This window comes from Heptranchias perlo, chromosome 12 (genome assembly GCF_035084215.1).
Source record: "Heptranchias perlo isolate sHepPer1 chromosome 12, sHepPer1.hap1, whole genome shotgun sequence".
Lineage (NCBI taxonomy): Eukaryota > Metazoa > Chordata > Chondrichthyes > Hexanchiformes > Hexanchidae > Heptranchias > Heptranchias perlo.
The window spans coordinates 66,112,436-66,184,524 of NC_090336.1; the positions used below are offsets into that span (position 1 = coordinate 66,112,436).

The 72,089-nt window shown below is 50.3% G+C and overlaps 1 non-coding gene and 3 pseudogenes across 1 annotated transcript; 2 read left to right on the forward strand and 2 right to left on the reverse strand.

Annotated features, from left to right (window-relative positions):
• The first annotated feature begins 11,222 nt into the window (after positions 1 to 11,222).
• On the forward strand, positions 11,223 to 11,397 carry LOC137328305 (U2 spliceosomal RNA; annotated as a pseudogene).
• Positions 11,398 to 14,346: 2,949 nt separating this feature from the next.
• On the reverse strand, positions 14,347 to 14,458 carry LOC137328935 (U2 spliceosomal RNA; annotated as a pseudogene).
• Positions 14,459 to 15,271: 813 nt separating this feature from the next.
• LOC137328254 (U2 spliceosomal RNA) lies at positions 15,272 to 15,462 on the reverse strand. Its single transcript, XR_010964736.1, has one exon. It is a non-coding gene; the product is annotated as a U2 spliceosomal RNA (small nuclear RNA).
• Positions 15,463 to 17,718: 2,256 nt separating this feature from the next.
• Positions 17,719 to 17,891, forward strand: LOC137330581 (U2 spliceosomal RNA; annotated as a pseudogene).
• The last annotated feature ends 54,198 nt before the right edge of the window (positions 17,892 to 72,089 follow it).

The window sequence follows — 72,089 nt, forward strand, 5'->3', positions numbered from 1 at the left end:
CTTGGGGAAATAAATAGTGATGTCTTGAGGAGTGTACATATTACAGAGAGGGAGGTGCTGGAAGTCTTAACGCGCATCAAGGTAGATAAATCTCCGGGACCTGATGAAATGTATCCCAGGACGTTATGGGAGGTTCGGGAGGAAATTGCGGGTCCCCTAGCAGAGATATTTGAATCATCCACCGCTACAGGTGAGGTGCCTGAAGATTGGAGGGTAGCAAATGTTGTGCCTTTGTTTAAGAAGGGCGGCAGGGAAAAGCCTGGGAACTACAGACCAGTGAGCCTGACATCTGTAGTGGGTAAGTTGTTAGAGGGTATTCTGAGGGACAGGATCTACAGGCATTTGGAGAGGCAGGGACTAATTAGGAACAGTCAGCATGGTTTTGTGAGAGGAAAATCATGTCTCACGAATTTGATTGAGTTTTTTGAAGGGGTAACCAAGAAGATAGATGAGGGCTGTGCAGTAGACGTGGTCTACATGGACTTCAGCAAAGCATTTGACAAGGTACCGCATGGTAGGTTGTTACATAAGGTTAAATCTCATGGGATCCAAGGTGAGGTAGCCAATTGGATACAAAATTGGCTTGACGACAGAAGACAGAGGGTGGTTGTAGAGGGTTGTTTTTCAAACTGGATGCCTGTGTCCAGCGGTGTGCCTCAGGGATCGGTGCTGGGTCCGCTGTTATTTGTTATTTATATTAATGATTTGGATGAGAATTTAGGAGGCATGGTTAGTAAGTTTGCAGATGACACCAAGATTGGTGGCATTGTGGACAGTGAAGAAGGTTATCTAGGATTGCAACGGGATCTTGATAAATTGGGCCAGTGGGCCGATGAATGGCAGATGGAGTTTAATTTAGATAAATGTGAGGTGATGCATTTTGGTAGATCGAATCGGGCCAGGACCTACTCCGTTAATGGTAGGGCGTTGGGGAGAGTTATAGAACAAAGAGATCTAGGAGTACAGGTTCATAGCTCCTTGAAAGTGGAGTCACAGGTGGATAGGGTGGTGAAGAAGGCATTCAGCATGCTTGGTTTCATTGGTCAGAACATTGAATGCAGGAGTTGGGATGTCTTGTTGAAGTTGTACAGGGCATTGGTGAGGCCACACTTGGAATACTGTGTACAGTTCTGGTCACCCTATTATAGAAAGGATATTATTAAACTAGAAAGAGTGCAGAAAAGATTTACTAGGATGCTACCGGGACTTGATGGTTTGACTTACAGGGAGAGGTTAGACAGACTGGGACTTTTTTCCCTGGAGAGTAGGAGGTTAAGGGGTGATCTTATAGAAGTCTATAAAATAATGAGGGGCATAGATAAGGTCGATAGTCAAAATCTTTTCCCAAAGGTAGGGGAGTCTATAACGAGGGGGCACAGATTTAAGGTGAGAGGGGAGAGATACAAAAGGATCCAGAGGGGCAATTTTTTCACTCAAAGGGTGGTGAGTGTCTGGAACGAGCTGCCAGAGGCAGTAGTAGAGGCGGGTACAATTTTGTCTTTTAAAAAGCATTTGGACAGTTACATGGGTAAGATGGGTATCGAGGGATATGGGCCAAGTGCAGGCAATTGGGACTAGCTTAGTGGTATAAACTGGGCGACATGGACATGTTGGGCCGAAGGGCCTGTTTCCATGTTGTAACTTCTATGATTCTATGATTCTATGATTATACGCAGTAACTGCAGGGGAATTCTTTACGTTTATTCCATCTATGTAAATTTGGCCACCTGTGCAAGGCTTCCATCTGATGGTACTACTGATGCTGGTTTCTGTCATATTTATATACTGAGTGCAATTACTCCATCCCATTACATCACCCCCTACTGAATTCTTACTCAAACATATTGCTCCATTAGTTCTTGGTGTATTTGTAAGGATTAGAAAAGGAGGTTTATGGGTCTGATCGTAATTAGGTTGGTACCACCCCCGAATCTGGTTTCACATTTTGTTGTGATTGTGTACTCCTTCCATTGCTTTCTCACAAACATTGTCTTACTGGTTCTCGCACTCATCCAGCCACTATCTCGCATTCTGTTCCCATTAATTTCAATTTGATTTATTACCCACTCCGCTATTTCTTGGGAAGTTCGGGGGACTGGTCTGAGTGGAATGCCTCCCTTGGATTGAATTGGGATATGTGAGCACACCCAGCAACTAGAGATACCTTGACGCTTTGCATACATATATGACATGTATAAAAAAGTATTGACATGCAGTTCCCTTGAAACACGATTGAGTTTGCTTGCAGCAGGGGTTGTAGCAGGTTTTATGCCAGTTCCCACCCACACGATCAGGCATGCCGAGCCAATTATTCTCATATGATTTAAAAGTTTAGGACATGCCATGCTGCAACAGTCTCTTATAACAGTTTAATTAATCAGTCAGTTTTTTTTTCTCTGGTACGCCACAGCCGGGGTCCTTGTATGGGGATTTATGGGTTCATTAATCAACCACTACGCCTGACCTTTGAACTCGAGATTGGGACCCACCCCTTTATATCCCTTAATCCAAATTTTTATCCCTACAATATCCTCTTAGATGCTGTACCTCATCTTAACCAGGTTCCCTTCGTGTTGGCCACCAGTCCGGGTGGAAGAGAGGCAGAGCATCTGATAATCCTATCAAACTATGATTGTCTCCCCTTTTACATGCACCTTACCCCAGCGGGTGCTACTCCCGGTACCATTAAGATGTGTTCTCAATTGAAACCACAGAGAAAATGGGGACATTCTCACCCAGGCTCTGTTTTACTATCTTTGCCAAACCCTTCATCCTCTGCTTACATTTATTACATGCCATGAAAACCAAGAATCATATTGCAACAAACTGCACGACGACTAATACATGTGAAATTAATCTAATCTGAGGATGGATCTGTATATTCAGTCCCCAATTCCAGAGGTCATCTCACCAAGTGGTGACTTTAATTTGGTCAATGTCATGCTTAATATTTTTATTGTCCGGTTGTAGGTTATAATAAACCTTCTGGGAGAGGTGTATCTCCATTCGCAATGCTTTCAAGTATTTAGGCAACAGGGGTGTCAGATACCCAAATGTGTCCTGATATTCTTTTAAGTCCTTTTTGACATCCTCAGAAACTTGTAAGGTGGTGAGGTTATGCCGATGTATCTCTACCAGTTTCTCGGGTCCAATCCGAACCAGGACTTCAGGAATGGAGTAGAATTCTGGACTTTAAATATCACAAGGGGTTAGATTGGCATATTTAAATGTTTTCAAATTAGTTGCAACACAGTATTCGCCCTCTCCGGCATATGCCACTTGAGTGGGTTTTAGATCCGCCTCTAGGGCCTCCATGGTACAGTTAATATCCTGATTGGTACCGGTATTGTTAAACCCACACTGTGCTTCTGGGCTGTGTCCAACACTATGTGGACATACAGTGACAGCATGTCTAGTAACACATCCATTTAATTTTGTTCCAGCCAAATTCCCTTTAATTTTTTTTTTCAGCATATGGTAACATATTGTAATGGGAAATGTGCATTCCATCCTTCACTACCCCAATATTCTGAACTTGTTACACCTCTCGTCCCTGGGTTTCGGGTGCCATCACCAGTATTACTAGTACCAACCCTAGGAGCCCTCCTCCGTCAGGTTTACACTCCACTTGAGTGGGGTACACCCGCACCATTGCCCTGAATTGGCAAGGGGTGATGTTCTTGTTTGGTAACAGCCGCTTGGAGGTACCACCTCCATCATGCCCACAGGTCAGGCTCACCCTCAGTTTGTTGATTCGTTATTCATAAGGGTACTTCCCCTGCCTGTATCTGGGCTAGGTTCTCTCGTGTCTGTTCCACAATCCAGTTACCATATGTACTGCAGATGTCATTAGCAGCCGCCTGCTAAGATACGTTATATTCCTCTTTTATTAATTTATTAATGGTTTGGGCATGTGTTTCTAGCACTGTAGCTATCCTTTGCAAATGTATGGTCAGCATTTGATCCTCAGACAATTCCTTATCTGTATTTTCATTCATTTTTTAAAAATATATCTTTAATGCGAGACCCTAAATCTCTGACCTTTTGATCTAATTTTGCCAAATCAATGGTGTTAACAAACTGAGGCACCCGTATTAAAGGCAGTTGCTATATCACTTATCACAGATCTTTTGTGTCTCCACATTTGTCTATCTCTTTTACGATGTCCACCTCCATTCCATGTCGTGCTTTGTTTTAACACTTGAGTCAGGAGGTGTTGATATAATTGTTGAGTTTTCTTAGCATTCTCAATGCGAGTTATATAATTTGTCAGGGAAGGTCTTCCCCTCTTTGGTCAGATCTTATATTGGAGCTACTATTCGTGAATAGTTTCAAATAAAATTGAATAGCCCCAGAACTTGTCGAACTTCCTTATCATACTGTGGCGGGGTAAAACTGATAGGCGTTTAGTACCCTGTGTCAGTACATAGCTCAAGTAATGGACTTCCAATTGTCTAACCTATGCTTTCTCTTCATACGATTTGTTTTACATTCCTTTCTTATCAATTTTTTTTTTCACTGCAGCATTGTCTGTGTGGAAACTTATATCTCAGTCAATTGTAGCCTTTGGCATTTCCGAGTAATTGGGTCAATTTTAATAGCATAACCTATACCAATTGTCACCTCATGTTCACCTGTGTTCTGGCCAAGCCTCAGACAGTTCTCAACCGACTGGGTCATTTCTATCTGTTTGAACTGCTCTTGGCATGACAGTCTGGCTTCTTGGGATGGAAGGGGTTAACATTAACTGGCTCTCGTGGTAGCAGTAATGTGATACTTCTCCCTCTGAGATTAAGTTTCCACATTCCACCCCACCCCGCCAGAAATTCAGCAAATTGATTTTGGCTTCAAATTTTCTCCTCACACAGGTTTGACTGATTTTTTTCACTTCTCACATTTGTGGATTGCTTTACACTATATATTTTGCACACTATTTTTGAGATTTATTTTAATCATCGTGTTTTCTCCAATGTTTCTAATTAACCAACTTGTTTGCTTACAGCTTCTTTACTTTCTTTTCAGACTCTGCTTTAACTTTGCAAACAGCCTTTTTCCCTAATCTTATCCTTCAGACGCCAATTAAAATCCAATATGATCATTATCGCCGTCTCTTTTATTTTGTTTTTTTTATTCCCTCAGGGGAGGAGGATTCAAGGATCCTCACCATGCACCCTGAAGAAAGAGGGTGTCTCCCTTCAAAATTCACAAAAATCATTGTTTTTATCAAGAGACAATAAAACTGTTTAAAACTGTAAAAACAGTACCTGCTCTTTCCACTTTCAGAATGCTGTGACTCCAAAGGTATCAGACCAACATCTTAAAAAAAAACGAGTGCAGTCCAAACTCTTAACTTCAGCAATACGGAAATAAGGATTAGTTATTTCTTGCTTGTAAAAACCTTAAGGGGTAGAGGAAAGAATCAATCACAATAGCACAAAATGCTTCAAAGATCAAATTAATTTATAACCAGAGATCATCCTACAACTGTAACTTGTAATTCCTTAAAGCTGCACTTTATCTTTTCTTTTACAATTAAACCTCATTTTGTCAATTATTTTACATCAATGCAAAGGTTGTTGCTTGGTGAATTGAAAACAGATATCAGTGTCCTTGGAAGGGGTTAACTTTTTTTTCAGAAACAAAACGACGGAGCCAGATATCAGATTCACGCAGAGTTCTCAGCATACGTCAACGTAATTTTCACATAAATTCTTTTTTTAAAAAAAACTCATACCAGGAAATAACATCTCCCATCGTCCATTTTAGTTTATAGTTAGTCTTCGTAAGTTTTATAATTTGCTCATCATACACAACTATAGCTTTCCAATTCTTTTTTTTTCACATACTTTTAGTGGGTTTGATTATAACCAACTCTCCGAGCTGTTCCAGCTTTCCGACTTTTCCTATCACGGTGATACCAGATCGCTTTTGTTTTATATCTGTCCCATTATTTTTTTTTGAACCTTTTTTCTAATCACAGCCAATCACAAGATAAAAATTCAAAATGCCAATTTTTTTTTTTGAAGATCCCATGTCTGGAATTTAACATGCTCACATTTTATAAGAACCAGAATTTAATAGGTCACTTAACCTCAATAACTCCAATTTTAATTCAGCAATATCAGAATTAAACACAAGACAAAACAGATACATCACACAAAAGAAGAAAACACGTAAGACGCAGTCAGAAGGGGGCTTGGCCCACAACACCGACAGAAAACACTCACAATAAGGACAGGCTTTTTAAAGAGACAGTACACTGAAAACAAAAGAACCTTTCTTTTTCGGGTCTCTGTCTTTTAAACATTTTTCTAATCACTTAATTCTATCCATATTAAATGTGCCATCTTCGGGAAAAGGACATTTTTTAGTCCTGGTCCATTTGGACCAAACTATCAACTCGTCAGTTGTTTCTTTCCCAAAGTTTCTGTACATATGAGCAGCAGGTGTTCCCTTCGGAGGGATTCGATTTACAATCGCTACAATATACTACACAACGATATAACGGTCTCCTATCCGCACTTGATAATTCAGCTGATCGGACAAGACGTCATGTGTTCTCTGCACCTACTTAGAGCCCTGGCCTTAATAACCAGCTCAGACCAGGTGCGTGAGAGAAACGTCTGCACTCAGTTGAATCAGCTGACTTACACAATGATTTTTTCCAAAAGTGCTTCTCCCCTTGAGCAGGGGGAGCACTGTTTCCTATAAGTGCTTGTCCTTTTGAGAAGGGGGAACACTGCTTCTGAAAAGTGCTTCTCCTTTTGAGAAGGGGGAACACTATTAGTGTTTCTATCTAAACACTTAATTTAGGTAAACCAGAATTTCACACTTTTCCGAATCAGCGACATCCACACCAGTCTGCGTTTGTCGCCACTACAGACTTGTAATTTCACACTTTTCCGAATTACGCAACATCTAGTCTGCGCTTGTCCAAATTACAACTTCACACTTAAAAAATTTTGAAACAAGTCTGTAACCTGGTTACCTTTTCTCTTTTCCTGGCGCCTCTTTTTTTTACTAGCAGCTGACCGTCTGTCGGTCCTTACAGCAACCTCAACGTCACTCTAGTAATCACTGGTATCACAGATCTACTCCGTTATTGCTCTCTCAGCCCGTTACTACAAAACCGTAGCTGACAATATCGAGTAATCTGTCGCGCGTCTCTCACTTTTGTTTCCCCTTTTTTTTCTCCTTGTCTATACAAAACACATTTCCTATGATCGCCTTCCAATTCCTAAAGGCAAGCAGAAGAATTTGTCACGTCACTTAATGCATACACTTATCAATCGCTGCATGTCTGGGTTCGGACAGACAACTTGTGTCCGTACTTACCGGGGATCACAAGCGATCTCGGTGGGACCTCCAAGAATTGTCGAAAACTTAATTACCTATTCTATACAATGCATTAACTCCAAACACTTATTTTCAGACAAGGAAGAGTTTATTAAAAGAAACTTGTATACAAGGGAAGCTGTGTTCTGAACAATGGTCAGAACAACCTCTTCACTGAACAAAGGAAACAGTTCACATTTATACAGTTTAATCACTAACGCCTACCTGTGTAGAATGTGGGCGTACATGTACATTCTTTATTGGTTCAAGTGGTTAGTCAATCAAAATAGGGAACCCACCCTCTGGTTCCTCATGACTGCCTCATGATTTTTGAACACAGGCCTGGGAAAGTGCCTTTCCCCTAAGAAACTGTCTTTATTGTCAGTTCTGTACTCAGTCTCAAGGCTATATGGTCATTCATTTCTGTTAGTCAGACAGTTATCAGCATGAGAGAACTTGAAGTAATTCGACAATTGTGCTTCTGTGTGTCTTTGGTGAGAAACTAAAACATGAGCTTTCTATTATATTCAGCTGGTCAGTTAACATGGTCAACTTATCCATCATGCATTTCTTCTTTTTATGGTTTAAGGTTATTAGAAAATTAATATGGTCAAGTCCACATTTATGGTTTAGGTGTATTGGAAAGTTAATATGGTGAGGCATCTCTTTATGGTTTTCCACACTCGCACAGCTGAACATAACTTAAATGGCATGAAAGACCCCCTCCCCTCCCCTGCCACCAGCGGTATTTAAAGGGATCATGCAGGAGTTACAGATTAGTTGCTGGATTATTTGTTTGGGCTTCTGGTGCATTTGAACGTGCCTCCTGTGTTGCTCTTGCACTGTCTCTGGGAACAGTGCGCCTCCCTGTGGGGAGATATTAAAAATGCTGAACAGATTTTTGAAGCCTGGATTATTACTCAGAATGCTGAGATATTGCAACTGTGGTTTTTTTGTTTTCTCCTGGGATGGATGAGTGCCACTCCCTTTCTTCCTTTTCCCTCTTGCAGTTCTACCTTGGAGGGAAAGACGTCAGTCTCAGGTCACTTTTCAGGAAGCTGCAAGCCTGTGTATTGGGACGTGCCACCTTCCACAGACTTGGTCTCCTGACTTGAAACATTTAACTCCAGTAGTTGTGGGAAAAATTACTGCAGTTTTAAACTGGCAGTTCCAGAATTAATTGTTTCCAAGTCAGACATTTCCCGAAACAGAGAGCGCGAGAGACACAATGTTAACGGTTGGCAACGTTTAAACTGCCACAAGTGAGAGGCGAAATAACTTCACGTTGCTGACTTTAAAAAACAAGCAGACAGTGCGTGTGTTTGGAGAGAGTGCACTGTGAATGGCCACATTGGAAGCTGTGATATTAAACTGTGCTCCGAACTGAGTGTTAAGGTGAGTAAAAGGCACTGGTTTGGGTGGAGCATTGTACTCAGGATGGGAGATTTTCTTGAACGGTGCCAATTAATCTGCACCAGAAAATCATCCCCTGACCGGGATTCGAACCCGGGTCTCAACGAGTTTTAAACATGTTGGGCACATGCACCCCGCCCTGCCCGCCACGCCTGCTGTAGTCTATTGCCCATGCCACCCTGCCTGTCTCCGACGACTTATTGCCGGGAACTAGCCTTAGCAAACCGCAGACTTTACTTGGCAGCTGCAGGACTGATTCTGCGCTCCATTGAGATCCTGCGCGCCCGTTGGTTAAGCACCCGAAATCAAAAATTGGCGACCCATCTCACTACTTAACGTTGACTACAAAATTCTGTCCAAGGTCATCGCCAATCTGGTCAAGTCAGCCCTGGAGGTGGTGATCCACCCCGATCAGACCTGCACCGTACCCGGCAGGAAGATCTCTGATAGCCTGGCGCTACTCAGGGATACGATTGCCTACGTACAGGACAGGGGGGTGAACACCTGCCTGATCAGCCTGGACCAGGAGAAGGCCTTTGACAGAATATCCCACACGTACATGATGGACGTGCTCTCCAAAATGGGGTTTGGGGAGGGAATCCGCAATTGGATCCAACTGCTCTACACAAACATCAGTAGCGCAGTTTCAATCAACGGGTGGGAATCAGAAAGCTTTCCGATCAAATCTGGAGTCAGGCAGGGCTGTCCTCTCTCCTCCGTCTTGTTCGTGTGTTGCATCGAACCCTTTGCCGAGTCCATCAGGAGGGATGCGGGCATAAGAGGGGTGACGATCCCAGGCAGCGGAGGCACTCAGGTCAAGGCCTCCCTGTACATGGATGACGTCGCCGTCTTTTGCTCGGATCAGCTGTCGGTCCGCAGATTGATGAGCATCTGCGACCGTTTCGAACTGGCCTCGGGGGCCAGGGTAAATCGTAGCAAGAGCGAGGCCATGTTCTTTGGGAACTGGACCGACCGATCCTTTGTCCCCTTCACCGTCAGGTCGGATTACCTGAAGGTGCTGGGGGTCTGGTTCGGTGGGGGCCGGGGTGTGCACCAAAAACTGGGAGGAGCGTATCTCCAAGGTTAAGCAGAAACTGGGACTGTGGGATCAACGATCCCTCTCGATCGTGGGCAAGAACCTGGTCATCAGGTGCGAGGTGCTCTCGGTGTTGCTGTACGTGGCGCATGTCTGGCCCATACCTCGCTCCTGCGCCGCGACAGTCACCCGAGCCATCTTCCACTTTGTCTGGAGATCAAAAATGGACCGTGTCCGCAGGGTCACGATGTACAAATCTCCAGAGAAAGGGGGGAAAGGCGTGCCCAACGTGGCCCTCATCCTGATGGCCACCTTTGTGTGCGGCTGCATCAAGCTGTGCATAGACCCTCAGTACGCAAACACAAAGTGTCACTACGTGCTGAGGTTCTACCTGTCCCCGGTGTTGAGAAGGATGGACCTGGCCACGCTGCCAAGGAACGCTCCGTCCAGTTGGACCGTTCCGCCCCACCTGTCCTGCGTGGAAAGGTTTGTGCAGGAAAACACCTTTGACCACAAGGCGATCAGCAAGTGGTCCGCACGTAACGTCCTCGAGACCCTGCGGGAAAAGGAGATGGTGGATCCTGTCGGTTGGTTCCCCGAGCAGACTGTCAATGTCATTTGGCAGAACGCCTCATCGCCAGAGCTTTCAAACAAGCACCAAGACCTAGCTTGGCTGGTGGTGAGAAGGGCCCTTCCCGTCAGATCCTTCATGCACTCCCGGACTCTCAGCGCCACCGCGTGCTGTCCCAGAGGAGGCTGCGGTGGAGACGAGACCATCACCCATCTCCTTATGGAATGTGCCTTTGCAAAGAAGGTCTGGAGAGAGATGCAGTGGTATCTGTCCAGGTTCGTCCCGAGCAGTTCCGTAACACAGGTTTCTGTGCTCGACGGGCTGTTCCCGGGGACGCACACTGAGACGGACATCGGCTGCTGCTGGAAGACCATCAACTCGGTGAAAGACGCCCTTTGGTCTGCCCGAAACTTGCTGGTCTTTCAGCACAAGGAGCTGTCCTCGACCGAGTGTTGCAGACTGGCACATTCCAAGGTCCAGGACTACGTGCTGAGGGACGCACTGAGGATGGGTGCGGCCGCCGCAAAGGCCCTGTGGGGAAAGGCAACCGTTTAGAGCCTTCCCGCCATTGTAAACCGAGGGGCTGCAATCAGGGAAAAACCCCCTCGGGCAGAATGTAAAATTCAAATTGCTGTAATGTCCCTGTAATGAATCTGAAATGGACCAGAAATGAATCTGTAAGCAATAATCCGTGTTGAGTATGATGCAATGAGACACCCTGGAGTGTCATGAACTGTAATTATGTCCAATGTGTTCATTGAGCTGTACTTCACGTAACCTGCAAATTGTATAATCTGTATTGTGTACGTTTGGAAAGTGATATGACAACTGTATTGTATGTACTGCTGCAAATTTTATGAATAAAGTATATTTTTTGAAAAAAAAAGTTTCTGTTCTTATCAGTTTAATATCTGATACGTCCCCTATCTGGGGACCAAATATTAAATTGATTTTTGGAACAGGGAGATGGAACGAGAGCTTGCTCCGTCCACTCCACGCATCGACCCAGTATTGCAGTGTCTCTGGGAACGGTGCACCTCCCTGTGGGGAGATATTCAAAAAGAAAAACAGCTCGTTCCCAGCGTCTCTGTACATGTGTGTGTGTATGTATTATTAGTGAGAATAAAGCATATATATTGCACTGACTTTCTCAGCTCAGTGGTATCTTTTTCTTCTCCTGGGCTGAGTGCCGCTCGCACGCACGCAGCCAGCGATATAATTGAAACTGCAAAATAACTGGACGTCCAGCTTGAGAGACAGCTTTCAATTGCAATAGGCGTTTCCGAAACATTAACTCCTCGTTTCTTTCGGGGGAGGAGCAGCTTGAGAGACAGCTTTCAATTGCAATCGGCACTCCTGAAACATTAACGCCTTGTTGCTTGCGACAGTTCGCCAAGCCAAGCCAAGCCAAGCCAAGCCAAGCCAAGCCATTGCCCATCCCTAATTGCCCTTGAGAAGGTGGTGGTGAGCCACCTTCTTGAACCGCTGCAGTCCGTGTGTGACGGTTCTCCCACAGTGCTGTTAGGAAGGGAGTTCCAGGATTTTGACCCAGCGACAATGAAGGAACGGCGATATATTTCCAAGTCGGAATGGTGTGTGACTTGGAGGGGAATGTGCAGGTGGTGTTGTTCCCATGCGCCTGCTGCCCTTCTCCTTCTTGGTGGTAGAGGTCGCGGGTTTGGGAGGTGCTGTCGAAGAAGCCTTGGCGAGTTGCTGCAGTGCATCCTGTGGATGGTGCACACTGCAGCCACAGTGCGCCGGTGGTGAAGGGAGTGAATGTTTAGGGTGGTGGATGGGGTGCCAATCAAGCGGGCTGCTTTATCTTGGATGGTGTCGAGCTTCTTGAGTGTTGTTGGAGTTGCATTCATCCAGGCAAGTGGAGAGTATTCCATCACACTCCTGACTTGTGCCTTGCAGATGGTGGAAAGGCTTTGGGGAGTCAGGAGGTGAGTCACTCGCCGCAGAATACCCAGCCTCTGACCTGCTCTCGTAGCCACAGTATTTATATGGCTGGTCCAGTTAAGTTTCTGGTCAATGGTGACCCCCAGGATGTTGATGGTGGGGGATTCGGCGATGGTAATGCCGTTGAATGTCAAGGGGAGGTGGTGAGACTCTCTCTTGTTAGAGATGGTCATTGCCTGGCACTTATCTGGCGCGAATGTTACTTGCCACTTATCAGCCCAAGCCTGGATGTTGTCCAGGTCTTGCTGCATGCAGGCTCGGACTGCTTCATTATCTGAGGGGTTGCGAATGGAACTGAACACTGTGCAGTCATCAGCGAACATCCCCATTTCTGACCTTATGATGGAGGGAAGGTCATTGATGAAGCAGCTGAAGATGGTTGGGCCTAGGACACTGCCCTGAGGAACTCCTGCAGCAATGCCCTTGGGCTGAGATGATTGGCCTCCAACAAAGACTACCATCTTCCTTTGTGCTAGGTATGACTCCAGCCACTGGAGAGTTTTCCCCCTGATTCCCATTGACTTCAATTTTACGAGGGCTCCTTGGTGCCACACTCGGTCAAATGCTGCCTTGATGTCAAGGGCAGTCACTCTCACCTCACAGGATACGGGGTATGCCATTTAGAACTGAGAGGAGGCACTCACACCCTCTCTTCTCTCTCCAGCTCCTTCTTTGCTCGTGATCAATAATTAAGCATTTTTTCAATGTCAATTTATATTTTATTTCATAAAATTTACGGATACACACAGTTCAATGTAAAAAGAGAAATGAAATTTCAAGCAATACAGTTCAAACCAATACAACAATAACAACTTGCATTTATATAAGGCCTTTAATGGAGTGAAACTTCCCAAGGTGCTTCACAGGAGCGATTATCAAACAAAATTTGACACCAAGGCACAGAAGGAAGTATATGGACAGGTGACCAAAAGCTTGGTCAAAGTGGTAGGTTTTAAGGAGTGTTTTAAAGGAGGCGAGAGAGGTAGAGAGGCAGAGAGGTTTAGGGAGGGAATTCCAGAGCTTAGGGCCGAGGCAACTGAAGGCACGGTCACCAATGATGACATTTGGCCGAACGTCTTGTCGCCAGAACTGACCAACAGGGCCCGGGATGTTGCCTGAATGGCAGTGAGAATGGGAGGGGAGAGATTAAGGGAGGAAATGAGGGCAGTGAACTCAGAGGAGAGAGAGCATGATGAGTTGAGGTGGACGTTGAAATCATCAAGGATGAGAAGTCGCTCGGTGCAGAGGCTGAGGGAGGAAATAAGTGAAGATATCTCAGTGAGAAACTTTGTGTGGGACTTGGGTGGGCGGTAGAGAATGAGGATTTTAAAGGAGAGGCAATTAAATGCAGATCGTACACACTACGATCCCGTTATTACAATTGAAGTCACAATCCAAATCTTCTAATGCATTCTGTACAATACAAGGTGGGGTGGCCTTCCACGGTGCCTTTCCCCGTAGAGCTTTTGCGTAGGTCGCACCTCGCCTCAGTGCGTCCCGCAGCACGTACTCCTGGATCTTGGAATGTGCCACTTGGCAACACTCAATCCTGGACAGCTCCTTCAGCTGGAAGACCAGCAGGTCTCGGGTGGACCAAAGGGCCTTCTTCACCGACATGATGGTCTTCCAGCAGCAGTTGATATCTGCCTCTGTGTGCGTCCCGGGGAACAGCCCGTAGAGCACAGCGTCCTGTGTTATCGGACTGTTTGGGATGAACCGGGACATAGAGAACAGAGAAACATAGAAAATAGGAGCAAGAGTAGGCCATTCAAAATGATCATGGCTGATCGTCTAACTCAGTACCCTGTTCCCGCTTTTTCCCCATCTCCCTTGATCCCTATAGCATGAAGAAATATATCTATCTCCTTCTTGAATACATCCAATGACTTGGCCTCCACTGCCTTCTGTGGCAGAGAATTCCACAGGTTCACCACCCTCTGAGTGAAGAAATTTCTCCTCCTCTCGGTTCTAAATGGCATACCCCGTATCCTGAGACTGTGACCCCTGGTTCTGGACTCCCCAGCCATCGGGAACATCCTCCCTGCACCTAATATTTGGTCCCCAGAGAGGGGACGTATCAGATATTAAACTGATAAGAACAGAAACTACACTTGATCTGAGCCAAAAGGCCGAGAAGCGATAACCGGTAAACTCCCGCTCCTGCTCCATTCTTCCTCGGCCTCTCTCTACTTCTTCAAAATGGTGTTGGGTGACTGAGCTTAGGTGTGAAGAGTGGCCGGCAGACTTTGAGCAAGAGAACATTTTTTGCCAGGACATCTAACCAAGATGAAAAGCCATCTCCGTAACACCCCCCTTCCCTTTGGCTGAGGTAACACGATCACAGCTTTTGCATTTTCGGGTGCTTAATGAACGGGCGCGCAGGATCTCAATGGAGCGCAGAATCGGTCCTGCAGCTGCCAAGTAAAGTCTGGGGTTTGCTAAGGCTGGTTCCCGGCAATAAGTCGTAGGAGACAGGCAGGGTGGCATGGGCAATAGACTACAGCAGGCGTGGCAGGCAGGGCGGGGTGCATGTGCCCAACACCACCAACCCCCATCCACCCACCCATCCTTTTCCAATGGAGGCGCCCGTGCCTGAAGTCGCACGGAAATCCAACAGGGGGCAACCTCCAGCTTAGCTGTCGAGCGGGAAACGTGGTCAGGCCTCACCCTGAAATATAGGCCAAGTCCCCATGGACAGATACGGGAAGAAAAGCACAATGGTGGCTGCTTACCTTGCTGAGCAGGAGTGAAAGTGGCGTCAGCGGCGTTGGCAACATGGCACACCGGCCGGGCGAGGAACAACGCGTAGCGAGCAACAACCTACGAAGGAAAGGAGAGCATGGTCAAGCAGCTGTAAAAAGTTTTCCTTCTTTTATAACAATATTGACTACAGTAATAACATATGGTCCAAAAAAGAAACAAAATCTGCTTTTTGTTTTTCGAATCTCCCCGAAGGGAGCTGCACCGATCCTGGAAGCACTGCTATACCAGGTCGATGCGCGGAGTGGACGGAGCAAGCTCTCGTTCCATCTCTCTGTTCCAAAAATCAATTTAATATTCGGTCCCCAGATAGGGGACGTATCAGATATTAAACTGATAAGAACAGAAACTACACTGGATCTGAGCAAAAAGGCCGAGAAGCGATAACTTCCTGAATGGATGTTTCCCATTTCACTGTCTGCGCAAAGTCTCTCAAAGTGGAAATGGCAACTCAAGCCCTCTGCTGGTGACACTGCTGCTACTGTAGGGAGCCATGTGTTCAGCCTCATGTATATGTTTCCAGGGGATTGATGGTAACTCCCCTGGTGGTCTAGTGGTTAGGATGCAATATTTAAAACTCATTTGTCGTCCTGGGTTTGAACCCAGTCAGGGGATGATTTTCTGGTGCAGATTAATTGGCACCGTCAAGAAAATCTCTCATCCTGAGCGCAATGCTCCACCCAAACCAGTGACTTTTACTCACCTTAACACTCATTTTGGAGCACAGTTTAATCTCACAGCTTCCAATGTGGCCATTCACAGTGCACTCCCTCCAAACACACACACTGTCTGCTCGCTTTTTTAAAGTCAGCAACGTGAAGTTATTTCGCCTCTCAATTGTGGCAGTTTAAACGTTGCCAACCGTTAACGTTGTGTCTCTCGCTCTCTCTGTTTCGGGAAATGTCTGATTTGGAAACAATTAATTCTGGAACTGCCAGTTTAAAACTGCAGTAATTTTTCACACAACAACTGGAGTTAAATGTTTGAGGTCAGGAGACCAAGTCTGTGGAAGGTGGCACGTCCCAATACACAGGCTTGCAGCTTCCTGAAAAGTGACCTGAGACTGACGTCTTTCCCTCCAAGGTAAAACTGCAAGAGGGAAAAGGAAGAAAGGGAGTGGCACTCATCCAGACCAGGAGAAAACAAAAAACACCCCAGTTGCAATATATCAGCATTCTGAGTAATAATACAGGCTCCAAAAATCTGTTCAGCATTTTTAATATCTGGACGCACCGTTCCCAGAGACAGTGCAAGAGCAACACAGCAGGCACGTTCAAATGCACCAGCAGCCCAAACAAATAATCCAGCAACTAATCTGTAACTCCTGCATGATCCCTTTAAATACCGCTGGTGGCGGGGGATGTGGGGGGTCTTTCATGCCCTTTAAGTTATGTTCAGCTGTGCGAGGTTGAGACAGTGCTTTGGATGGAGTGTGGAGTTCCAAAATAGAAGCAGTCCCTTTAAATCAGTGTCGCACAAATGAGTTACTGCCCCCGGGGTGCAATCGGAAAGCCGAGGCCAGTCGCTCCAAAATACAGCACAGCTCAGCCAGCATCTCCTGAGCAACCGCTGCCAGTGAATGATTATAATCACAAAAAGAATAGAGGTGGGAATGTCTGCAGCTTCCTCTGCAGTTTGTCAAGCAGTTATCTTAAAGTGTTTACACCATTGTTGTTTGGGCAATTGCTCGAGATGAGATTTCTTTTGAATCTTTTCCCTTCCTTCTTAAAGATTATTTTCTTCAAAATTTTAGAATTTTTCAACCCCAAACCACAGTTGTTCACAAGCTAAACTTGGGAACAAAACTCCATCCGTGCACAGCACAGTGACTGCCAGCCTGTGCTGATTTCCTCTCTCCTTTCTTTTTATCGTCATTTCAAACTACAATCAGTCCGTGTGCGGCTGCCAAGGTAAATGGCGAGGGAGGGCAGAAGGAAACCACCATGCAGGGGTGTGACGTGACGCTCGAGGAAGGGAACAGGCTTATCCTAGCTGCTCGAAAAGTGAAAACTATCCATACTGTCAAAAAGTCTGTCACAAAACTTTTGACTTGAAATACAAAATAGTGAGCTTACCTGAGCGTGTGTCACAGCCTTTGCCCTCTGACCCCTTTATCTCTCCCAGCTGGTCTCCTTTTTTTTGCCCTTTCAGTGTTACGTCCTGGTTTCTTGTGCTTACTGTAGCTTCCAGACTCCTCCTGGCAATACGCTTGGCCGGCCTCTACTTGTGAGTGCTCTGTGACAGATCAGCGCTCTGTATTCTTTCTGCCATCAGTCGTGGTTTCTAAAGGAGAACCATTTAACTCGTTCAATCATCTCTTGCCTGCGTAAAATCCAGGTAGAACCTAAAATGCTGCTGTTTCATCCGCTCCCAGCACTGTGTGTCTTGTCTTTTCCTCAGTTTGGGTGTGAGTGGGTATTGTTGTCTCCAGCCCTCCTGCTGACACAGACAGGTTTCAGGTACAGAGATGGGCCAACACCATGACCCCTCCTCCGACTCCAGCCCATTAAACAAAAGCAGACATCAGGCCCATTAACCGAGCAGAAATAAATGGTCAGAGAACTAAATCTGGCTTCACAATGGGCCACAAAAAAATCTTAAGGGGGGCAGACAGATCAGAGCAGGAGGGAGTTTACAAATTATAATTTCTTGGCTTTTGGTTAAGATCAAGTGTAACATTCTTAACAAATTACCATGTGATGTCCCCTATCTGGGGGCCAAATATTAAATTTTGCAACACAGAGATGGAATAAGGACTTGCTCCACCATTGCAGGGGCTGCAGGAAAGTTTCACTCTCCCCCCGCCCTCCTTCAGGGGAAACCTCGAAGTAACAGATCGACTATTGAATTCTTAGACCGAGATGCCTTTGAGTAGCTCACAATTATGGAGTCACTCACACCCTCTCTTCTCTCTCCAGCTCCTTCTTTGCTCGTGATCAATAATTAAGCATTTTTTCAATGTCAATTTATATTTTATTTCATAAAATTTACGGATACATACAGTTCAATGTAAAAAGAGAAATGAAATTTCAAGCAACACAGTTCAAACCAATACAACAATAACAACTTGCATTTATATTGGGCCTTTAATGGAGTGAAACTTCCCAAGGTGCTTCACAGGAGCGATTATCAAACAAAATTTGACACCAAGGCACAGAAGGAAGTATATGGACAGGTGACCAAAAGCTTGGTCAAAGTGGTAGGTTTTAAGGAGTGTTTTAAAGGAGGCGAGAGAGGTAGAGAGGCAGAGAGGTTTAGGGAGGGAATTCCAGAGCTTAGGGCCGAGGCAACTGAAGGCACGGTCACCAATGATGACATTTGGCCGAACGTCTTGACGCCAGAACTGACCAAAAGGCCCCGGGATGTAGTCTGGATGGTTGCAAGCAGGGGAGGGGAGTTTATATGGAGGGAGAGATTAAGGGAGGAAAGGAGGGCAGTGAGATCAGAGGAGAGACGGCATGATCAGTTGAGATGGATGTTGAAATGATCGAGGATGAGAAGTTGCTCGGTGCAGAGGCTGAGGGAGGAAAGCAGTGAAGATATCTCGGTGGGAAACTTGGTGTGGGACTTGGGTGGGCGGTAGAGAATGAGGATTTTAAAGGAGAGGCAATTAAATGCAGATCGTACACACTACGATCCTGTTATTACAATTGAAGTCACAGTACATATCTCCTAATACATTCTGTACATTACAAGGTGGGATGACTTTACATGGCGGCCTTTCCCCATAGAGCCTTTGCATAGGTCACACCTCACTTCAGTGCGTCCCACAGCATGTACTCCTGGACCTTGGGGTGTGCCACTCGGCAACACCCGGTCGTGGACAGCTCCTTCAGCTGGAAGACCAGAGGGTTTCGGGCGGACCAAAGGGCCTCCTTCACCGACTCGATGGTCTTCCAGCAGCAGTTGATATCTGTCTGGTTGTCTGGTTGTGGTTGTGTATCCCGGGGAACAGCCCGTAGAGCACAGCGTCCTGTGTTATCGAACTCTTTGGGATGAATCGGGACATCTACCAAAGCATCTCTCTCCACACCTTCTGCGTGAAGTGGCAGTCCATCAGGAGGTGGATGATGGTCTCGTCCCCGCCGCAGCCCCGAGGGCAGCTCGTGGTGATGCTGAGGTTCTGTGTGTATTGGAAGGACCGCACTGTGAGGGACATTCTCACCACCATCCAGGGTATATCCTGGTGCCTGTTGGTCAGTTCCCATGACGAGACTTCCTGCCAAATAGCATCGACCGTCTGGTCGGGGAACTGCCTGACCGGATCCACCCTCTCCTTTCCCTGCAGGTCCCCCAGAAGGTTCTGTGATCATAATTAAACTCATGGATAAGGAAGTGAAAGCCTTTCACTCTCCCTTCCCTACAATTGTGACCCCTCATTCACTTTAACAGCAACTGGTATTAACTTTTATTAAATTCATGCACTTTTTTAACATGCACCATTTAAATAATATTATTTTTGTGTTATATATTCACTTGCTCAATTTATTATAATTTACTTCATATTTTATTCTAACTGGGCCATTCGTCACTTCCCTCCAGCGTCACTGGTTCACTAATTAAAATATTTCGATAAGGGTCCTCCGCTTGTTGTCGGACACCTTTCGGAGATTGGGCTGCCCCAACACCTGACTCGCCGCACAATAAACTCACTCAGCAATTTGTGGCACGAACAGGCAGGAAGGACCCTTCAGCAGTGCTATTTAAAGCATTAATACACTGCATACAGGTTCGTTTCTGGTTTGTCATTTCAGGCTGCTGGTTAACTTCTGGCCATTTTTGGCCTGTTTTCTTACTCTGAAACCGAACTCCGACTGCTGTTTTGCTGGTGCTGGACTGTTTTTCGCTTCCTTCACAATAGTTAAACTGCAGTCATGGGTGGTCTGGTAGGGCTGTCCTTGGGGCTGGAGGGCGATGGGGAGCAGCAAGGAAGACAGGAGAGAGCAGGAGCAGCTCACTGGATACGGAGGTGAAGGGCACTGTAGAGGAGGCCATACCCACGGTGGGTCTTCAAGGAGCACTTCTCCGACCTCAACTTCTGTGAGGAGCAATATCTGAGGCGCCTTCGCTTCACAAAGGAGGCTGTCACCGAGCTCTGTCACCTGCTGCAACCACAACTCGAGCCTCGCACCAGGGCATGGCCAACACTGCCTGTGGCTGTCAAGGTCACCGCGGCCTTTAACTGTAAAACCACGGGCTCCTTCCAGGCTGCAGCTGGTGACATCAGCGGCGTCTCACAATTTGCAGTTCATCGGTGTATCAGGGAGATCACCGAGGCTCTACACCAGGAGGAACACCCACATAACTTTCCCATGACAGAGCAAAGCAGGATGAAAGAGCACTGAGCTTCGCCCACATTGCAGGCTTCCCCATGGTCCAAGGTGCCATAGACTACACCTCCATTGCCTCATGTGCTCCCCTTAACCAGCCTGGCATCTTTATCAATCGAAAGTGATTCCACCCCCTCAACGTCCAGCTGGTTTGTGACCACAGGCAACGAGCGCATCATTCAGGCCTGTGCCCGGTTTCCTGGCAGCAGTCATGACTCATTCATCTTGCACCAGTCCTCTGTGCCACCTTTATTCCAGCCAGGCTGTCAGGTTACAGGCTACTGGGCGCAAGTGTTGTCCCCTTCAGACTTGGCTCATGACTCCTACGAAGAACCAGGGAACAGCTGCAAAGCTGGCATACAACAATGGCCATGCCACCACCAGAAAGGTCATCGAGTAGATAATTGGCGAGGTCAAGTAATGCTTCCGCTGCCTGGAATGTTCTGGAGAAGTTTTTCAGTGCAGCCCTGACTGGGTGTCCATATTTGTGGGCATCTGCTGTACGTTCCATAACTTGGCCATCATGAGGCACAAACCCTAACGACCACCTGGGCAGCAAGAGGTGCAGGGGGAGGAGGAAGAGGAGCACGAGGAGGAGGAAGAGCAGGAGCGGCATCGACCACCAGTGCCCCTCGATAGCAGAGCTCTCAGAGAGCAGCTAATTGAAGAGTGCTTCACTTGAACCAGCCCGAATACTCTCAGCTCAATTCAATCTGTATCCAATAGTTAACAGGAATAATTAAGATCGTGTCATTGTCCAACATCCACTGACGATTTCCAGCAGAGCTCACTGGATCGTGATCAGGAGCAGGAACCAAGGCTGATATTCCCACTCTCTATCCCTGGGTGACTGGACAGTGATCAGGAGCAGGAACCAAGGCTGATATTCCCACTCTCTATCCCTGGGTCACTGGATAGTGATCAGGAGCAGGAACCAAGGCTGATATTCCCACTCTCTATCCCTGGGTCACTGGACAGTGATCAGGAGCAGGAACCAAGGCTGATATTCCCACTCTCTATCCCTGGGTCACTGGATAGTGATCAGGAGCAGGAACCAAGGCTGATATTCCCACTCTCTATCCCTGGGTCACTGGATAGTGATCAGGAGCAGGAACCAAGGCTGATATTCCCACTCTCTATCCCTGGGTCACTGGATAGTGATCAGGAGCAGGAACCAAGGCTGATATTCCCGCTCTCTATCCCTGGGTCACTGGATAGTGATCAGGAGCAGGAACCAAGGCTGATATTCCCGCTCTCTATCCCTGGGTCACTGGATAGTGATCAGGAGCAGGAACCAAGGCTGATATTCCACTCTCTATCCCTGGGTCACTGGATAGTGATCAGGAGCAGGAACCAAGGCTGATATTCCCACTCTCTATCCCTGGGTCACTGGATAGTGATCAGGAGCAGGAACCAAGGCTGACATTCCCGCTCTCTATCCCTGGGTCACTGGATAGTGATCAGGAGCAGGAACCAAGGCTGATATTCCCGCTCTCTATCCCTGGGTCACTGGATAGTGATCAGGAGCAGGAACCAAGGCTGATATTCCCGCTCTCTATCCCTGGGTCACTGGATCGTCATCAGGAGCAGGAACCAAGGCTGATATTCCCGCTCTCTATCCCTGGGTCACTGGATAGTGATCAGGAGCAGGAACCAAGGCTGATATTCCCGCTCTCTATCCCTGGGTGACTGGATAGTGATCAGGAGCAGGAACCCTGCCTGATATTCCAGCTCTCTATCCCTGGGTCACTGGATAGTGATCAGGAGCAGGCACCCTGCCTGATATTCCCACTGTCTATCCCTGGGTCACTGGATGGTGATCAGGAGCAGGAACCAAGGCTGATATTCCCGCTCTCTATCCCTGGGTCACTGGATAGTGATCAGGAGCAGGAACCAAGGCTGATATTCCCGCTCTCTATCCCTGGGTCACTGGATGGTGATCAGGAGCAGGAACCAAGGCTGATATTCCCACTCTCTATCCCAAGGTCACTGGATAGTGATCAGGAGCAGGAACCCTGCCTGATATTCCCACTCTCTCTCCCTGGGTCACCGGATGGTGATCAGGAGCAGGAACCAAGGCTGATATTCCCACTCTCTATCCCTGGGTCACTGATTATTGATCAGGAGCAGGAACCAAGGCTGATATTCCCGCTCTCTATCCCTGGGTCACTGGATAGTGATCAGGAGCAGGAACCAAGGCTGATATTCCCACTCTCAATCCCTGGGTCACTGGATAGTGATCAGGAGCAGGAACCAAGGCTGATATTCCCGCTCTCTTTCCCTGGGTCACTGGATAGTGATCAGGAGCAGGAGCCAAGGCTGATATTCCCACTCTCTATCCCTGGGTCATTGGATAGTGATCAGGAGCAGGAACCAAGGCTGATATTCCCGCTCTCTATCCCTGGGTGACTGGATAGTGATCAGGAGCAGGAGCCAAGGCTGATATTCCCACTCTCTATTCTTGGGTCACTGGATAGTGATCAGGAGCAGCAACCAAGGCTGATATTCCCGCTCTCTATCCCTGGGTCACTGGATAGTGATCAGGAGCAGGAACCCTGCCTGATATTCCCACTGTCTTTCCCTGGGTCACTGGATGGTGATCAGGAACAGGAACCAAGGCTGATATTCCCGCTCTCTATCCCTGGGTCACTGGATAGTGATCAGGAGCAGGAACCAAGGCTGATATTCCCAATCTCGATCCCTGGGTCACTGTATAGTGATCAGGAGCAGGAACCAAGGCTGATATTCCCACTCTCTATCCCTGGGTCACTGGATAGTGATCAGGAGCAGGAACCAATGCTGATATTCCCACTCTCTATCCCTGGGTCACTGATTATTGATCAGAAGCAGGAACCCTGCCGGATATTCCCGCTCTCTATCCCTGGGTGAATGGATAGTGATCAGGAGCAGGAACCCTGCCTGATATTCCAGCTCTCTATCCCTGGGTCACTGGATAGTGATCAGGAGCAGGCACCAAGGCTGATATTCCCGCTCTCTATCCCTGGGTCACTGGATAGTGATCAGGAGCAGGAACCAAGGCTGATATTCCCGCTCTCTATCCCTGGGTCACTGGATGGTGATCAGGAGCCGGAACCAAGGCTGATATTCCCACTCTCTATCCCAAGGTCACTGGATAGTGATCAGGAGCAGGAACCCTGCCTGATATTCCCACTCTCTCTCCCTGGGTCACCAGATGTTGATCAGGAGCAGGAACCAAGGCTGATATTCCCACTCTCTATCCCTGGGTCACTGATTATTGATCAGGAGCAGGAACCCTGCCGGATATTCCCGCTCTCTATCCCTGGGTCACTGGATAGTGATCAGGAGCAGGAACCAAGGCTGATATTCCCGCTCTCTATCCCTGGGTCACTGGATAGTGATCAGGAGCAGGAACCAAGGCTGATATTCCCAATCTCGATCCCTGGGTCACTGGATAGAGATCAGGAGCAGGAACCAAGGCTGATATTCCCACTCTCTATCCCGAGGTCACTGGATAGTGATCAGGAGCAGGAACCAAGGCTGATATTCGCACTCTCTATCCCTGGGTCACTGGATAGTGATCAGGAGCAGGATCCAAGGCTGATATTCCCACTCTCTATCCCTGGGTCACTGATTATTGATCAGAAGCAGGAACCCTGCCGGATATTCCCGCTCTCTATCCCTGGGTGAATGGATCGTGATCAGGAGCAGGAACCAAGGCTGATATTCCCGCCCACTATCCCTGGGTCACTGGATAGTGATCAGGAGCAGGAACCCTGCCTGATATTCCCACTCTCTATCCCTGGGTCACTGGATCGTGATCAGGAGCAGGAACCAAGGCTGATATTCCCACTCTCTATCCCTGGGTCATTGATTATTGATCAAGAGCAGGAACCAAGGCTGATATTCCCGCTCTCTATTCCTGGGTCACTGGATAGTGATCAGGAGCAGGAACCAAGGCTGATATTCCCGCTCTCTATCCCTGGGTCACTGGACAGTGATCAGGAGCAGGAACCAAGGCTAATATTCCCACTCTATATCCCTGGGTCACTGGATAGTGATCAGGAGCAGGAACCAAGGCTGATATTCCCGATCTCTATACCTGGGACAGTGGACAGTGATCAGGAGCAGGAGCCAAGGCTGATATTCCCGCTCTCTATCCCTGGGTCACTGATTATTGATCAGGAGCAGGAACCAAGGTTGATATTCTCGCTCTCTATCCCTGGGTCACTGGATAGTGATCAGGAGCAGGAACCAAGGCTGATATTCGCACTCTCGATTCCTGTGTCAATGGTTCGTGATCAGGAGCAGGAACCAAAGGCTGATATTCCCACTCTCGATCCCTGGGTCACTGGATAGTGATCAGGAGCAGGAACCCTGCTGAAATTCCCGCTCTCTATCCCTGGGTCACTGGATAGTGATCAGGAGCAGGAACCAAGGCTGATATTCCCACTCTCTATCCCTGGGTCACTGGATTGTGATCAGGAGCAGGAACCCTGCCTGATATTCCCACTCTCTATCCCTGGGCCACCGGATGGTGATCAGGAGCAGGAACCAAGGCTGATATTCCCACTCTCTATCCCTGGGTCACTGATTATTGTTCAGGAGCAGGAACACTGCCGGATATTCCCGCTCTCTATCCCTGGGTCACTGGATGGTGATCAGGAGCAGGAACCAAGGCTGATATTCCCACTCTCTATCCCAAGGTCACTGGATAGTGATCAGGAGCAGGAACCCTGCCTGATATTCCCACTCTCTCTCCCTGGGTCACCGGATGGTGATCAGGAGCAGGAACCAAGGCTGATATTCCCACTCTCTATCCCTGGGTCACTGATTATTGATCAGGAGCAGGAACCAAGGCTGATATTCCCGCTCTCTATCCCTGGGTCACTGGATAGTGATCAGGAGCAGGAACCAAGGCTGATATTCCCACTCTCAATCCCTGGGTCACTGGATAGTGATCAGGAGCAGGAACCAAGGCTGATATTCCCGCTCTCTTTCCCTGGGTCACTGGATAGTGATCAGGAGCAGGAGCCAAGGCTGATATTCCCACTCTCTATCCCTGGGTCATTGGATAGTGATCAGGAGCAGGAACCAAGGCTGATATTCCCGCTCTCTATCCCTGGGTGACTGGATAGTGATCAGGAGCAGGAGCCAAGGCTGATATTCCCACTCTCTATTCTTGGGTCACTGGATAGTGATCAGGAGCAGCAACCAAGGCTGATATTCCCGCTCTCTATCCCTGGGTCACTGGATAGTGATCAGGAGCAGGAACCCTGCCTGATATTCCCACTGTCTTTCCCTGGGTCACTGGATGGTGATCAGGAACAGGAACCAAGGCTGATATTCCCGCTCTCTATCCCTGGGTCACTGGATAGTGATCAGGAGCAGGAACCAAGGCTGATATTCCCAATCTCGATCCCTGGGTCACTGTATAGTGATCAGGAGCAGGAACCAAGGCTGATATTCCCACTCTCTATCCCTGGGTCACTGGATAGTGATCAGGAGCAGGAACCAATGCTGATATTCCCACTCTCTATCCCTGGGTCACTGATTATTGATCAGAAGCAGGAACCCTGCCGGATATTCCCGCTCTCTATCCCTGGGTGAATGGATAGTGATCAGGAGCAGGAACCCTGCCTGATATTCCAGCTCTCTATCCCTGGGTCACTGGATAGTGATCAGGAGCAGGCACCAAGGCTGATATTCCCGCTCTCTATCCCTGGGTCACTGTATAGTGATCAGGAGCAGGAACCAAGGCTGATATTCCCGCTCTCTATCCCTGGGTCACTGGATGGTGATCAGGAGCCGGAACCAAGGCTGATATTCCCACTCTCTATCCCAAGGTCACTGGATAGTGATCAGGAGCAGGAACCCTGCCTGATATTCCCACTCTCTCTCCCTGGGTCACCAGATGTTGATCAGGAGCAGGAACCAAGGCTGATATTCCCACTCTCTATCCCTGGGTCACTGATTATTGATCAGGAGCAGGAACCCTGCCGGATATTCCCGCTCTCTATCCCTGGGTCACTGGATAGTGATCAGGAGCAGGAACCAAGGCTGATATTCCCGCTCTCTATCCCTGGGTCACTGGATAGTGATCAGGAGCAGGAACCAAGGCTGATATTCCCAATCTCGATCCCTGGGTCACTGGATAGAGATCAGGAGCAGGAACCAAGGCTGATATTCCCACTCTCTATCCCGAGGTCACTGGATAGTGATCAGGAGCAGGAACCAAGGCTGATATTCGCACTCTCTATCCCTGGGTCACTGGATAGTGATCAGGAGCAGGATCCAAGGCTGATATTCCCACTCTCTATCCCTGGGTCACTGATTATTGATCAGAAGCAGGAACCCTGCCGGATATTCCCGCTCTCTATCCCTGGGTGAATGGATAGTGATCAGGAGCAGGAACCAAGGCTGATATTCCCGCCCACTATCCCTGGGTCACTGGATAGTGATCAGGAGCAGGAACCCTGCCTGATATTCCCACTCTCTATCCCTGGGTCACTGGATCGTGATCAGGAGCAGGAACCAAGGCTGATATTCCCACTCTCTATCCCTGGGTCATTGATTATTGATCAAGAGCAGGAACCAAGGCTGATATTCCCGCTCTCTATTCCTGGGTCACTGGATAGTGATCAGGAGCAGGAACCAAGGCTGATATTCCCGCTCTCTATCCCTGGGTCACTGGACAGTGATCAGGAGCAGGAACCAAGGCTAATATTCCCACTCTATATCCCTGGGTCACTGGATAGTGATCAGGAGCAGGAACCAAGGCTGATATTCCCGATCTCTATACCTGGGACAGTGGACAGTGATCAGGAGCAGGAGCCAAGGCTGATATTCCCGCTCTCTATCCCTGGGTCACTGATTATTGATCAGGAGCAGGAACCAAGGTTGATATTCTCGCTCTCTATCCCTGGGTCACTGGATAGTGATCAGGAGCAGGAACCAAGGCTGATATTCCCACTCTCGATTCCTGTGTCAATGGTTCGTGATCAGGAGCAGGAACCAAAGGCTGATATTCCCACTCTCGATCCCTGGGTCACTGGATAGTGATCAGGAGCAGGAACCCTGCTGAAATTCCCGCTCTCTATCCCTGGGTCACTGGATAGTGATCAGGAGCAGGAACCAAGGCTGATATTCCCACTCTCTATCCCTGGGTCACTGGATTGTGATCAGGAGCAGGAACCCTGCCTGATATTCCCACTCTCTATCCCTGGGCCACCGGATGGTGATCAGGAGCAGGAACCAAGGCTGATATTCCCACTCTCTATCCCTGGGTCACTGATTATTGTTCAGGAGCAGGAACACTGCCGGATATTCCCGCTCTCTATCCCTGGGTCACTGGATGTTGATCAGGAGCAGGAACCAAGGCTGCTGTTCCCGCTCTCGATCCCTGGATGACTGGATAGTGAGCAGGAGCAGGAACCAAGGCTGATATTCCGGCTCTCTATCCCTGGGTCATTGGATAGTGATCAGGAGCAGGAACCAAGGCTGATATTCCCACTCTCTATCCCTGGGTCACTGGATAGTGATCAGGAGCAGCAACCAAGGCTGATATTCCCGCTCTCTATCCCTGGGTCACTGGATAGTGATCAGGAGCAGGAACCCTGCCTGATATTCCCACTGTCTATCCCTGGGTCACTGGATGGTGATCAGGAGCAGGAACCAAGGCTGATATTCCCGCTCTCTTTCCCTGGGTCACTGGATAGTGATCAGGAGCAGGAACCAAGGCTGATATTCCCGCTCTCTTTCCCTGGGTCACTGGATAGTGATCAGGAGCAGGAGCCAAGGCTGATATTGCCACTCTCTATCCCTGGGTCAGTGGATAGTGATCAGGAGCAGGAACCAAGGCTGATATTCCCACCACTCTCTATCCCTGGGTGACTGGATAGTGATCAGGAGCAGCAACCAAGGCTGATATTCCCGCTCTCTATCCCTGGGTCACTGGATAGTGATCAGGAGCAGGAACCCTGCCTGATATTCCCACTGTCTATCCCTGGGTCACTGGATGGTGATCAGGAGCAGGAACCAAGGCTGATATTCCCGCTCTCTATCCCTGGGTCACTGGATAGTGATCAGGAGCAGGAACCCTGCCTGATATTCCGACTCTCTATCCCTGCGTCACTGATTATTGATCTGGAGCAGGAGCCAAGGCTGATATTCCCGCTCTCTATCCCTGGGTGACTGGATAGTGATCAGGAGCAGGAACCAAGGCTGATATTCCCGCTCTCAATCCCTGGGTCACTGGATAGTGATCAGGAGCAGGAACCCTGCTTGATATTCCCGCTCTCTATTCCTGGGTCACTGGATAGTGATCAGGAACAGGAACCAAGGCTGATATTCCCACTCTCTATCCCTGGGTCATTGATTATTGATCAGGAGCAGGAACCAAGGCTGATATTCCCACTCTCTATCCCTGGGTCACTGGATAGTGATCAGGAGCAGGAACCCTGCCTGATATTCCCGCTCACTATTCCTGGGTCACTGGATAGTGATCAGGAGCAGGAACCAAGGCTGATATTCCCGCTCTCTATCCCTGGGTCACTGGATAGTGATCAGGAGCACGAACCAAGGCTGATATTCCCACTCTCTATCCCTGGGTCACTGGATAGTGATCAGGAGCAGGAACCAAGGCTAATATTCCCACTCTCTACCCCTGGGTCACTGGATAGTGATCACGAGCACGAACCAAGGCTGATATTCCCGCTCTCTATCCCTGGGTCACTCGAAAGTGATCAGGAGCAGGAACCAAGGCTGATATTCCCGCTCTCTATCCCAGGGTCACTGATTATTGATCAGGAGCAGGAACCTAGGCTGATATTCCCGATCTCTATACCTGGGACACTGGACAGTGATCAGGAGCAGGAGCCAAGGCTGATATTCCCGCTCTCTATCCCTGGGTCACTGATTATTGATCAGGAGCAGGAACCAAGGTTGATATTCCCACTCTCTATCCCTGGGTCATTGGATAGTGATCAGGAGCAGGAACCAAGGCGGATATTCCCACTCTCTATCCCTGCGTCACTGATTATTGATCTGGAGCAGGAGCCAAGGCTGATATTCCCGCTCTCTATTCCTGGGTGACTGGATAGTGATCAGGAGCAGGAACCAAGGCTGATATTCCCGCTCTCAATCGCTGGGTCACTGGATAGTGATCAGGAGCAGGAACCCTGCCTGATATTCCCGCTCTCTATTCCTGGGTCATTGGATAGTGATCAGGAGCAGGAACCAAGGCTGATATTCCCACTCTCTATCCCTGGGTCATTGATTATTGATCAGGAGCAGGAACCAAGGCTGATATTCCCACTCTCTATCCCTGGGTCACTGGATAGTGATCAGGAGCAGGAACCCTGCCTGATATTCCCGCTCTCTATTCCTGGGTCACTGGATAGTGATCAGGAGCAGGAACCAAGGCTGATATTCCTGCTCTCTATCCCTGGGTCACTGGATAGTGATCAGGAGCAGGAACCAAGGCTAATATTCCCACTCTCTATCCCTGGGTCACTGGATAGTGATCAGGAGCAGGAACCAAGGCTGATATTCCCGATCTCTATACCTGGGACACTGGACAGTGATCAGGAGCAGGAGCCAAGGCTGATATTCCCGCTCTCTATCCCTGGGTCACTGATTATTGATCAGGAGCATGAACCAAGGTTGATATTCCCGCTCTCTATCCCTGGGTCACTGGATAGTGATCAGGAGCAGGAACTCTGCCTGATATTCCCACTCTCTATCCCTGGGTCACTGGATCGTGATCAGGAGCAGGAACCAAGGCTGATATTCCCACTCTCGATTCCTGTGTCAATGGTTCGTGATCAGGAGCAGGAACCAAGGCTGATATTCCCGCTCTCTATCCCTGCGTCACTGATTATTGATCTGGAGCAGGAGCCAAGGCTGATATTCCCGCTCTCTATCCCTGGGTGACTGGATAGTGATCAGGAGCAGGAACCAAGGCTGATATTCCCGCTCTCAATCCATGGGTCACTGGATCGTGATCAGGAGCAGGAACCCTGCCTGATATTCCCGCTCTCTATTCCTGGGTCACTGGATAGTGATCAGGAGCAGGAACCAAGGCTGATATTCCCACTCTCTATCCCTGGGTCATTGATTATTGATCAGGAGCAGGAACCAAGGCTGATATTCCCACTCTCTATCCCTGGGTCACTGGATAGTGATCAGGAGCAGGAACCCTGCCTGATATTCCCGCTCTCTATTCATGGGTCACTGGATAGTGATCAGGAGCAGGAACCAAGGCTGATATTCCCACTCTCTATCCCTGAGTCACTGGACAGTGATCAGGAGCAGCAACCAAGGCTGATATTCCCGCTCTCTATCCCTGGGTCACTGGATAGTGATCAGGAGCAGGAACCCTGCCTGATATTCCCACTCTCTATCCCTGGGTCACTGGATAGTGATCAGGAGCAGGAACCCTGCCTGATATTCCCACTCTCTATCCCTGCGTCACTGATTATTGATCTGGAGCAGGAGCCAAGGCTGATATTCCCGCTCTCGATCCCTGGGTGACTGGATAGTGATCAGGAGCAGGAACCAAGGCTGATATTCCCGCTCTCAATCCCTGGGTCACTGGATAGTGACCAGGAGCAGGAACCCTGCTTGATATTCCCGCTCTCTATTCCTGGGTCACTGGATAGTGATCAGGAACAGGAACCAAGGCTGATATTCCCACTCTCTATCCCTGGGTCATTGATTATTGATCAGGAGCAGAAACCAAGGCTGATATTCCCACTCTCTATCCCTGGGTCACTGGATAGTGATCAGGAGCAGGAACCCTGCCTGATATTTCCGCTCACTATTCCTGGGTCACTGGATAGTGATCAGGAGCAGGAACCAAGGCTAATATTCCCGCTCTCTATCCCTGGGTCACTGGATAGTGATCAGGAGCACGAACCAAGGCTGATATTCCCACTCTCTATCCCTGGGTCACTGGATAGTGATCAGGAGCAGGAACCAAGGCTAATATTCCCACTCTCTATCCCTGGGTCACTGGATAGTGATCACGAGCACGAACCAAGGCTGATATTCCCGCTCTCTATCCCTGGGTCACTGGAAAGTGATCAGGAGCAGGAACCAAGGCTGATATTCCCGCTCTCTATCCCAGGGTCACTGATTATTGATCAGGAGCAGGAACCAAGGCTGATATTCCCGATCTCTATACCTGGGACACTGGACAGTGATCAGGAGCAGGAGCCAAGGCTGATATTCCCGCTCTCTATCCCTGGGTCACTGATTATTGATCAGGAGCAGGAACCAAGGTTGATATTCCCACTCTCTATCCCTGGGTCATTGGATAGTGATCAGGAGCAGGAACCAAGGCGGATATTCCCACTCTCTATCCCTGCGTCACTGATTATTGATCTGGAGCAGGAGCCAAGGCTGATATTCCCGCTCTCTATTCCTGGGTGACTGGATAGTGATCAGGAGCAGGAACCAAGGCTGATATTCCCGCTCTCAATTGCTGGGTCACTGGATAGTGATCAGGAGCAGGAACCCTGCCTGATATTCCCGCTCTCTATTCCTGGGTCATTGGATAGTGATCAGGAGCAGGAACCAAGGCTGATATTCCCACTCTCTATCCCTGGGTCACTGGATAGTGAGCAGGAGCAGGAACCCTGCCTGATATTCCCGCTCTCTATTCCTGGGTCACTGGATAGTGATCAGGAGCAGGAACCAAGGCTGATATTCCTGCTCTCTATCCCTGGGTCACTGGATTGTGATCAGGAGCAGGAACCAAGGCTAATATTCCCACTCTCTATCCCTGGGTCACTGGATAGTGATCAGGAGCAGGAACCAAGGCTGATATTCCCGATCTCTATACCTGGGACACTGGACAGTGATCAGGAGCAGGAGCCAAGGCTGATATTCCCGCTCTCTATCCCTGGGTCACTGATTATTGATCAGGAGCAGGAACCAAGGTTGATATTCCCGCCCTCTATCCCTGGGTCACTGGATAGTGATCAGGAGCAGGAACTCTGCCTGATATTCCCACTCTCTATCCCTGGGTCACTGGATCGTGATCAGGAGCAGGAACCAAGGCTGATATTCCCACTCTCGATTCCTGTGTCAATGGTTCGTGATCAGGAGCAGGAACCAAGGCTGATATTCCCGCTCTCTATCCCTGGGTCACTGATTATTGATCAGGAGCAGGAACCAAGGTTGATATTCCCGCTCTCTATCCCTGGGTCACTGGATAGTGATCAGGAGCAGGAACCCTGCCTGATATTCCCACTCTCTATCCCTGGGTGACTGGATAGTGATCAGGAGCAGGAACCAAGGCTGATATTCCCGCTCTCAATCCATGGGTCACTGGATCCTGATCAGGAGCAGGAACCCTGCCTGATATTCCGCTCTCTATTCCTGGGTCACTGGATAGTGATCAGGAGCAGGAACCCTGCCTGATATTCCCACTCTCTATCCCTGCGTCACTGATTATTGATCTGGAGCAGCAGCCAAGGCTGATATTCCCGCTCTCGATCCCTGGGTGACTGGATAGTGATCAGGAGCAGGAACCAAGGCTGATATTCCCGCTCTCAATCCCTGGGTCACTGGATAGTGATCAGGAGCAGGAACCCTGCTTGATATTCCCGCTCTCTATTCCTGGGTCACTGGATAGTGATCAGGAACAGGAACCAAGGCTGATATTCCCACTCTCTATCCCTGGGTCATTGATTATTGATCAGGAGCAGAAACCAAGGCTGATATTCCCACTCTCTATCCCTGGGTCACTGGATAGTGATCAGGAGCAGGAACCCTGCCTGACATTTCCGCTCACTATTCCTGGGTCACTGGATAGTGATCAGGAGCAGGAACCAAGGCTAATATTCCCGCTCTCTATCCCTGGGTCACTGGATAGTGATCAGGAGCACGAACCAAGGCTGATATTCCCACTCTCTATCCCTGGGTCACTGGATAGTGATCAGGAGCAGGAACCAAGGCTAATATTCCCACTCTCTATCCCTGGGTCACTGGATAGTGATCACGAGCACGAACCAAGGCTGATATTCCCGCTCTCTATCCCTGGGTCACTGGAAAGTGATCAGGAGCAGGAACCAAGGCTGATATTCCCGCTCTCTATCCCAGGGTCACTGATTATTGATCAGGAGCAGGAACCAAGGCTGATATTCCCGATCTCTATACCTGGGACACTGGACAGTGATCAGGAGCAGGAGCCAAGGCTGATATTCCCGCTCTCTATCCCTGGGTCACTGATTATTGATCAGGAGCAGGAACCAAGGTTGATATTCCCACTCTCTATCCCTGGGTCATTGGATAGTGATCAGGAGCAGGAACCAAGGCGGATATTCCCACTCTCTATCCCTGCGTCACTGATTATTGATCTGGAGCAGGAGCCAAGGCTGATATTCCCGCTCTCTATTCCTGGGTGACTGGATAGTGATCAGGAGCATGAACCAAGGCTGATATTCCCGCTCTCAATCGCTGGGTCACTGGATAGTGATCAGGAGCAGGAACCCTGCCTGATATTCCCGCTCTCTATTCCTGGGTCATTGGATAGTGATCAGGAGCAGGAACCAAGGCTGATATTCCCACTCTCTATCCCTGGGTCACTGGATAGTGATCAGGAGCAGGAACCCTGCCTGATATTCCCGCTCTCTATTCCTGGGTCACTGGATAGTGATCAGGAGCAGGAACCAAGGCTGATATTCCTGCTCTCTATCCCTGGGTCACTGGATTGTGATCAGGAGCAGGAACCAAGGCTAATATTCCCACTCTCTATCCCTGGGTCACTGGATAGTGATCAGGAGCAGGAACCAAGGCTGATATTCCCGATCTCTATACCTGGGACACTGGACAGTGATCAGGAGCAGGAGCCAAGGCTGATATTCCCGCTTTCTATCCCTGGGTCACTGATTATTGATCAGGAGCAGGAACCAAGGTTGATATTCCCGCTCTCTATCCCTGGGTCACTGGATAGTGATCAGGAGCAGGAACTCTGCCTGATATTCCCACTCTCTATCCCTGGGTTACTGGATCGTGATCACGAGCAGGAACCAAGGCTGATATTCCCACTCTCGATTCCTGTGTCAATGGTTCGTGATCAGGAGCAGGAACCAAGGCTGATATTCCCGCTCTCTATCCCTGCGTCACTGATTATTGATCTGGAGCAGGAGCCAAGGCTGATATTCCCGCTCTCTATCCCTGGGTGACTGGATAGTGATCAGGAGGAGGAACCAAGGCTGATATTCCCGTTCTCAATCCATGGGTCACTGGATCGTGATCAGGAGCAGGAACCCTGCCTGATATTCCCGCTCTCTATTCCTGGGTCACTGGATAGTGATCAGGAGCAGGAACCAAGGCTGATATTCCCACTCTCTATCCCTGGGTCATTGATTATTGATCAGGAGCAGGAACCAAGGCTGATATTCCCACTCTCTATCCCTGGGTCACTGGATAGTGATCAGGAGCAGGAACCCTGCCTGATATTCCCGCTCTCTATTCATGGGTCACTGGATAGTGATCAGGAGGAGGAACCAAGGCTGATATTCCCGCTCTCTATCCCTGGGTCACTGGATAGTGATCAGGAGCAGGAACCAAGTCTAATATTCCCACTCTCTATCCCTGGGTCACTGGATAGTGATCAGGAGCAGGAACCAAGGCTGATATTCCCACTCTCTATCCCTGGGTCATTGATTATTGATCAGGAGCAGGAACCAAGGCTGATATTCCCACTCTCTATTCATGGGTCACTGGATAGTGATCAGGAGCAGGAACCCTGCCTGATATTCCCACTCTCTATCCCTGGGTCACTGGATAGTGATCAGGAGCAGGAGCCAAGGCTGATATTCCCGCACTCTATCCCTGGGTCACTGGATAGTGATCAGGAGCAGGAACCAAGGCTGATATTCCCGCTCTCTATCCCTGGGTCACTGGATAGTGATCAGGAGCAGGAACCAAGTCTAATATTCCCACTCTCGATCCCTGGGTCACTGGATAGTGATCAGGAGCAGGAACCAAGGCTGATATTCCCACTCTCTATCCCTGGGTCATTGAATATTGATCAGGAGCAGGAACCAAGGCTGATATTCCCACTCTCTATTCATGGGTCACTGGATAGTGATCAGGAGCAGGAACCCTGCCTGATATTCCCACTCTCTATCCCTGGGTCACTGGATAGTGATCAGGAGCAGGAGCCAAGGCTGATATTCCCGCTCTCTATCCCTGGGTCACTGATTATTGATCAGGAGCAGGAACCAAGGTTGATATTCCCGCTCTCTATCCCTGGGTCACTGGATAGTGATCAGGAGCAGGAACCCTGCCTGATATTCCCACTCTCTATCCCTGGGTGACTGGATAGTGATCAGGAGCAGGAACCAAGGCTGATATTCCCGCTCTCAATCCATGGGTCACTGGATCCTGATCAGGAGCAGGAACCCTGCCTGATATTCCGCTCTCTATTCCTGGGTCACTGGATAGTGATCAGGAGCAGGAACCAAGGCTGATATTCCCACTCTCTATCCCTGGGTCATTGATTATTGATCAGGAGCAGGATCCAATGATGATATTCCCACTCTCTATCCCGAGGTCACTGGATAGTGATCAGGAGCAGGAACCCTGCCTGATATTCCCAATCTCTATCCCTGAGTCACTGATTATTGATCAGAAGCAGGAACCCTGCCGGATATTCCCGCTCTCCATCCCTGGGTCACTGGAAAGTGATCAGGAGCAGGAGCCAAGGCTGATATTCCCGCTCTCTATCCCTGGGTCACTGATTATTGATCAGGAGCAGGAAACAAGGCTGATATTCCCACTCTCTATCCCTGGGTAAATGATTATTGATCAGGAGCAGGAACCAAGGCTGATCTTCCCACTCTCGATCCCTGGGTCACTGGATAGTGATCAGGAGCAGGAAGCAAGGCTGATGTTCCCGCTCTCTATCGCTGGGTCACTGATTATTGATCAGGAGCAGGAACCCTGCCTGATATTCCCGCTCTCTATTCCTGGGTCACTGGATAGTGATCAGGAGCAGGAACCAAGGCTGATATTCCTGCTCTCTATCCCTGGGTCACTGGATTGTGATCAGGAGCAGGAACCAAGGCTAATATTCCCACTCTCTATCCCTGGGTCACTGGATAGTGATCAGGAGCAGGAACCAAGGCTGATATTCCCGATCTCTATACCTGGGACACTGGACAGTGATCAGGAGCAGGAGCCAAGGCTGATATTCCCGCTCTCTATCCCTGGGTCACTGATTATTGATCAGGAGCAGGAACCAAGGTTGATATTCCCGCTCTCTATCCCTGGGTCACTGGATAGTGATCAGGAGCAGGAACTCTGCCTGATATTCCCACTCTCTATCCCTGGGTCACTGGATCGTGATCAGGAGCAGGAACCAAGGCTGATATTCCCACTCTCGATTCCTGTGTCAATGGTTCGTGATCAGGAGCAGGAACCAAGGCTGATATTCCCGCTCTCTATCCCTGCGTCACTGATTATTGATCTGGAGCAGGAGCCAAGGCTGATATTCCCGCTCTCTATCCCTGGGTGACTGGATAGTGATCAGGAGCAGGAACCAAGGCTGATATTCCCGCTCTCTATCCCTGGGTCATTGATTATTGATCAGGAGCAGGAACCAAGGCTGATATTCCCACTCTCTATCCCTGGGTCACTGGATAGTGAGCAGGAGCAGGAACCCTGCCTGATATTCCCGCTCTCTATTCATGGGTCACTGGATAGTGATCAGGAGCAGGAACCAAGGCTGATATTCCCGCTCTCTATCCCTGGGTCACTGGATAGTGATCAGGAGCAGGAACCAAGTCTAATATTCCCAATCTCTATCCCTGGGTCACTGGATAGTGATCAGGAGCAGGAACCAAGGCTGATATTCCCACTCTCTATCCCTGGGTCATTGATTATTGATCAGGAGCAGGAACCAAGGCTGATATTCCCACTCTCTATTCATGGGTCACTGGATAGTGATCAGGAGCAGGAACCCTGCCTGATATTCCCACTCTCTATCCCTGGGTCACTGGATAGTGATCAGGAGCAGGAGCCAAGGCTGATATTCCCGCTCTCTATCCCTGGGTCACTGGATAGTGATCAGGAGCAGGAACCAAGGCTGATATTCCCGCTCTCTATCCCTGGGTCACTGGATAGTGATCAGGAGCAGGAACCAAGTCTTATATTCCCACTCTCGATCCCTGGGTCACTGGATAGTGATCAGGAGCAGGAACCAAGGCTGATATTCCCACTCTCTATCCCTGGGTCATTGAATATTGATCAGGAGCAGGAACCAAGGCTGATATTCCCACTCTCTATTCATGGGTCACTGGATAGTGATCAGGAGCAGGAACCCTGCCTGATATTCCCACTCTCTATCCCTGGGTCACTGGATAGTGATTAGGAGCAGGAACCCTGCCTGATATTCCCACTCTCTATCCCTGGGTGACTGGATAGTGATCAGGAGCAGGAACCAAGGCTGATATTCCCACTCTCAATCCATGGGTCACTGGATCCTGATCAGGAGCAGGAACCCTGCCTGATATTCCCGCTCTCTATTCCTGGGTCACTGGATAGTGATCAGGAGCAGGAACCAAGGCTGATATTCCCACTCTCTATCCCTGGGTCATTGATTATTGATCAGGATCAGGAACCAAGGCTGATATTCCCACTCTCTATCCCTGGGTCACTGGATAGTGATCAGGAGCAGGAACCCTGCCTGATATTACCGCTCTCTATTCATGGGTCACTGGATAGTGATCAGGAGCAGGAACCAAGGCTGATATTGCCACTCTCTATCCCTGGGTCACGGGATAGTGATCAGGAGCAGGAACCAAGTCTAATATTCCCACTCTCTATCCCTGGGTCACTGGATAGTGATCAGGAGCAGGAACCCTGCCTGATATTCCCACTCTCTATCCCTGGGTCACTGGATAGTGATCAGGAGCAGGAGCCAAGGCTGATATTCCCGCTCTCTATCCCTGGGTCACTGATTATTGATCAGGAGCAGGAACCAAGGTTGATATTCCCGCTCTCTATCCCTGGGTCACTGGATAGTGATCAGGAGCAGGAACCCTGCCTGATATTCCCACTCTCTATCCCTGGGTCACTGGATCGTGATCAGGAGCAGGAACCAAGGCTGATATTCCCACTCTCTAACCCTTGGTCACTGATTATTGATCAGGAGCAGGAACCCTGCCGGATATTCCCGCTCTCTATCCCTGGGTCACTGGATGGTGATCAGGAGCAGGAACCAAGGCTGATATTCCCGCTCTCTATCCCTGGGTGACTGGATATTGATCAGGAGCAGGAACCAAGGCTGATATTCCCGCTCTCTATCCCTGGGTCACTGGATAGTGATCAGGAGCAGGAACCCTGCCTGATATTCCCACTCTCTATCCCTGGGTCACTGGATAGTGATCAGGAGCAGGAATCAAGGCGGATATTCCCACTCTCTATCCCTGCGTCACTGATTATTGATCTGGACCAGGAGCCAAGGCTGATATTCCCGCTCTCTATCCCTGGGTGACTGGATAGTGATCAGGAGCAGGAACCAATGCTGATATTCCCGCTCTCAATCCCTGGGTCACTGGATAGTGATCAGGAGCAGGAACCCTGCCTGATATTCCCGCTCTCTATTCCTGGGTCACTGGATAGTGATCAGGAGCAGGAACCAAGGCTGATATTCACCCTCTCTATCCCTGGGTCATTGATTATTGATCAGGAGCAGGAACCAAGGCTGATATTCCCACTCTCTATCCCTGGGTCACTGGATAGTGATCAGGAGCAGGAACCCTGCCTGATATTCCCGCTCTCTATTCCTGGGTCACTGGATAGTGATCAGGAGCAGGAACCAAGGCTGATATTACCGCTCTCTATCCCTGGGTCACTGGATAGTGATCAGGAGCACGAACCAAGGCTGATATTCCCACTCTCTATCCCTGGGTCACTGGATAGTGATCAGGAGCAGGAACCAAGGCTAATATTCCCACTCTCTATCCCTGGGTCACTGGATAGTGATCACGAGCACGAACCAAGGCTGATATTCCCGATCTCTATACCTGGCACACTGGACAGTGATCAGGAGCAGGAGCCAAGGCTGATATTCCCGCTCTCTATCCCTGGGTCACTGATTATTGATCAGGAGCAGGATCCAAGGTTGATATTCCCACTCTCAATCCCTGGGTCACTGGATGGTGATCAGGAGCAGGAACCAAGGCTGATATTCCCGCTCTCTATCCCTGGGTCACTGGATAGTGATCAGGAGCAGGAACCCTGCCTGATATTCCCACTCTCTATCCCTGGGTCACTGGATCATGATCAGGAGCAGGAACCAAGGCTGATATTCCCACTCTCTGTCCCTGGGTCACTGGAAAGTGATCAGGAGCAGGAACCCTGCCTGATATTCCCACTCTCGATTCCTGTGTCAATGGTTCGTGATCAGGAGCAGGAACCAAAGGCTGATATTCCCACTCTCTATCCCTGGGTCACTGGATAGTGATCAGGAGCAGGAACCCTGCTGAAATTCCCGCTCTCTATCGCTGGGTCACTGGATAGTGATCAGGAACAGGAACCAAGACTGATATTCCCACTCTCTATCCCTGGGTCACTGGATTGTGATCAGGAGCAGGAACCCTGCCTGATATTCCCACTTTTTATCCCTGGGTCACCGGATGGTGATCAGCAGCAGGAACCAAGGCTGATATTCCCACTCTCTAACCCTGGGTCACTGATTATTGATCAGGAGCAGGAACCCTGCCGGATATTCCCGCTCTCTATCCCTGGGTCACTCGATAGTGATCAGGAGCAGGAACCACGGCTTATATTCACACTCTCTATCCCTGGGTCACTGGATAGTGATCAGGAGGAGGAACCCTGCCTGATATTACCGCTCTCTATCCCTTGGTCACTGGATAGTGATCAGGAGCAGGAACCAAGGCTGATATTCCCGCTCTCTATCCCTGGGTCACTGGATAGTGATCAGGAGCAGGAACCAAGGCTGATATTCCCGCTCTCTATCCCTGGGTCACTGGATAGTGATCAGGAGCAGGAACCAAGGCTGATATTCCCACTATCTTCCCCTGGGTCACTGATTATTGATCAGGAGCAGGAACCCTGCCTGAAATTCCCGCTCTCTATCCCTGGGTCACTGGATAGTGATCAGGAGCAGGAACCTTGCCTGATATTCCCGCTCTCCATCCCTTGGTCACTGGATAGTGATCAGGAGCAGGAACCCTGCCTGATATTCCCGCTCTCTATCCCTTGGTCACTGGACAGTGATCAGGAGCAGGAACCAAGGCTGATATTCCCGCTCTCGATCACTGGGTCACTGGATAGTGATCAGGAGCAGGAACCGTGCCTGATATTCCCGCTCTCTATCCCTGGGTCACTGGATAGTGATCAGGAGCAGGAACCCTGCCTGATATTCCCGCTCTCTGTCCCTGGGTCACTGGATAGTGATCAGGAGCAGGAACCCTGCCTGATATTCCCACTCTCTATCCCTGGGTCACTGGATAGTGATCAGGAGCAGGAACCCTGCCTGAAATTCCTGCTCTCTATCCGTGGGTCACTGATTATTGATCAGGAGCAGGATCCAAGGTTGATATTCCCGCTCTCTATCCCTGGGTCACTGGATAGTGATCAGGAGCAGGAACCCTGCTGAAATTCCCGCTCTCTATCCCTGGGTCACTGGATAGTGATCAGGAGCAGGAACGAAGGCAGATATTCCCACTCTCTATTCCTGGGTCACCGGATGGTGATCAGGAGCAGGAACCAAGGCTGATATTCCCACTCTCTAACCCTGGGTCACTGATTATTGATCAGGAGCAGGAACCCTGCCGGATATTCCCGCTCTCTATCCCTGGGTCACTGGATGGTGATCAGGAGCAGGAACCCTGCCTGATATTCCCGCTCTCTATCCCGGGGTGACTGGATATTGATCAGGAGCAGGAACCAAGGCTGATATTCCCGCTCTCTATCCCTGGGTCATTGGAGAGTGATCAGGAGCAGGAACCAAGGCTGATGTTCCCACTCTCTATCCCTGGGTCACTGGATAGTGATCAGGAGCAGCAACCATGGCTGATATTCCCGCTCTCTATCCCTGGGTCACTGGATAGTGATCAGGAGCAGGAACCCTGCCTGATATTCTCACTGTCTATCCCTGGGTCACTGGATAGTGATCAGGAGCAGGAACCAAGGCTGATATTCCCAATCTCGATCCTTGGGTCACTGGATAGTGATCAGGAGCAGGAACCAAGGCTGATATTCCCACTCTCTATCCCTCGGTCACTGGATAGTGATCAGGAGCAGGAACCCTGCCTGATATTCCCACTCTCTATCCATGGGTCACCGGATGGTGATCAGGAGCTGGAACCAAGGCTGATATTCCCGCTCTCTATCGCTGGGTCACTGGATAGTGATCAGGAGCAGGAACCCTGCCTGATATTCCCACTCTCTATCCCTGGGTCACTGGATAGTGATCAGGAGCAGGAACCAAGGCGGATATTCCCACTCTCTATCCCTGCGTCACTGATTATTGATCAGGAGCAGGAACCAAGGCTGATATTCCCGCTCTCAATCCCTGGGTCACTGGATAGTGATCAGGAGCAGGAACCCTGCCTGATGTTCCCGCTCTCTATTCCTGGGTCACTGGATAGTGATCAGGAGCAGGAACCAAGGCTGATATTCCCACTCTCTATCCCTGGGTCATTGATTATTGATAAGGAGCAGGAACCAAGGCTGATATTCCCACTCTCTATCCCTGGGTCACTGGATAGTGATCAGGAGCAGGAACCCTGCCTGATATTCCCGCTCTCTATTCCTGGGTCACTGGATAGTGGTCAGGAGCAGGAACCAAGGCTGATATTCCCGCTCTCTATCCCTGGGTCACTGGATAGTGATCAGGAGCACGAACCAAGGCTGATATTCCCACTCTCTATCCCTGGGTCACTAGATAGTGATCAGGAGCAGGAACCAAGGCTAATATTCCGACTCTCTATCCCTCGGTCACTGGATAGTGATCACGAGCACGAACCAAGGCTGATATTCCCGATCTCTATCCCTGGGACTCTGGACAGTGATCAGGAGCAGGAGCCAAGGCTGATATTCCCGGTCTCTATCCCTGGGTCACTAATTATTGATCAGGAGCAGGAACCAAGGTTGATATTCCCACTCTCAATCACTGGGTCACTGGATAGTGATCAGGAGCAGGAACCAAGGCTGATATTCCTGCTCTCTATCCCTGGGTCACTGGATAGTGATTAGGAGCAGGAACCCTGCCTGATATTCCCACTCTCTATCCCTGGGTGACTGGATAGTGATCAGGAGCAGGAACCAAGGCTGATATTCCCGCTCTCAATCCATGGGTCACTGGATCCTGATCAGGAGCAGGAACCCTGCCTGATATTCCCGCTCTCTATTCCTGGGTCACTGGATAGTGATCAGGAGCAGGAACCAAGGCTGATATTCCCACTCTCTATCCCTGGGTCATTGATTATTGATCAGGATCAGGAACCAAGGCTGATATTCCCACTCTCTATCCCTGGGTCACTGGATAGTGATCAGGAGCAGGAACCCTGCCTGATATTACCGCTCTCTATTCATGGGTCACTGGATAGTGATCAGGAGCAGGAACCAAGGCTGATATTGCCACTCTCTGTCCCTGGGTCACGGGATAGTGATCAGGAGCAGGAACCAAGTCTAATATTCCCACTCTCTATCCCTGGGTCACTGGATAGTGATCAGGAGCAGGAACCCTGCCTGATATTCCCACTCTCTATCCCTGGGTCACTGGATAGTGATCAGGAGCAGGAGCCAAGGCTGATATTCCCGCTCTCTATCCCTGGGTCACTGATTATTGATCAGGAGCAGGAACCAAGGTTGATATTCCCGCTCTCTATCCCTGGGTCACTGGATAGTGATCAGGAGCAGGAACCCTGCCTGATATTCCCACTCTCTATCCCTGGGTCACTGGATCGTGATCAGGAGCAGGAACCAAGGCTGATATTCCCACTCTCTAACCCTTGGTCACTGATTATTGATCAGGAGCAGGAACCCTGCCGGATATTCCCGCTCTCTATCCCTGGGTCACTGGATGGTGATCAGGAGCAGGAACCAAGGCTGATATTCCCGCTCTCTATCCCTGGGTGACTGGATATTGATCAGGAGCAGGAACCAAGGCTGATATTCCCGCTCTCTATCCCTGGGTCACTGGATAGTGATCAGGAGCAGGAACCCTGCCTGATATTCCCACTCTCTATCCCTGGGTCACTGGATAGTGATCAGGAGCAGGAATCAAGGCGGATATTCCCACTCTCTATCCCTGCGTCACTGATTATTGATCTGGACCAGGAGCCAAGGCTGATATTCCCGCTCTCTATCCCTGGGTGACTGGATAGTGATCAGGAGCAGGAACCAATGCTGATATTCCCGCTCTCAATCCCTGGGTCACTGGATAGTGATCAGGAGCAGGAACCCTGCCTGATATTCCCGCTCTCTATTCCTGGGTCACTGGATAGTGATCAGGAGCAGGAACCAAGGCTGATATTCACCCTCTCTATCCCTGGGTCATTGATTATTGATCAGGAGCAGGAACCAAGGTTGATATTCCCACTCTCTATCCCTGGGTCACTGGATAGTGATCAGGAGCAGGAACCCTGCCTGATATTCCCGCTCTCTATTCCTGGGTCACTGGATAGTGATCAGGAGCAGGAACCAAGGCTGATATTACCGCTCTCTATCCCTGGGTCACTGGATAGTGATCAGGAGCACGAACCAAGGCTGATATTCCCACTCTCTATCCCTGGGTCACTGGATAGTGATCAGGAGCAGGAACCAAGGCTAATATTCCCACTCTCTATCCCTGGGTCACTGGATAGTGATCACGAGCACGAACCAAGGCTGATATTCCCGATCTCTATACCTGGCACACTGGACAGTGATCAGGAGCAGGAGCCAAGGCTGATATTCCCGCTCTCTATCCCTGGGTCACTGATTATTGATCAGGAGAAGGATCCAAGGTTGATATTCCCACTCTCAATCCCTGGGTCACTGGATGGTGATCAGGAGCAGGAACCAAGGCTGATATTCCCGCTCTCTATCCCTGGGTCACTGGATAGTGATCAGGAGCAGGAACCCTGCCTGATATTCCCACTCTCTATCCCTGGGTCACTGGATCATGATCAGGAGCAGGAACCAAGGCTGATATTCCCACTCTCTGTCCCTGGGTCACTGGAAAGTGATCAGGAGCAGGAACCCTGCCTGATATTCCCACTCTCGATTCCTGTGTCAATGGTTCGTGATCAGGAGCAGGAACCAAAGGCTGATATTCCCACTCTCTATCCCTGGGTCACTGGATAGTGATCAGGAGCAGGAACCCTGCTGAAATTCCCGCTCTCTATCGCTGGGTCACTGGATAGTGATCAGGAACAGGAACCCTGCCTGATATTCCCACTTTTTATCCCTGGGTCACCGGATGGTGATCAGCAGCAGGAACCAAGGCTGATATTCCCACTCTCTAACCCTGGGTCACTGATTATTGATCAGGAGCAGGAACCCTGCCGGATATTCCCGCTCTCTATCCCTGGGTCACTCGATAGTGATCAGGAGCAGGAACCACGGCTTATATTCACACTCTCTATCCCTGGGTCACTGGATAGTGATCAGGAGGAGGAACCCTGCCTGATATTGCCGCTCTCTATCCCTTGGTCACTGGATAGTGATCAGGAGCAGGAACCAAGGCTGATATTCCCGCTCTCTATCCCTGGGTCACTGGATAGTGATCAGGAGCAGGAACCAAGGCTGATATTCCCGCTCTCTATCCCTGGGTCACTGGATAGTGATCAGGAGCAGGAACCAAGGCTGATATTCCCACTATCTTCCCCTGGGTCACTGATTATTGATCAGGAGCAGGAACCCTGCCTGAAATTCCCGCTCTCTATCCCTGGGTCACTGGATAGTGATCAGGAGCAGGAACCTTGCCTGATATTCCCGCTCTCCATCCCTTGGTCACTGGATAGTGATCAGGAGCAGGAACCCTGCCTGATATTCCCGCTCTCTATCCCTTGGTCACTGGACAGTGATCAGGAGCAGGAACCAAGGCTGATATTCCCGCTCTCGATCACTGGGTCACTGGATAGTGATCAGGAGCAGGAACCGTGCCTGATATTCCCGCTCTCTATCCCTGGGTCACTGGATAGTGATCAGGAGCAGGAACCCTGCCTGATATTCCCGCTCTCTGTCCCTGGGTCACTGGATAGTGATCAGGAGCAGGAACCCTGCCTGATATTCCCACTCTCTATCCCTGGGTCACTGGATAGTGATCAGGAGCAGGAACCCTGCCTGAAATTCCTGCTCTCTATCCGTGGGTCACTGATTATTGATCAGGAGCAGGATCCAAGGTTGATATTCCCGCTCTCTATCCCTGGGTCACTGGATAGTGATCAGGAGCAGGAACCCTGCTGAAATTCCCGCTCTCTATCCCTGGGTCACTGGATAGTGATCAGGAGCAGGAACGAAGGCAGATATTCCCACTCTCTATTCCTGGGTCACCGGATGGTGATCAGGAGCAGGAACCAAGGCTGATATTCCCACTCTCTAACCCTGGGTCACTGATTATTGATCAGGAGCAGGAACCCTGCCGGATATTCCCGCTCTCTATCCCTGGGTCACTGGATGGTGATCAGGAGCAGGAACCCTGCCTGATATTCCCGCTCTCTATCCCGGGGTGACTGGATATTGATCAGGAGCAGGAACCAAGGCTGATATTCCCGCTCTCTATCCCTGGGTCATTGGAGAGTGATCAGGAGCAGGAACCAAGGCTGATGTTCCCACTCTCTATCCCTGGGTCACTGGATAGTGATCAGGAGCAGCAACCATGGCTGATATTCCCGCTCTCTATCCCTGGGTCACTGGATAGTGATCAGGAGCAGGAACCCTGCCTGATATTCTCACTGTCTATCCCTGGGTCACTGGATAGTGATCAGGAGCAGGAACCAAGGCTGATATTCCCAATCTCGATCCTTGGGTCACTGGATAGTGATCAGGAGCAGGAACCAAGGCTGATATTCCCACTCTCTATCCCTCGGTCACTGGATAGTGATCAGGAGCAGGAACCCTGCCTGATATTCCCACTCTCTATCCATGGGTCACCGGATGGTGATCAGGAGCTGGAACCAAGGCTGATATTCCCGCTCTCTATCGCTGGGTCACTGGATAGTGATCAGGAGCAGGAACCCTGCCTGATATTCCCACTCTCTATCCCTGGGTCACTGGATAGTGATCAGGAGCAGGAACCAAGGCGGATATTCCCACTCTCTATCCCTGCGTCACTGATTATTGATCAGGAGCAGGAACCAAGGCTGATATTCCCGCTCTCAATCCCTGGGTCACTGGATAGTGATCAGGAGCAGGAACCCTGCCTGATGTTCCCGCTCTCTATTCCTGGGTCACTGGATAGTGATCAGGAGCAGGAACCAAGGCTGATATTCCCACTCTCTATCCCTGGGTCATTGATTATTGATAAGGAGCAGGAACCAAGGCTGATATTCCCACTCTCTATCCCTGGGTCACTGGATAGTGATCAGGAGCAGGAACCCTGCCTGATATTCCCGCTCTCTATTCCTGGGTCACTGGATAGTGGTCAGGAGCAGGAACCAAGGCTGATATTCCCGCTCTCTATCCCTGGGTCACTGGATAGTGATCAGGAGCACGAACCAAGGCTGATATTCCCACTCTCTATCCCTGGGTCACTAGATAGTGATCAGGAGCAGGAACCAAGGCTAATATTCCGACTCTCTATCCCTCGGTCACTGGATAGTGATCACGAGCACGAACCAAGGCTGATATTCCCGATCTCTATCCCTGGGACTCTGGACAGTGATCAGGAGCAGGAGCCAAGGCTGATATTCCCGGTCTCTATCCCTGGGTCACTAATTATTGATCAGGAGCAGGAACCAAGGTTGATATTCCCACTCTCAATCACTGGGTCACTGGATAGTGATCAGGAGCAGGAACCAAGGCTGATATTCCTGCTCTCTATCCCTGGGTCACTGGATAGTGATCAGGAGCAGGAACCCTGCCTGATATTCCCACTCTCTATCCCTGGGTCACTGGATCGTGATCAGGAGCAGGAACCAAGGCTGATATTCCCACTCTCTATCCCTGGGTCACTGGAAAGTGATCAGGAGCAGGAACCCTGCCTGATATAACCACTCTCGATTCCTGTGTCAATGGTTCGTGATCAGGAGCAGGAACCAAAGGCTGATATTCCCACTCTCTATCCCTGGTTCACTGGATCGTGATCAGGAGCAGGAACCCTGCTGAAATTCCCGCTCTCTATTGCTGGGTCACTGGATAGTGATCAGGAACAGGAACCAAGACTGATATTCCCGCTCTCTATCCCTGGGTCACTGGATTGTGATCAGGAGCAGGAACCCTGCCTGATATTCCCACTCTCTATCCCTGGTCACCGGATGGTGATCAGCAGCAGGAACCAAGGCTGATATTCCCACTCTCTAACCCTGGGTCACTGATTATTGATCAGGAGCAGGAACCCTGCCGGATATTCCCGCTCTCTATCCCTGGGTCACTGGATGGTGATCAGAAGCAGGAACCAAGGCTGATATTCCCGCTCTCTATTCCTGGATCACTGGTTCGTGATCAAGTGCAGGAACCAAGGCTGATATTCCCGCTCTCTTTCCCAGGGTCACTGGATAGTGATCAGGAGCAGCAACCAAGGCTGATATTCCCACTCTCTATCCCTGGGTCACTGGATAGTGATCAGGAGCAGGAACCCTGCCTGATATTCCCACTGTCTATCCCTGGGTCACTGGATGGTGATCAGAAGCAGGAACCAAGGCTGATATTCCCGCTCTCTATCCCTGGGTCACTGGATAGTCATCAGGAGCAGGAACCAAGGCTGATATTCCCAATCTCGATCCCTGGGTCACTGGATAGTGATCAGGAGCAGGATCCAAGGCTGATATTCCCACTCTCTATCCCTAGGTCACTGGATAGTGATCAGGAGCAGGAACCCTGCCTGATATTCCCACTCTCTATCCCTGAGTCACTGATTATTGATCAGAAGCAGGAACCCTGCCGGATATTCCCGCTCTCTATCCCTGGGTCACTGGATGGTGATCAGGAGCAGGAACCAAGGCTGCAATTCCCGCTCTCTATCCCTGGGTGAATGGATAGTGATCAGGAGCAGGAACGAAGGCTGATATTCCCGCTCTCTATCCCTCGGCCACTGATTATTGATCAGGAGCAGGAACCAAGGCTGATATTCCCGCTCTCTATCCCTGGGTCACTGATTATTGATCTGGAGCAGGAAGCAAGGCTGATATTCCCACTCTCTATCCCTGCGTCACTGATTATTGATCTGGAGCAGGAGCCAAGGCTGATATTCCCGCTCTCTATCCCTCGGTCACTGATTATTGATCAGGAGCAGGAACCAAGGCTGATATTCACACTCTCTATCCCTGGGTCACTGATTATTGATCAGGAGCAGGAACCATGGTTGATATTCCCACTCTCAATCACTGGGTCACTGGATAGTGATCAGGAGCAGGAAGCAAGGCTGATATTCCCGCTCTCTATCCCTGGGTCACTGGATAGTGATTAGGAGCAGGAACCCTGCCTGATATTCCCACTCTCTATCCCTGGGTCACTGGATCGTGATCAGGAGCAGGAACCAAGGCTGATATTCCCACTCTCTATCCCTGGGTCACTGGAAAGTGATCAGGAGCAGGAACCCTGCCTGATATTCCCACTCTCGATTCCTGTGTCAATGGTTTGTGATCAGGAGCAGGAACCAAAGGCTGATATTCCATCTCTCTATCCCTGGGTCACTGGATAGTGATCAGGAGCAGGAACCCTGCTGAAATTCCCGCTCTCTATTGCTGGGTCACTGGATAGTGATCAGGAACAGGAACCAAGACTGATATTCCCACTCTCTATCCCTGGGTCACTGGATAGTGTTCAGGAGCAGGAACCCTGCTGAAATTCCCGCTCTCTATTGCTGGGTCACTGGATAGTGATCAGGAACAGGAACGAAGACTGATATTCCCACTCTCTATCCCTGGGTCACTGGATAGTGTTCAGGAGCAGGAACACTGCTGAAATTCCCGCTCTCTATTGCTGGGTCACTGGATAGTGATCAGGAACAGGAACCCTGCCTGATATTCCCACTCTCTATCCCTGGGTCACTGGATTGTGATCAGGAGCAGGAACCCTGCCTGATATTCCCACTCTCTATCCCTGGGTCACCGGATGGTGATCAGCAGCAGGAACCAAGGCTGATATTCCCACTCTCTAACCCTGGGTCACTGATTATTGATCAGGAGCAGGAACCCTGCCGGATATTCCCGCTCTCTATCCCTGGGTCACTGGACAGTGATCAGGAGCAGGAACCAATGCTGATATTCCCACTCTCTATCCCTGGATCATTGGATAGTGATCAGGAGCAGGAACCAAGGCTGATATTCCCACTCTCTATCCCTGGGTCACTGGATAGTGATCAGGAGCAGGAGCCAAGGCTGATATTCCCACTGTCTATCCCTGGGTCATTGGATAGTGATCAGGAGCAGGAACCAAGGCTGATGTTCCCACTCTCTATCCCTGGGTCACTGGATAGTGATCAGGAGCAGCAACCAAGGCTGATATTCCCACTCTCTATCCCTGGGTCACTGGATAGTGATCAGGAGCAGGAACCCTGCCTGATATTCCCACTGTCTATCCCTGGGTCACTGGATGGTGATCAGAAGCAGGAACCAAGGCTGATATTCCCGCTCTCTATCCCTGGGTCACTGGATAGTGATCAGGAGCAGGAACCAAGGCTGATATTCCCAATCTCGATCCCTGGGTCACTGGATAGTGATCAGGAGCAGGATCCAAGGCTGATATTCCCACTCTCTATCCCTAGGTCACTGGATAGTGATCAGGAGCAGGAACCCTGCCTGATATTCCCACTCTCTATCCCTGAGTCACTGAATATTGATCAGAAGCAGGAACCCTGCCGGATATTCCCGCTCTCTATCCCTGGGTCACTGGATGGTGATCAGGAGCAGGAACCAAGGCTGCAATTCCCGCTCTCTATCCCTGGGTGAATGGATAGTGATCAGGAGCAGGAACGAAGGCTGATATTCCCGCTCTCTATCCCTCGGTCACTGATTATTGATCAGGAGCAGGAACCAAGGCTGATATTCCCGCTCTCTATCCCTGGGTCACTGATTGTTGATCTGGAGCAGGAACCAAGGCTGATATTCCCACTCTCTATCCCTGCGTCACTGATTATTGATCTGGAGCAGGAGCCAAGGCTGATATTCCCGCTCTCTATCCCTCGGTCACTGATTATTGATCAGGAGCAGGAACCAAGGCTGATATTCACACTCTCTATCCCTGGGTCACTGATTATTGATCAGGAGCAGGAACCAAGGCTGATATTCCCACTCTCTATCCCTGCGTCACTGATTATTGATCTGGAGCAGGAGCCAAGGCTGATATTCCCACTCTCTATCCCTCGGTCACTTGATAGTGATCAGGAGCAGGAACCAAGGCAAAAATTCCCTCTCTCTATCCCTGGGTCACTGGATAGTGATCACGAGCACGAACCAAGGCTGATATTCCCGCTCTCTATCCCTGGGTCACTGGATAGTGATCAGGAGCAGAAACACGACCTGATATTCCCGCTCTCCATCCCTGGGTCACTGGAAAGTGATCAGGAGCAGGAGCCAAGGCTGATATTCCCGCTCTCTATCCCTGGGTCACTGATTATTGATCAGGAGCAGGAACCAAGGCTGATATTCCCACTCTCTATCCCTGGGTAAATGATTATTGATCAGGAGCAGGAACCAAGGCTGATATTCCCACTCTCGATCCCTGGGTCACTGGATAGTGATCAGGAGCAGGAAGCAAGGCTGATATTCCCGCTCTCTATCGCTGGGTCACTGATTATTGATCAGGAGCAGGACCCCTGCCTGATATTCCCGCTCTCTATCCCGGGGTCACTGGATGGTGATCAGGAGCAGGAACCAAGGCTGATATTCCCACTCTCTATCCCTGGGTCGCTGGACAGTTATCAGTAGCAGGAACCAAGGCTGATATTCCCGTTCTCAATCCCTGGGTCACTGGATAGTGATCAGGAGCAGGAACCAAGGCTGATATTCCCGCTCTCTATCCCTGGGTCACTGGTTAGTGATCAGGAGCAGGAACCAAGGCTGATATTCCCACTCTCTATCCCTGGGTCACTGGATAGTGATCAGGAGCAGGAACCAAGGCTGACATTCCCACTCTCAATTCCTGCGTCACTGGTTAGTGATCAGGAGCAGGAACCAAGGCTGATATTCCCACTCTCCATCCCGGGGTCACTGGATAGTGATCAGGAGCAGGAACCAAGGCTGATACTCCCACTCTCTAACCATGGGTCACTGATTATTGATCAGGTGCAGGAACCCTGCCTGATATTCCCGCTCTCTATCCCTGGGTCACTCGATAGTGATCAGGAGCAGGAACCACGGCTTATATTCCCACTCTCTATCCCTGAGTCACTGGATAGTGATCAGGAGCAGGAACCCTGCCTGATATTGCCGCTCTCTATCCCTTGGTCACTGGATAGTGATTAGGAGCAGAACCAAGGCTGATATTCCCGCTCTCTATCCCTGGGTCACTGGATAGTGATCAGGAGCAGGAACCAAGGCTGATATTCCCGCTCTCTATCCCTGGGTCACTGGATAGTGATCAGGAGCAGGAACCAAGGCTGATATTCCCGCTCTCTATCCCTGGGTCACTGGATAGTGATCAGGAGCAGGAACCCTGCCTGATATTCCCGCTCTCTGTCCCTGGGTCACTGGATAGTGATCAGGAGCAGGAACCCTGCCTGATATTCCCACTCTCTATCCCTGGGTCACTGGATAGTGATCAGGAGCAGGAACCCTGCCTGAAATTCCTGCTCTCTATCCGTGGGTCACTGGATAGTGATCAGGAGCAGGAACCCTGCCTGATATTCCCGCTCTCTGTCCCTGGGTCACTGGATAGTGATCAGGAGCAGGAACCCTGCCTGATATTCCCACTCTCTTTCCCTGGGTCACTGATTACTGATCACGAGCAGGAACCAAGGCTGATATTCCCGCACTCTATACCTGGGTCACTGATTATTGATCAGGAGCAGGAACCAAGGCTGATATTCCCACTCTCTATCCCTGGGTCACTGGATCGTGATCAGGAGCAGGAACCAAGGCTGATATTCCCACTCTCTATCCCTGGGTCACTGGATAGTGATCAGGAGCAGGAACCAAGGCTGATATTCCCGCTCTCTATCCCTGGGTCACTGGATAGTGATCAGGAGCAGGAACCAAGGCTGATATTCCCACTCTCTATCCCTGGGTCACTGGATAGTGATCAGGAGCAGGAACCAAGGCTGATATTCCCACTCTCTATCCCTGGGTCACTGGATAGTGATCAGGAGCAGGAACCAAGGCTCATATTCCCACTCTCTATCCCTGGGTCACTGGATAGTGATCACGAGCACGAACCAAGGCTGATATTCCCGCTCTCTATCCGTGGGTCACTGGAAAGTGATCAGGAGCAGGAACCAAGGCTGATATTCCCGCTCTCTATCCCAGGTTCACTTATTATTGATCAGGAGCAGGAACCAAGGCTGATATTCCCGATCTCTGTACCTGGGACACTGGACAGTGATCAGGAGCATGAGCCAAGGCTGATATTCCCGCTCTCTATCCCTGGGTCACTGATTATTGATCAGGAGCAGGAACCAAGGTTGATATTCCCACTCTCAATCCCTGGGTCACTGGATAGTGATCAGGAGCAGAAACCCTGCCTGATATTCCCGCTCTCTATCCCTGGGTCACTGGATTGTGATCAGGAGCAGGAACCCTGCCTGATATTCCCACTCTCTATCCCTGGGTCACTGGATCGTGATCAGGAGCAGGAACCAAGGCTGATATTCCCACTCTCTATCCCTGGGTCACTGGAAAGTGATCAGGAGCAGGAACCCTGCCTGATATTCCCACTCTCGATTCCTGTGTCAATGGTTCGTGATCAGGAGCAGGAACCAAAGGCTGATATTCCCACTCTCTAATCCTGGGTCACTGATTATTGATCAGGAGCAGGAACCCTGCCGGATATTCCCGCTCTCTATCCCTGGGTCACTGGATAGTGATCAGGAGCAGGAACCAAGGCTGATATTACCGCTCTCTATCCCTGGGTAACTGAGTATTGATCAGGAGCAGGAACCAAGGCTGATATTCCCGCTCTCTTTCCCTGGGTCACTGGATAGTGATCAGGAGCAGGAGCCAAGGCTGATATTCCCACTCTCTATCCCTGGGTCATTGGATAGTGATCAGGAGCAGGAACCAAGGCTGATATTCCCACTCTCTATCCCTGGGTCACTGGATAGTGATCAGGAGCAGCAGCCAAGGCTGATATTCCCGTTCTCTATCCCTGGGTCACTGGATAGTGATCAGGAGCAGGAACCCTGCCTGATATTCCCACTGTCTATCCCTGGGTCACTGGATGGTGATCAGAAGCAGGAAGCAAGGCTGATATTCCCACTCTCTATCCCTGGGTCACTGGATAGTGATCAGGAGCAGGAACCAAGGCTGATATTCCCAATCTCGATCCCTGGGTCACTGGATGGTGATCAGGAGCAGGAACCAAGGCTGATATTCCCACTCTCTATCTCTAGGTCACTGGTTAGTGATCAGGAGCAGGAACCCTGCCTGATATTCCCACTCTCTATCCCTGGGTCACCGGATGGTGATCAGGAGCAGGAACCAAGGCTGATATTCCCGCTCTCTATCCCTGGGTCACTGGATAGTGATCAGGAGCAGGAACCCTGCCGGATATTCCCGCTCTCTATCCCTGGGTCACTGGATAGTGATCAGGAGCAGGAACCCTGCCTGATATTCCCACTCTCTATCCCTGGGTCACTGGATAGTGATCAGGAGCAGGAACCAAGGCTGATATTACCGCTCTCTATCCCTGGGTAACTGATTATTGATCAGGAGCAGGAACCAAGGCTGATATTTCCGCTCTCTTTCCCTGGGTCACTGGATAGTGATCAGGAGCAGGAGCCAAGGCTGATATTCCCGCTCTCTATCCCTGGGTCACTGGATAGTGATCAGGAGCAGGAACCCTGCCTGATATTCCCACTGTCTATCCCTGGGTCACTGGATGGTGATCAGAAGCAGGAAGCAAGGCTGATATTCCCACTCTCTATCCCTGGGTCACTGGATAGTGATCAGGAGCAGGAACCAAGGCTGATATTCCCAATCTCGATCCCTGGGTCACTGGATAGTGATCAGGAGCAGGAACCAAGGCTGATATTCCCACTCTCTATCCCTAGGTCACTGGATAGTGATCAGGAGCAGGAACCCTGCCTGATATTCCCACTCTCTATCCCTGGGTCACCGGATGGTGATCAGGAGCAGGAACCAAGGCTGATATTCCAACTCTCTATCCTTGAGTCACTGATTATTGATCAGAAGCAGGAACCCTGCCGGATATTCCCGCTCTCTATCCCTGGGTCACTGGATGGTGATCAGGAGCAGGAACCAAGGCTGCAATTCCAGCTCTCTATCCATGGGTGAATGGATGGTGATCAGGAGCAGGAACGAAGGCTGATATTCCCGCTCTCTATCCCTCGGTCACTGATTATTGATCAGGAGCAGGAACCAAGGCTGATATTCCCGCTCTCTATCCCTGGGTCACTGATTATTGATCTGGAGCAGGAACCAAGGCTGATATTCCCACTCTCTATCCCTGCGTCACTGATTATTGATCTGGAGCAGGAGCCAAGGCTGATATTCCCGCTCTCTATCCCTCGGTCACTGATTATTGATCAGGAGCAGGAACCAAGGCTGATATTCACACTCTCTATCCCTGGGTCACTGATTATTGATCAGGAGCAGGAACCAAGGCTGATATTCCCGCTCTCTATCCCTCGGTCACTGATTATTGATCAGGAGCAGGAACCAAGGCTGATATTCCCAATCTCGATCCCTGGGTCACTGGATAGTGACCAGGAGCAGGAACCAAGGCAAAAATTCCCACTCTCTATCCCTGGGTCACTGGATAGTGATCACGAGCACGTACCAAGGCTGATATTCCTGCTCTCTATCCCTGGGTCACTGGATAGTGATCAGGAGCAGAAACCCTGCCTGATATTCCCGCTCTCCATCCCTGGGTCACTGGACAGTTATCAGTAGCAGGAACCAAGGCTGATATTCCCGCTCTCAATCCCTGGGTCACTGGATAGTGATCAGGAGCAGGAACCAAGGCTGATATTCCCGCTCTCTATCCCTGGGTCACTGGTTAGTGATCAGGAGCAGGAACCAAGGCTGATATTCCCACTCTCCATCCCTGGGTCACTGGATAGTGATCAGGAGCAGGAACCAAGGCTGACCTTCCCACTCTCAATTCCTGCGTCACTGGTTAGTGATCAGGAGCAGGAACCAAGGCTGATATTCCCACTCTCTATCCCGGGGTCACTGGATAGTGATCAGGTGCGGAAACCAAGGCTGATACTCCCACTCTCTAACCATGGGTCATTGATTATTGATCAGGTGCAGGAACCCTGCCTGATATACCCGCTCTCTATTCCTGGGTCACTCGATAGTGATCAGGAGCAGGAACCACGGCTTATATTCCCACTCTCTATCCCTGGGTCACTGGATAGTGATCAGGAGCAGGAACCCTGCCTGATATTGCCGCTCTCTATCCCTTGGTCACTGGATAGTGATCAGGAGCAGGAACCATGGCTGATATTCCCACTCTCGATCCCTGGGTCACTGGATAGTGATCAGGAGCAGAACCAAGGCTGATATTCCCGCTCTCTATCCCTGGGTCACTGGATAGTGATCAGGAGCAGGAACCAAGGCTGATATTCCCGCTCTCTATCCCTGCGTCACTGGATAGTGATCAGGAGCAGGAACCAAGGCTGATATTCCCACTATCTATCCCTGGGTCACTGATTATTGATCAGGAGCAGGAACCCTGCCTGAAATTCCCGCTCTCTATCCCTGGGTCACTGGATAGTGATCAGGAGCAGGAACCTTGCCTGATATTCCCGCTCTCTATCCCTTGGTCACTGGATAGTGATCAGGTGCAGGAGCCCTGCCTGATATTCCAGCTCTCTATCCCTTGGTCAATGGACAGTGATCAGGAGCAGGAACCAAGGCTGATATTCCCAATCTCGATCCCTGGGTCACTGGATAGTGATCAGGAGCAGGAACCAAGGCTGATATTCCCACTCTCTATCCCTAGGTCACTGGATAGTGATCAGGAGCAGGAACCCTGCCTGATATTCCCACTCTCTATCCCTGGGTCACCGGATGGTGATCAGGAGCAGGAACCAAGGCTGATATTCCAACTCTCTATCCCTGAGTCACTGATTATTGATCAGAAGCAGGAACCCTGCCGGATATTCCCGCTCTCGATCCCTGGGTCACTGGATGGTGATCAGGAGCAGGAACCAAGGCTGCAATTCCAGCTCTCTATCCCTGGGTGAATGGATAGTGATCTGGAGCAGGAGCCAAGGCTGATATTCCCGCTCTCTATCCCTCGGTCAGTGATTATTGATCAGGAGCAGGAACCAAGGCTGATATTCACACTCTCTATCCCTGGGTCACTGATTATTGATCAGGAGCAGTAACCAAGGCTGATATTCCCACTCTCTATCCCTGCGTCACTGATTATTGATCTGGAGCAGGAGCCAAGGCTGATATTCCCGCTCTCTATCCCTGGGTCACTGATTATTGATCAGGAGCAGGAACCAAGGCTGATATTCCCACTCTCTATCCCTGGGTAAATGATTATTGATCAGGAGCAGGAACCAAGGCTGATATTCCCACTCTCGATTCCTGTGTCAATGGTTCGTGATCAGGAGCAGGAACCAAAGGCTGATATTCCCACTCTCTATCCCTGGGTCACTGGATAGTGATCAGGAGCAGGAACCCTGCTGAAATTCCCGCTCTCTATCGCTGGGTCACTGGATAGTGATCAGGAACAGGAACCAAGACTGATATTCCCACTCTCTATCCCTGGGTCACTGGATTGTGATCAGGAGCAGGAACCCTGCCTGATATTCCCACTCTCTATCCCTGGATCACTGATTATTGATCAGGAGCAGGAACCCTGCCGGATATTCCCGCTCTCTATCCCTGGGTCACTGGATGGTGATCAGAAGCAGGAACCCTGCCTGATATTCCCACTCTCTATCACTGGGTCACTGGATAGTGATCATGAGCAGGAACCAAGGCTGATATTACCGCTCTCTATCCCTGGGTGACTGGATAGTGATCAGGAGCAGGAACCCTGCCTGATATTCCCACTCTCTATCCCTGGGTCACTGGATAGTGATCAGGAGCAGGAACCAAGGCTGATATTACCGCTCTCTATCCCTGGGGAACTGATTATTGATCAGGAGCAGGAACCAAGGCTGATATTTCCGCTCTCTTTCCCTGGGTCACTGGATAGTGATCAGGAGCAGGAGCCAAGGCTGATATTCCCACTCTCTATCCCTGGGTCATTGGATAGTGATCAGGAGCAGGAACCAAGGCTGATATTCCCACTCTCTATCCCTGGGTCACTGGATAGTGATCAGGAGCAGCAACCAAGGCTGATATTCCCGCTCTCTATCCCTGGGTCACTGGATAGTGATCAGGAGCAGGAACCCTGCCTGATATTCCCACTGTCTATCCCTGGGTCACTGGATGGTGATCAGAAGCAGGAAGCAAGGCTGATATTCCCACTCTCTATCCCTGGGTCACTGGATAGTGATCAGGAGCAGGAACCAAGGCTGATATTCCCAATCTCGATCCCTGGTTCACTGGATAGTGATCAGGAGCAGGAACCAAGGCTGATATTCCCACTCTCTATCCCTAGGTCACTGGATAGTGATCAGGAGCAGGAACCCTGCCTGATATTCCCACTCTCTATCCCTGGGTCACCGGATGGTGATCAGGAGCAGGAACCAAGGCTGATATTCCAACTCTCTATCCCTGAGTCACTGATTATTGATCAGAAGCAGGAACCCTGCCGGATATTCCCGCTCTCTATCCCTGGGTCACTGGATGGTGATCAGGAGCAGGAACCAAGGCTGCAATTCCAGCTCTCTATCCCTGGGTGAATGGATAGTGATCAGGAGCAGGAACGGAGGCTGATATTCCCGCTCTCTATCCCTGGGTCACCGAATGGTGATCAGGAGCAGGATCCAAGGCTGATATTCCCACTCTCTTTCCCTGGGTCACTGATGATTGATCAGGAGCAGGAACCCTGCCGCATATTCCCGCTCTCTATCCCTGGGTCACTGGATGGTGATCAGGAGCAGGAACCAAGGCTGATATTCCCACTCTCTATCCCTGGGTCACTGGATAGTGATCAGGAGCAGGAACCCTGCCTGATATTCCCACTCTCTATCCCTGGGTCACTGGATAGTGATCAGGAGCAGGAACCCTGCCTGATATTGCCGCTCTCTATCCCTGGGTCACTGGATAGTGATCAGGAGCAGGAACCCTGCCTGATATTGCCGCTCTCTATCCCTGCGTCACTGGATAGTGATCAGGAGCAGAACCAAGGCTGATATTCCCGCTCTCTATCCCTGGGTCACTGGATAGTGATCAGGAGCAGGAACCAAGGCTGATATTCCCGCTCTCTATCCCTGCGTCACTGGATAGTGATCAGGAGCAGGAACCAAGGCTGATATTCCCACTATCTATCCCTGGGTCACTGATTATTGATCAGGAGCAGGCACCCTGCCTGAAATTCCCGCTCTCTATCCCTGGGTCACTGGATAATGATCAGGAGCAGGAACCTTGCCTGATATTCCCGCTCTCTATCCCTTGCTCACTGGATAGTGATCAGGTGCAGGAGCCCTGCCTGATATTCCAGCTCTCTATCCCTTGGTCACTGGATAGTGATCAGGAGCAGGAACCCTGCCGGATATTCCCGCTCTCTTTCCCTGGGTCACTGGATAGTGATCAGGAGCAGGAGCCATGGCTGATATTCCCGCTCTCTATCCCTGGGTCACTGGATAGTGATCAGGAGCAGGAACCCTGCCTGATATTCCCACTGTCTATCCCTGGGTCACTGGATGGTGATCAGAAGCAGGAAGCAAGGCTGATATTCCCACTCTCTATCCCTGGGTCACTGGATAGTGATCAGGAGCAGGAACCAAGGCTGATATTCCCAATCTCGATCCCTGGGTCACTGGATAGTGATCAGGAGCAGGAACCAAGGCTGATATTCCCACTCTCTATCCCTAGGTCACTGGATAGTGATCAGGAGCAGGAACCCTGCCTGATATTCCCACTCTCTATCCCTGGGTCACCGGATGGTGATCAGGAGCAGGAACCAAGGCTGATATTCCAACTCTCTATCCTTGAGTCACTGATTATTGATCAGAAGCAGGAACCCTGCCGGATATTCCCGCTCTCTATCCCTGGGTCACTGGATGGTGATCAGGAGCAGGAACCAAGGCTGCAATTCCAGCTCTCTATCCCTGGGTGAATGGATGGTGATCAGGAGCAGGAACGAAGGCTGATATTCCCGCTCTCTATCCCTCGGTCACTGATTATTGATCAGGAGCAGGAACCAAGGCTGATATTCCCGCTCTCTATCCCTGGGTCACTGATTATTGATCTGGAGCAGGAACCAAGGCTGATATTCCCACTCTCTATCCCTGCGTCACTGATTGTTGATCTGGAGCAGGAGCCAAGGCTGATATTCCCGCTCTCTATCCCTCGGTCACTGATTATTGATCAGGAGCAGGAACCAAGGCTGATATTCACACTCTCTATCCCTTGGTCACTGATTATTGATCAGGAGCAGGAACCAAGGCTGATATTCCCACTCTCTATCCCTGCGTCACTGATTATTGATCTGGAGCAGGAGCCAAGGCTGATATTCCCGCTCTCGATCCCTCGGTCACTGATTATTGATCAGGAGCAGGAACCAAGGCTGATATTCCCACTCTCTATCCCTGGGTCACTGGATAGTGATCAGGAGCAGGAACCAAGGCAAAAATTCCCACTCTCTATCCCTGGGTCACTGGATAGTGATCACGAGCACGTACCAAGGCTGATATTCCTGCTCTCTCTCCCTGGGTCACTGGATAGTGATCAGGAGCAGAAACCCTGCCTGATATTCCCGCTCTCCATCCCTGGGTCACTGGACAGTTATCAGTAGCAGGAACCAAGGCTGATATTCCCGCTCTCAATCCCTGGGTCACTGGATAGTGATCAGGAGCAGGAACCAAGGCTGATATTCCCGCTCTCTATCCCTGGGTCACTGGTTAGTGATCAGGAGCAGGAACCAAGGCTGATATTCCCACTCTCTATCCCTGGGTCACTGGATAGTGATCAGGAGCAGGAACCAAGGCTGACATTCCCACTCTCAATTCCTGCGTCACTGGTTAGTGATAAGGAGCAGGAACCAAGGCTGATATTCCCACTCTCTATCCCGGGGTCACTGGATAGTGATCAGGTGCGGAAACCAAGGCTGATACTCCCACTCTCTAACAATGGGTCATTGATTATTGATCAGGTGCAGGAACCCTGCCTGATATTCCCGCTCTCTATTCCTGGGTCACTCGATAGTGATCAGGAGCAGGAACCACGGCTTATATTCCCACTCTCTATCCCTGGGTCACTGGATAGTGATCAGGAGCAGGAACCCTGCCTGATATTGCCGCTCTCTATCCCTTGGTCACTGGATAGTGATCAGGAGCAGGAACCAAGGCTGATATTCCCACTCTCGATCCCTGGGTCACTGGATAGTGATCAGGAGCAGAACCAAGGCTGATATTCCCGCTCTCTATCCCTGGGTCACTGGATAGTGATCAGGAGCAGGAACCAAGGCTGATATTCCCGCTCTCTATCCCTGCGTCACTGGATAGTGATCAGGAGCAGGAACCAAGGCTGATATTCCCACTATCTATCCCTGGGTCACTGATTATTGATCAGGAGCAGGAACCCTGCCTGAAATTCCCGCTCTCTATCCCTGGGTCACTGGATAGTGATCAGGAGCAGGAACCTTGCCTGATATTCCCGCATTCTATCCCTTGGTCACTGGATAGTGATCAGGTGCAGGAGCCCTGCCTGATATTCCAGCTCTCTATCCCTTGGTCAATGGACAGTGATCAGGAGCAGGAACCAAGGCTGATATTCCCAATCTCGATCCCTGGGTCACTGGATAGTGATCAGGAGCAGGAACCAAGGCTGATATTCCCACTCTCTATCCCTAGGTCACTGGATAGTGATCAGGAGCAGGAACCCTGCCTGATATTCCCACTCTCTATCCCTGGGTCACCGGATGGTGATCAGGAGCAGGAACCAAGGCTGATATTCCAACTCTCTATCCCTGAGTCACTGATTATTGATCAGAAGCAGGAACCCTGCCGGATATTCCCGCTCTCTATCCCTGGGTCACTGGATGGTGATCAGGAGCAGGAACCAAGGCTGCAATTCCAGCTCTCTATCCCTGGGTGAATGGATGGTGATCAGGAGCAGGAACGAAGGCTGATATTCCCGCTCTCTATCCCTCGGTCACTGATTATTGATCAGGAGCAGGAACCAAGGCTGATATTCCCACTCTCTATCCCTGGGTCACTGATTATTGATCAGGAGCAGTAACCAAGGCTGATATTCCCACTCTCTATCCCTGCGTCACTGATTATTGATCTGGAGCAGGAGCCAAGGCTGATATTCCCGCTCTCTATCCCTCGGTCACTGATTATTGATCAGGAGCAGGAACCAAGGCTGATATTCCCACTCTCTATCCCTGGGTCACTGGATAGTGATCAGGAGCAGAAACCCTGCCTGATATTCCCGCTCTCCATCCCTGGGTCACTGGAAAGTGATCAGGAGCAGGGGCCAAGGCTGATATTCCCGCTGTCTATCCCTGGGTCACTGATTATTGATCAGGAGCAGGAACCAAGGCTGATATTCCCACTCTCTATCCCTGGGTAAATGATTATTGATCAGGAGCAGGAACCAAGGCTGATATTCCCACTCTCGATTCCTGTGTCAATGGTTCGTGATCAGGAGCAGGAACCAAAGGCTGATATTCCCACTCGCTATCCCTGGGTCACTGGATGGTGATCAGGAGCAGGAACCCTGCCTGATATTCCCACTCTCTATCCCTGGGTCACTGGATCGTGATCAGGAGCAGGAACCAAGGCTGATATTACCGCTCTCTATCCCTGGGTGACTGGATAGTGATCAGGAGCAGGAACCCTGCCTGATATTCCCACTCTCTATCCCTGGGTCACTGGATAGTGATCAGGAGCAGGAACCAAGGCTGATATTACCGCTCTCTATCCCTGGGTAACTGATTATTGATCAGGAGCAGGAACCAAGGCTGATATTTCCGCTCTCGATCCCTGGGTCACTGGATAGTGATCAGGAGCAGAACCAAGGCTGATATTCCCACTCTCTATCCCTGGGTCACTGGATGGTGATCAGGAGCAGGAACCCTGCTGAAATTCCCGCTCTCTATCGCTGGGTCACTGGATAGTGATCAGGAACAGGAACCAAGACTGATATTCCCACTCTCTATCCCTGGGTCACTGGATGGTGATCAGAAGCAGGAACCCTGCCTGATATTCCCACTCTCTATCACTGGGTCACTGGATAGTGATCATGAGCAGGAACCAAGGCTGATATTACCGCTCTCTATCCCTGGGTGACTGGATAGTGATCAGGAGCAGGAACCCTGCCTGATATTCCCACTCTCTATCCCTGGGTCACTGGATAGTGATCAGGAGCAGGAACCAAGGCTGATATTACCGCTCTCTATCCCTGGGTAACTGATTATTGATCAGGAGCAGGAACCAAGGCTGATATTTCCGCTCTCTTTCCCTGGGTCACTGGATAGTGATCAGGAGCAGGAGCCAAGGCTGATATTCCCACTCTCTATCCCTGGGTCATTGGATAGTGATCAGGAGCAGGAACCAAGGCTGATATTCCCGCTCTCTATCCCTCGGTCACTGATTATTGATCAGGAGGAGGAACCAAGGCTGATATTCCAGCTCTCTATCCCTGGGTCACTGATTATTGATCTGGAGCAGGAACCAAGGCTGATATTCCCACTCTCTATCCCTGCGTCACTGATTATTGATCTGGAGCAGGAGCCAAGGCTGATATTCCCGCTCTCTATCCCTGGGTCACTGGATAGTGATCAGGAGCAGGAACCAAGGCTGATATTCCCACTCTCGATCCCTGGGTCACTGGATAGTGATCAGGAGCAGGAACCAAGGCTGATATTCCCACTCTCCATCCCTGGGTCACTGGATAGTGATCAGGAGCAGGAACCCTGCCTGATCTTCCCACTCTCTATCCCTGGGTCACCGAATGGTGATCAGGAGCAGGATCCAAGGCTGATATTCCCACTCTCTATCCCTGGGTCACTGATGATTGATCAGGAGCAGGAACCCTGCCGCATATTCCCGCTCTCTATCCCTGGGTCACTGGATGGTGATCAGGAGCAGGAACCAAGGCTGATATTCCCACTCTCTATCCCTGGGTCACTGGATAGTGATCAGGAGCAGGAACCCTGCCTGATATTCCCACTCTCTATCCCTGGGTCACTGGATAGTGATCAGGAGCAGGAACCCTGCCTGATATTGCCGCTCTCTATCCCTGGGTCACTGGATAGTGATCAGGAGCAGGAACCCTGCCTGATATTGCCGCTCTCTATCCCTTGGTCACTGGATAGTGATCAGGAGCAGGAACCAAGGCTGATATTCCCACTCTCGATCCCTGGGTCACTGGATAGTGATCAGGAGCAGAACCAAGGCTGATATTCCCGCTCTCTATCCCTGGGTCACTGGATAGTGATCAGGAGCAGGAACCAAGGCTGATATTCCCGCTCTCTATCCCTGCGTCACTGGATAGTGATCAGGAGCAGGAACCAAGGCTGATATTCCCACTATCTATCCCTGGGTCACTGATTATTGATCAGGAGCAGGAACCCTGCCTGAAATTCCCGCTCTCTATCCCTGGGTCACTGGATAGTGATCAGGAGCAGGAACCTTGCCTGATATTCCCGCTCTCTATCCCTTGCTCACTGGATAGTGATCAGGTGCAGGAGCCCTGCCTGATATTCCAGCTCTCTATCCCTTGGTCAATGGACAGTGATCAGGAGCAGGAACCAAGGCTGATATTCCCGCTCTCGATCACTGGGTCACTGGATAGTGATCAGGAGCAGGAACCCTGCCTGATATTCCCGCTCTCTCAACCTGGGTCACTGGATAGTGATCAGGAGCAGTAACCCTGCCTGATATTCCCGCTCTCTGTCCCTGGGTCACTGGATAGTGATCAGGAGCAGGAACCCTGCCTGATATTCCCACTCTCTATCCCTGGGTCACTGGATAGTGATCAGGAGCAGGAACCCTGCCTGAAATTCCTGCTCTCTATCCGTGGGTCACTGGACATTGATCTGGAGCAGGAACTCTGCCTGATATTCCCGCTCTCTATCCCTTGGTCACTGGATAGTGATCAGGAGCAGGAACCCTGCCTGATATTCCCGCTCTCTATCCCTTGATCACTGGATAGTGATCAGGAGCAGGAACCCTGCCTGATATTCCCACTCTCTATCCCTGGGTCACTGGAAAGTGTTCAGAAGCACGAACCAAGGCTGATATTCCCGCTCTCTTTCCCTGGGTCACTGATTATTGATCAGGAGCAGGAACCAAGGCTGATATTCCGGCACTCTATACCTGGGTCACTGATTATTGATCAGGAGCAGGAACCAAGGCTGATATTCCCACTCTCTATCCCTGGGTCACTGGATCGTGATCAGGAGCAGGAACCAAGGCTGATATTCCCGCTCTCTTTCCCTGGGTCACTGATTATTGATCAGGAGCAGGAACCAAGGCTGATATTCCCGCACTCTATACCTGGGTCACTGATTATTGATCAGGAGCAGGAACCAAGGCTCATATTCCCACTCTCTATCCCTGGGTCACTGGATCGTGATCAGGAGCAGGAACCAAGGCTGATATTCCCACTGTCTATCCCTGGGTCACTGGATAGTGATCAGGAGCAGGAACCAAGGCTGATATTCCCGCTCTCTATCCCTGGGTCACTGGATAGTGATCAGGAGCAGGAACCCTGCCTGATATTCCCACTCTCTATCCCTGGGTCACTGATTATTGATCAGGAGCAGGAACCCTGCCGGATATTCCCGCTCTCTATCCCTGGGTCACTGGATGGTGATCAGAAGCAGGAACCCTGCCTGATATTCCCACTCTCTATCACTGGGTCACTGGATAGTGATCAGGAGCAGGAACCAAGGCTGATATTACCGCTCTCTATCCCTGGGTAACTGATTATTGATCAGGAGCAGGAACCAAGGCTGATATTTCCGCTCTCTTTCCATGGGTCACTGGATAGTGATCAGGAGCAGGAGCCAAGGCTGATATTCCCACTCTCTATCCCTGGGTCATTGGATAGTGATCAGGAGCAGGAACCAAGGCTGATATTCCCACTCTCTATCCCTGGGTCACTGGATAGTGATCAGGAGCAGCAACCAAGGCTGATATTCCCGCTCTCTATCCCTGGGTCACTGGATAGTGATCAGGAGCAGGAACCCTGCCTGATATTCCCACTGTCTATCCCTGGGTCACTGGATGGTGATCAGAAGCAGGAAGCAAGGCTGATATTCCCACTCTCTATCCCTGGGTCACTGGATAGTGATCAGGAGCAGGAACCAAGGCTGATATTCCCACTCTCTATCCCTAGGTCACTGGATAGTGATCAGGAGCAGGAACCCTGCCTGATATTCCCACTCTCTATCCCTGGGTCACCGGATGGTGATCAAGAGCAGGAACCAAGGCTGATATTCCAACTCTCTATCCCTGAGTCACTGATTATTGATCAGAAGCAGGAACCCTGCCGGATATTCCCGCTCTCTATCCCTGGGTCACTGGATGGTGATCAGGAGCAGGAACCAAGGCTGCAATTCCAGCTCTCTGTCCCTGGGTGAATGGATAGTGATCAGGAGCAGGAACGGAGGCTGATATTCCCGCTCTCTATCCCTCGGTCACTGATTATTGATCAGGAGCAGGAACCAAGGCTGATATTCCAGCTCTCTATCCCTGGGTCACTGATTATTGATCTGGAGCAGGAACCAAGGCTGATATTCCCACTCTCTATCCCTGCGTCACTGATTATTGATCTGGAGCAGGAGCCAAGGCTGATATTCCCGCTCTCTATCCCTGGGTCACTGGATAGTGATCAGGAGCAGGAACCAAGGCTGATATTCCCACTCTCGATCCCAGGGTCACTGGATAGTGATCAGGAGCAGGAACCAAGGCTGATATTCCCACTCTCTATCCCTGGGTCACTGGATAGTGATCAGGAGCAGGAACCCTGCCTGATATTCCCACTCTCTATCCCTGGGTCACTGGATAGTGATCAGGAGCAGGAACCTTGCCTGATATTCCCGCTCTCTATCCCTTGCTCACTGGATAGTGATCAGGTGCAGGAGCCCTGCCTGATATTCCAGCTCTCTATCCCTTGGTCAATGGACAGTGATCAGGAGCAGGAACCAAGGCTGATATTCCCGCTCTCGATCACTGGGTCACTGGATAGTGATCAGGAGCAGGAACCCTGCCTGATATTCCCGCTCTCTCAACCTGGGTCACTGGATAGTGATCAGGAGCAGGAACCCTGCCTGATATTCCCGCTCTCTGTCCCTGGGTCACTGGATCGTGATCAGGAGCAGGAACCCTGCCTGATATTCCCACTCTCTATCCCTGGGTCACTGGATAGTGATCAGGAGCAGGAACCCTGCCTGAAATTCCTGCTCTCTATCCGTGGGTCACTGGATAGTGATCTGGAGCAGGAACTCTGCCTGATATTCCCGCTCTCTATCCCTTGGTCAATGGATAGTGATCAGGAGCAGGAACCCTGCCTGATATTCCCGCTCTCTATCCCTTGATCACTGGATAGTGATCAGGAGCAGGAACCCTGCCTGATATTCCCACTCTCTATCCCTGGGTCACTGGAAAGTGTTCAGAAGCACGAACCAAGGCTGATATTCCCGCTCTCTTTCCCTGGGTCACTGATTATTGATCAGGAGCAGGAACCAAGGCTGATATTCCGGCACTCGATACCTGGGTCACTGATTATTGATCAGGAGCAGGAACCAAGGCTGATATTCCCACTCTCTATCCCTGGGTCACTGGATCGTGATCAGGAGCAGGAACCAAGGCTGATATTCCCGCTCTCTTTCCCTGGGTCACTGATTATTGATCAGGAGCAGGAACCAAGGCTGATATTCCCGCACTCTATACCTGGGTCACTGATTATTGATCAGGAGCAGGAACCAAGGCTGATATTCCCACTCTCTATCCCTGGGTCACTGGATCGTGATCAGGAGCAGGAACCAAGGCTGATATTCCCACTGTCTATCCCTGGGTCACTGGATAGTGATCAGGAGCAGGAACCAAGGCTGATATTCCCGCTCTCTATCCCTGGGTCACTGGATAGTGATCAGGAGCAGGAACCCTGCCTGATATTCCCACTCTCTATCCCTGGGTGACTGGATAGTGATCAGGAGCAGGAACCAAGGCTGATATTCCCACTCTCTATCCCTGGGTCACTGGATAGTGATCAGGAGCAGGAACCCTGCCTGATATTCCCACTCTCTATCCCTGGGTCACTGGATAGTGATCAGGAGCAGGAACCCTGCCTGATATTGCCGCTCTCTATCCCTGGGTCACTGGATAGTGATCAGGAGCACGAACCCTGCCTGATATTCCCACTCTCGATCCCTGGGTCACTGGATAGTGATCAGGAGCAGAACCAAGGCTGATATTCCCGCTCTCTATCCCTGGGTCACTGGATAGTGATCAGGAGCAGGAACCAAGGCTGATATTCCCGCTCTCTATCCCTGCGTCACTGGATAGTGATCAGGAGCAGGAAACAAGGCTGATATTCCCACTATCTATCCCTTGGTCACTGATTATTGATCAGGAGCAGGAACCCTGCCTGAAATTCCCGCTCTCTATCCCTGGGTCACTGGATAGTGATCAGGAGCAGGAACCTTGCCTAATATTCCCGCTCTCTATCCCTTGGTCAATGGACAGTGATCAGGAGCAGGAACCCTGCCTGATATTCCCGCTCTCGATCACTGGGTCACTGGATAGTGATCAGGAGCAGGAACCCTGCCTGATATTCCCGCTCTCTCAACCTGGGTCACTGGATAGTGATCAGGAGCAGGAACCCTGCCTGATATTCCCGCTCTCTGTCCCTGGGTCACTGGATCGTGATCAGGAGCAGGAACCCTGCCTGATATTCCCACTCTCTATCCGTGGGTCACTGGATAGTGATCAGGAGCAGGAACCCTGCCTGAAATTCCTGCTCTCTATCCGTGGGTCACTGGATAGTGATCTGGAGCAGGAACTCTGCCTGATATTCCCGCTCTCTATCCCTTGGTCACTGGATAGTGATCAGGAGCAGGAACCCTGCCTGATATTCCCGCTCTCTATCCCTTGGTCACTGGATAGTGATCAGGAGCAGGAACCCTGCCTGATATTCCCACTCTCTATCCCTGGGTCACTGGAAAGTGTTCAGAAGCACGAACCAAGGCTGATATTCCCGCTCTCTTTCCCTGGGTCACTGATTATTGATCAGGAGCAGGAACCAAGGCTGATATTCCCGCACTCTATACCTGGGTCACTGATTATTGATCAGGAGCAGGAACCAAGGCTGATATTCCCACTATCTATCCCTGGGTCACTGATTATTGATCAGGAGCAGGAACCCTGCCTGAAATTCCCGCTCTCTATCCCTGGGTCACTGGATAGTGATCAGGAGCAGGAACCTTGCCTGATATTCCCGCTCTCTATCCCTTGCTCATTGGATAGTGATCAGGTGCAGGAGCCCTGCCTGATATTCCATCTCTCTATCCCTTGGTCAATGGACAGTGATCAGGAGCAGGAACCAAGGCTGATATTCCCGCTCTCGATCACTGGGTCACTGGATAGTGATCAGGAGCAGGAACCCTGCCTGATATTCCCGCTCTCTCAACCTGGGTCACTGGATAGTGATCAGGAGCAGGAACCCTGCCTGATATTCCCGCTCTCTGTCCCTGGGTCACTGGATCGTGATCAGGAGCAGGAACCCTGCCTGATATTCCCACTCTCTATCCCTGGGTCACTGGATAGTGATCAGGAGCAGGAACCCTGCCTGAAATTCCTGCTCTCTATCCGTGGGTCACTGGATAGTGATCTGGAGCAGGAACTCTGCCTGATATTCCCGCTCTCTATCCCTTGGTCACTGGATAGTGATCAGGAGCAGGAACCCTGCCTGATATTCCCGCTCTCTATCCCTTGGTCACTGGATAGTGATCAGGAGCAGGAACCCTGCCTGATATTCCCACTCTCTATCCCTGGGTCACTGGAAAGTGTTCAGAAGCACGAACCAAGGCTGATATTCCCGCTCTCTTTTCCTGGGTCACTGATTATTGATCAGGAGCAGGAACCAAGGCTGATATTCCCGCACTCTATACCTGGGTCACTGATTATTGATCAGGAGCAGGAACCAAGGCTGATATTCCCACTCTCTATCTCTGGGTCACTGGATCGTGATCAGGAGCAGGAACCAAGGCTGATATTCCCACTGTCTATCCCTGGGTCACTGGATAGTGATCAGGAGCAGGAACCAAGGCTGATATTCCCACTCTCTATCCCTGGGTCACCGAATGGTGATCAGGAGCAGGATCCAAGGCTGATATTCCCACTCTCTATCCCTGGGTCACTGATGATTGATCAGAAGCAGGAACCCTGCCGCATATTCCCGCTCTCTATCCCTGGGTCACTGATTATTGATCAGGAGCAGGAACCAAGGCTGATATTCCCACTCTCTATCCCTGGGTAAATGATTATTGATCAGGAGCAGGAACCAAGGCTGATATTCCCACTCTCGATCCCTGGGTCACTGGATAGTGATCAGGAGCAGGAAGCAAGACTGATATTCCCGCTCTCTATCGCTGGGTCACTGATTATTGATCAGGAGCAGGACCCCTGCCTGATATTCCCGCTCTCTATCCCGGGGTCACTGGATAGTGATCAGGAGCAGGAACCAAGGCTGATATTCCCACTCTCTATCCCTGGGTCACTGGATAGTGATCAGGAGCAGGAACCAAGGCTGACATTCCCACTCTCAATTCCTACGTCACTGGTTAGTGATCAGGAGCAGGAACCAAGGCTGATATTCCCACTCTCCATCCCGGGGTCACTGGTTAGTGATCAGGAGCAGGAACCAAGGCTGATATTCCCACTCTCTATCCCTGGGTCACTGGATAGTGATCAGGAGCAGGAACCAAGGCTGACATTCCCACTCTCAATTCCTACGTCACTGGTTAGTGATCAGGAGCAGGAACCAAGGCTGATATTCCCACTCTCCATCCCGGGGTCACTGGATAGTGATCAGGAGCAGGAACCAAGGCTGATACTCCCACTCTCTAACCATGGGTCACTGATTATTGATCAGGTGCAGGAACCCTGCCTGATATTCCCGCTCTCTATCCCTGGGTCACTCGATAGTGATCAGGAGCAGGAACCACGGCTTATATTCCCACTCTCTATCCCTGAGTCACTGGATAGTGATCAGGAGCAGAAACCCTGCCTGATATTGCCGCTCTCTATCCCTTGGTCACTGGATAGTGATTACGAGCAGAACCAAGGCTGATATTCCCGCTCTCTATGCCTGGGTCACTGCATAGTGATCAGGAGCAGGAACCAAGGCTGATATTCCCGCTCTCTATCCCTGGGTCACTGGATAGTGATCAGGAGCAGGAACCAAGGCTGATATTCCCGCTCTCTATCCCTTGGTCACTGGACAGTGATCAGGAGCAGGAACCAAGGCTGATATTCCCGCTCTCGATCACTGGGTCACTGGATAGTGATCAGGAGCAGGAACCGTGCCTGATATTCCCGCTCTCTATCCCTGGGTCACTGGATAGTGATCAGGAGCAGGAACGCTGCCTGATATTCCCGCTCTCTGTCCCTGGGTCACTGGATAGTGATCAGGAGCAGGAACCCTGCCTGATATTCCCACTCTGTATCCCTGGGTCACTGGATAGTGATCAGGAGCAGGAACCCTGCCTGAAATTCCAGCTCTCTGTCCGTGGGTCACTGGATAGTGATCAGGAGCAGGAACCCTGCCTGATATTCCCGCTCTCTATCCCTTGGTCACTGGATAGTGATAAGGAGCAGGAACCAAGGTTGACATTCCCGCTCTCGATCACTGGGTCACTGGATGGTGATCAGGAGCAGGAACCAAGGCTAATATTCCCGCGCTCTATCCCTGGGTCACTGGATAGTGATCAGGAGCAGGAACCCTGCCTGATATTCCCACTCTCTATCCCTGGGTCACTGGATAGTGATCAGGAGCACGAACCAAGGCTGATATTCCCGCTCTCTTTCCCTGGGTCACTGATTATTGATCAGGAGCAGGAACCAAGGCTGATATTCCCACTCTCTATCCCTGGGTCACTGGATCGTGATCAGGAGCAGGAACCAAGGCTGATATTCCCACTCTCTATCCCTGGGTCACTGGATAGTGATCAGGAGCAGGAACCAAGGCTGATATTCCCGCTCTCTATCCCTGGGTCACTGGATAGTGATCAGGAGCAGGAACCAAGGCTGATATTCCCACTCTCTATCCCTGGGTCACTGGATAGTGATCAGGAGCAGGAA